The 72089-nt window shown below is 45.3% G+C and overlaps 2 protein-coding genes across 3 annotated transcripts in view; both read left to right on the forward strand.

Moving 5' to 3' along the window:
- Nucleotides 1-11779: 11779 nt before the first annotated feature.
- LOC144717985 (phosphatase and actin regulator 2-like) lies at nucleotides 11780-37865 on the forward strand. Its single transcript, XM_078593844.1, has 8 exons — nucleotides 11780-11990; nucleotides 13824-13977; nucleotides 20207-20262; nucleotides 25758-25822; nucleotides 28092-28232; nucleotides 32905-32981; nucleotides 35286-35310; nucleotides 37770-37865. The coding sequence occupies exons 1-8, from the start codon at nucleotides 11780-11782 to the stop codon at nucleotides 37863-37865; spliced, it is 825 nt and encodes a 274-aa protein (XP_078449970.1).
- A 16834-nt stretch (nucleotides 37866-54699) lies between these two features.
- GCLC (glutamate-cysteine ligase catalytic subunit) overlaps nucleotides 54700-72089 on the forward strand; it is a 23236-nt gene continuing 5846 nt past the window's right edge. The window contains exons 1-12 of one of the 2 annotated variants that reach the window (XM_078593734.1): nucleotides 55666-55737; nucleotides 58253-58352; nucleotides 59225-59337; nucleotides 60569-60751; nucleotides 63210-63323; nucleotides 64245-64303; nucleotides 65312-65448; nucleotides 65923-65997; nucleotides 67004-67120; nucleotides 68850-68988; nucleotides 70084-70196; nucleotides 71203-71295. In XM_078593734.1, the coding sequence (XP_078449860.1) occupies nucleotides 58296-58352; nucleotides 59225-59337; nucleotides 60569-60751; nucleotides 63210-63323; nucleotides 64245-64303; nucleotides 65312-65448; nucleotides 65923-65997; nucleotides 67004-67120; nucleotides 68850-68988; nucleotides 70084-70196; nucleotides 71203-71295 (1200 nt within the window). In that variant the 5' untranslated portion in view covers nucleotides 55666-55737; nucleotides 58253-58295. Of the gene's footprint in view, nucleotides 55738-58252; nucleotides 58353-59224; nucleotides 59338-60568; nucleotides 60752-63209; nucleotides 63324-64244; nucleotides 64304-65311; nucleotides 65449-65922; nucleotides 65998-67003; nucleotides 67121-68849; nucleotides 68989-70083; nucleotides 70197-71202; nucleotides 71296-72089 lie in introns of both variants that reach the window. The other variant, XM_078593733.1, reaches the window with a different exon arrangement.

A 72089-nucleotide genomic window follows, 5' to 3' on the forward strand; every position in this document is an offset into this window, starting at 1 on the left:
ATGCGGCCCGCCGAGGACATTTATCCGGCCCATGGTCACTAATTGGGCTGCGCTTGTGAGCACTAATTGGGCTGCGCTGGTGAGCACTAATTGGGCTGCGCTGGTGAGCACTCATTGGGCTGCGGTGGTGGGCACTGATTGGGCTGCGGTGGTGAGCACTCATTGGGCTGCGCTGGTGAGCACTCATTGGGCTGCGCTGGTGAGCACTGATTGGGCTGCGGCGGAGGGCACTCATTGTGCCCACCGCACTGCGATCTGTGAACAAAACTGCAGGTGTAATTAACTTTTTAATGGCACCCGCACCAGTGTAAGCCTGGGGTAAAAGCGGAGTTCCCCCAATCAGACTGCATTGATGGGCAGTGCAGTCTGTATGTCTCTGTGTGGGCAAAGTTATTGCTGGTATATTGTTTTTGTAGCGCTGTATATATATAGATATTTTACTAATAGCAATTTTGACTCCCTAGGAAACAATGATGTCAAGAAAGAGAAAAAATGACTCGGAGTGTAGGATATTCAAAGAACAGTGGACTTATGATTACTTTTTCATGCAATACAAGGAAAGAGCTGTGTGTCTGATATGCCAGAATATAGTGTCTGTGTTCAAAGAATACAATTTACGTCGACACTATGAAACTCAACATAAAGATAAATATGATTGTTTGGTCGGAGAAGTGAGAAAAGATAAAATATTAAAACTGAAAAATACATTAACAACTCGGCAAAATACTTTTGTGAAGCAGAAGCAGCTAAATATTTCATCACTGCGAGCAAGTTTTCAAGTTGCCAAGCTAATAGCGTGCACTGGCAGACCATTCGTGGAGGGAGAATTTGTTAAAGAATGCCTTCTTTCTGTTGCCAAAGAGATGTGTCCAGAGAAGGCCGATTTATTTAGTACAGTGAGTCTTTCAGGACCTACAATTACACGGAGGATTGAAGAAATGGGAGACAATTTCCATCAGCATTTGCAAAACTCCACAAAAAACTTTCCTATTTTTCCTTGGCACTCGACGAAAGCAATGATGTTCGTGATTCTGCACAACTTCTAATTTTTATTCGTGGGACGAATGACTATTTCGAAGTCACAGAAGAGCTTGCTGCACTGCAAAGCATCAAAGGAACAACTACAGGAGAGGATATCTATGCAAAGGTTTGCCAAACTGTGAATGGTTTGGAGCTGAACTGGGCTAAACTAGCCAGTGTGACAACTGATGGTGCTCCTAGCATGGTGGGGTCTAAGAAAGGAGTAATTGCTCGCATTAACCAAGAGATGGACAAACATAACCATTCTCATCCAATAGCCATACACTGCCTCATCCACCAACAAGCGCTGTGTAGTAAATCACTGAAGTGGGACTCTGTTAACTCATTAGAGCTCATGCACTAAACCACAGACAATTTCAGGAATTTCTGTCTGAGCTAAATGTTGACTATGAAGATGTTCTGTACCACACAGACGTCCGTTGGCTGAGTCGAGGGAGAGTTTTGAAACGTTTCTATGACTTACTTCCACAGATTACAGCTTTTCTGTTTTCAAAAAACAAAGAAGTACCAGAGCTCAATGATGCAGAATGGAAATGGCACCTTGCCTTTCTGACAAATGTAACAGAGCTACTCAACAGTTTCAATGTGCAACTTCAAGGAAAGGGGAAGCTCATCTGTGATATGCAATCACATGTCAAAGCATTTGAAGTAAAATTAGGCCTCCTCATCAAACAAGTGAAGGAGGAAAACTTCTGCCATCTCCCCACAACTCAAAATCTGTTAGCGGAAAAACCATTGGTTGCATTCCCAAACAAAACATGTGTGGATTCACTGGAAAAATTGCAAAAAGAGTTCCAATTTAGATTTAAAGAGCTTCATCTCCATGAACAGGACATACAGCTTTTCCGTAACCCATTTTCTATTGACATTGAAAATGTGGATACAATTTACCAAATAGAACTGGCTGAACTGCAGAATTGTGACTCTGAAAGACGCATTCAAGTCAAGCAGCCTTCATAATTTCTATGCATTTCTCCCCTCTGAGACATATCCTCATCTCAGGAACCATGCACTCAAAATGGCAACCATCTTTGGCAGCGCTTATGTCTGTGAACAAACTTTTTCCAGAATGAAACATTTGAAATCTCCAACCAGATCTAGACTAACGGATGCACACTTGCATCACTTGTTACGACTAGCAGTGACAATTATGGAACCGGACATTGACCATCTCATTAGCCAAAAGCAGGCCCATAGTTCCCATTGAAATACTGGCAAGTTTGTTGATTAAACTTTACTTGTTCTTCATTTTAAATATTGTATTTGTTCCCGTTTTGTTTCTTCACTTCAAAATAAGATATATGCAGTGTGCATAGGAATTTGTTCATAGTTTTTTTTAACTATAGTCCGGCCCTCCAACGGTCTGAGGGACAGTGAACTGGCCCCCTGTTTAAAAAGTTTGAGGACCCCTGGTCTAGGGCATCGCATTCTAGCGCGTGACATCATCGAGGCTCACATCTGCCATGAAAAGTCGTCACGTGGAGGGGAGAGTGGGGAGAGGTGGGGGCAAGGCCGTAATTATAATATAAATTTGGGGGAGAGGACGACACATTCCCCCCCTCCAATATTCAAATATGCTCAAAATATCCCCCCCCCCCAATATTTTGGTATAAAAAAATGTTTTGCTATGCTATGTAAATAAAAATAAGAATTGGCTAAACCTTGGCCACAATATCTGGACTTGTCTTCATATAAATCAATGCATAGATTTCTGTTTTTATGATTGTGGTCATGGTTGTACTTTATTAATCCCTAATCTCTGCCATTACATACAATGAAACAAGAAATGGTAAAAAAGTTAAAACAGAGCAATGTAATACAATACACTATTCGACATTATTGTAAATAAAAAGAAGTCCATCCCATGTGTTGGTGAATTTTTTTATATTTTGGGCAGGAAATTATTTTTCAAATTTAGATTTTTTTTTTTTCTGGGTTGGAACCCCCAGACACCTTGAAAGATTTGGTCCCCCCCCCCCCCCAATGTTGACTCCATGGCTACGGTCTTGGGTGGGGGCAAGGAGGAAGGAGGGGAGAGAGTGGGGTCACACCATGAGATGCTAGTTTGTATTCTCAGGTCCTTTGTGTTTTCTTACCGGAATGCATTGCGGCGCCCACCGCCCCACGGTAACCACTGGGTTACCTCTCTGCTCACCTCGGCCACATTCAAAGTCAAAACAAGTCAAGCGGGGTTAGGTTAGACACCCAGACGGAACAAGTTCTGGAGTCTAGCCATCGCGCATTTTTGCTCAATTGAAATTGCTTGCCGTGGCTGAATGACGTTGACATTTAAAGTCGTGCCAAACGTGCGATAGCTTGCCAAATTTTTTAAAATTTGCATAAGTCGAATACAGTACAGGGTGGTCCAGCTGTCTTGTGCCCTCCCCCCATCTCTCCATTTCATTTTCTACAACTTAATATATTTATTTTTATTTATTTTTATTTATGTAAAACAGAAATTAATGTGCAAAGTGGAAAAAAACATGTTAGGAGCCAATTAATTGGGGGGGGGGGGGGTCACATGACACCTGGATCACCCTGTGCACGAGACAGGGTGATCAGAGCCTTCTTCAGTCTCTACAACATCCCACAGTCGCTCCGAGTCTTAAATGCAGGAGGCCACGTGATGAGGTGGGAAGTGGCACGGGGAAGAGCTTGCAAACATCCCGTAAGTCCATCATATTCTTGGTTCTTTCGGTAAAGTCACGTAGATAGGAAATAAAAATAAAATACTATTTTAAAAAAATAAATTTAAATAAAAAATATGAGCAAAAAAAACACGACGTTTCGATCGCAACACAAGCGGTCTTCATCAGGCGGAGAGAAAAGAGGGGGCAAGCCTCCAAATGCAACTGCTTAAAGGGCTTTCAAAGTGAGCAAATCTGTACAGCGCCAACAGCATGGGCGGGGCAGCCCGCGCCAATGTCGGAGCAAATCACCAGAAGTGAAGCGAGTGCGTTAGACAATGGGGGGAGGAAGAGGGTTGAGATAGGGGGGTAGAGATGGGGGGGGGCATTGCACCTCGCTACACACATCCACACTGCTGACGGTGGAGGTTGACAAGAAAACACAAAACACGTCATGACCCAAAGTCGTTGATGACATCTTTCCAATGATTGCTGAGTTTAAAACCGTCGTCTCGGTTGAAAGTGTGTCTGTGTTTATATATATGGATGGCTTCGTGAACGAATATTTGTTGATTGCCAGTCGGCTTGCAAAGTACCATCGTCTTAGAGAAATCAATTTCACGTGAGCCAGCCGCATTCAAGTAATGATCAGCCACGGCAGAAATATTAGTCTTGCCGTGTTTCAGATCTGCCTTATATTCACGAACACGGTCCGAGACATGTCGCTTAGTTTCCCCAATGTAACTGCTGCCGCAGACACAGCGTAGTTTGTAGACGCCGGGGTATTGCATGTCAGGAATCTTGTCTTTCACAGATGGGATCAGATCACGAATTTTATGCACTGTGTTAAATCGGACCTGGATCTTGTGTTTGTTCAAGATTTTGGAAATCGTTTTGGTTATCCCCGCTTTGCGGATTGTGTAGTCTACTACACAATCCGCAAAGCCATCACCCCAACCGTGATGAAGGAGCCATCTGAAGATCCAATCAAAACCATCACCTTGCCTTACATATGAATTCCTGCAGTCACGAAAGTTTTAAGTCAAAAGTCCATTATGGAGGGTTTTTTGGGGGTTTAATAAAAAAATTACGCGATCTAACCCCCCAACAAAACCTCTATTATGGATGATATTGGTCGCGAATGTTTAAATATCCGATCACGGAACCTGCCGTGCAGACTTCCGCAGTGGTGCCGCGTAGCTCTGAGATGTTTTTTGGGTTTTTTTTGTGGGGGGGGGGGTTGCGCCGAGTGTTGTTCGGCCACCAATGTCCGACGTTCCGATCCAGGTTGTGGGAGGCTTTTTGGGAATCTGTTGCAGCAACGCACGCGGTAGGTCCGAGAGAAAAATAATGCATCATCGAGAGCAAAGTGTCTCCCACGTTCAAGTGGACACTAGGTGGCGCTTATCTCCATCAGCTGCTCTGAGCCAGTGGTGGATATTTATTTATTTAAAATGACTTAATACAAGTCTGTCAGCAGGTGGGTTAGTTGACTTCGCATCTCTTCAGCAGGGATGTGTGTATGCAGAAAAGGGGAATCGGTTCGCCACCTGTGTTGATTTCCCATGGATTGTCCTCTGTGTGAGGTCGCTGACCTGAGAACTATGCAAATCTTCCGGGGACATTACATTTTCTGTTTTTGTCAGAACAGGGTCCACGTGTGACTCAAAACAACGCATCGTAAACCTCTCTTGCTGTATTGTGAGATTTTATTATTCCCATGATGTTCTGGTTTTGTGTATGTCGGAGGTGGCAACTCTACTCCAGAGCCCGAATGGCGACTGCATATTGCCAAAGGTTGCACTGTAAATTCGGGGTGAAGCCAACAATGCCAGCGGAAGTCGCTCGACGATTTACTTTTTGCAATGTCGCGGCATCCTGACCCCCGCGTCCCTGCGTCGTTTCATTCGCCCGCTCCCCGACCAGCGGCTCGCACGGTAGGGAGCATGGCGGCAAGGAGGGCAGCGTGACCCCCACGCAGGCGGCCACCTCCCATCACCATTCGCTGAAGACGCCGGGCTACCTGTCGAACCCCGCCGGGCGTGAGGAGCTCAAGCGCGTGCTGGAGAAAGCGGCACAGAGGCTGGAGAGGTAGTGCACCTTGAGCCCAGCTAGTGGCAGCCAGTGTTCATTTCGCGTGTGTGTGTGTGTCCCCTCTCCCCATTAAACTTCTTTGGCACCGTACGTAGCAAACCGCGCTAATAGGAGGGGCGAGGAAAGAGCAACAACCTAAATGCAAAAAAGCTGTTGGAAAGAAATTCGTTTTCAATTTAAATTTAAAAGTGCACTGCTCCACTGGCTTCCTAATATCGGGAGGAAGAGCGTTCCAGACGGCCGTTAGAAACGGATCTGAAAGCGCGCGATGCGGTGACCGTTTTTGTTCGACCGCCAGCCAAAAGCCCGCTGCTGCGAGGATGACCGGAGTTCACGTCATGGTTCATGCGCCGAGAGGCCACAAATGTCTCTCCACATCTTCTTCTTCTTCTTGCACGCTTCTGTCCCACTCATGTGGGGTGTTCCGTTGTCCTTGCCAACCTTCCCCATGCTGCCCTGTACTGCGCCATCTCTCTTTCCGCTCCTCAGGCCACCATGTCCGACCGCACCACATCGCGCCACGTGGCCGTGAGCTAATTGTAGTCGATAATCACTGTCTCCCCAGAGAAAGCCATAATCTTGCTGCTGCTTGCCCACATGCTCTCGTGCCATTTAATTTGAGGCCTCTGCTAACATATAGATTCATTAGGTGTTTTTTGTCTTCTGTACCCCACAGAAAGACAATGCTGTCTGCATTTGGTGAAGTGTCATCAATGAAGTCAAACACTGGGTGTGTATTTAAATGAGAGTTGTCGTAATCCCTGTTGATCGTTCATCATATAAATAATGTTTATTCGGTACACTTCTTAAGGATCCCTCAATGTTATGAGTTTCTGGAAATTCTTATTTTTCTGTGCTTTGACCAAGTTCACCACAAAATACCGAAAGTCTAAATGCCACAATGCGTACTGAACGGTGGGAGGTGCCTATCTTACAAATGAGGCAGTAACATAATACGAATACAGGAATTTCACGTATTTACCCAGTAATGATGGCTTTTAATGTATTCTCAACAGAGTCCTGCATTGAGATATTTGGTCAATTTCACGTACCATCGTTTGAAACGTGGGAGAAAACCTTCGTACCCAGAGGAACCACGCCCGCATACGCAGGGATACGAATCGACACTCTTCACAAACAGATTTAACAATCCATCCCCGACTGCCATCACCCAGAGCTGATTCACAGCCCGAGCTGAAAACACCTCTCCGTTTTCTTCCACGGTTACATCTAAATGGTAACCAGGCTCAATCTCGCTTTTCCTTCCAAGGCGCAGGCAAGAATGATTTTGCCATCTAAGAGCAACGAACCCTTTGATGAAAAAGGATAAAATCCGAATCCATCACCCGGTAATTTGAGATGATCTGCGCTCCTTTGCCAAGTTTGGTTGATAAATGACTCTATTTGCAGTTTTGCACAATTAGGAAGTGAAGGCAGAGTTTTCAGGAATTTGGGCACGCGATGAACATTTCTATTGTAAACTCTTTCTATATTTTAATTATCTTGAAGTCTCTTCCAGTCAAGTCGAGTCCAACGGGATTGGGCAAAAAAACTACCTCGAAAAACTATCAGTTCGGTGGCGTTCTCGAGTGTTGGAGCGCCTCTGCGCTCTGCCGAGTAGCAGGGCCCTATGAGCCCCGGGTGCCGAGTACCGCGGGGACCCCCTCCCCCGCGTCCTTGAGAGAAGCGGCGCGTTGTTGGCGCTTAACCTCCCGTGTGGACTCTGCGCAGCGGGAAGTGGTTGGTGGGTGGGTGGTGGGCAGACGGCGCCGTCCGGCAAACGAGCGCGTGGACAGAACGGGAGGAGCTGGGGGGGGGGGTAGCGTGATGGAATTCTAGGGGGTCACTTTGAGTCCATTGGGTCGCATGTAGAACTGCCACCTCTTGAGGCACAGAAAGCTGGGACGTATCATAGGAAGAGGAATATCTTACTAAACTAAAATTAATAAAAGTAAAATAAAAAGAAAATAAAATTGTATTTTATTTTTATTTTACTTTTATTAATTTTAATTTTTTACCTACGTGACTTTACCGAAATAACCTAAGAATATGAATCCTTGCAGTCACGAAAGCTTCAAATTTAGAATCTTACTAAACTTTAAAAAAAGAGTTTTACCAGGTATGGCCCACTGAGCTATACAGATATTTTTTCAGGCACGAACCTGGCCACAAATGATCGCTCGACGAAGCGGCTTATCACGTGGAAATGTATTGCAGCCAAATACTCTAAACGCGTGTTTATAAATGTGGAGGGAAAAACCGAAGGGACCCGGAGAAAAATCCACACGACCACGGGGAAAGGGAAACATGCAGACTCCAAATATACAGGCGTCAGGGTCGGGATCGAACCCACGACCTCCTGCATACCAGGCCAAGTAGTTAACATCTCGCTACCGTGGCACCCTTTGCAATACAAGTTGAGGGGAGAACTACGCTTAAATTGAATTTTCTTGAGCGTGGTATTATTATTATTATAACATAACTTTTCATGTTCCCGGAAGACTTGCGACCGTCCTGGGAAAACCAGGACAGGTGGCAACCCGAGTCACATGACCCCTGTTGGGAGCTGGTGTCTGCAGGATGCCATTTGAAGTCATGGATGTACACGCAAGCGTGCTGCGTGTCTTATTTTCACAGGTGTTCACCCCGATCCTGCAATAGAGGGTTTCATACATTTTTTTTTTAAATCGCATACGATAGCCCACAAAAGCCGTCTGAGAATATGGAATTCGGATGTCTGCACTGCAGTGGGAGTCCTGTAAAACAGAGATAACCTACCGAGTACAGTGATAATGTCTTTTTTTAAATAGAACGTGGGGAGTAAGTTCCTGTCCCTGAGTGGCTGCCAATCGTCAGAGGCAAGTCACTTAAGCCCCACGGTGTTTACTCGTTGGTTAACGTTAGTAAAATGACATTGGTCGCGTTATGAATGTCATCAGAGGGCAGGGTTAGGCCAGCGGTGACGCTGAGCAAACTAAGCAATCGCTGAGGGCCCCAAGTAGCTCAAGTGGCATGGATTTATGGGGCTCAAATTAAATCCAAAATAAAGTTAAGAAGGCAAATTAGAATACATACCCTAAATAATCTCGTCCCGAGCTTGTCCGCATCTCTATTTTCTCATCTCACTAAAACTCTTAATTTATATCTAATTTCAATAATGTCACGACTATCTTCTTGGTTCTTTCAGTAAAGTCACGTAGAAGGGAAATAATGAAATAATGAAAATAAAACATCATAAAATAATTCTCACGACGTTTCGGCCACACGACGTTTCGGCCACAACGCAAGCAGCCGTCCTCAGGTGAAGGACGGCTGCTTGCGTTGTGGCATAAAAAATATCTAAAACAGGAAAATTATCCTCATAGTTGACTGCAAGGTTTCTAACCGATGTGTATATTGTGCCGTTGTTTTATTTTTTGCACGTGAAAATAAAAAAAAATCGATATGCGTTTTATAATTGAATTGTTTTAAACCACGTCACTTCTAATGACCCAGTATTTGGCTGCATGTCCCCTCCACTGGCGCGTGTGCGTTGCTGCAAGGCATATGATGATTCACCGTCTCATTTACATTCACTATTCTCCTTCATTTGCACTGCCCGTCTCGCATGCGATGTTCATCTCGGTGGCGTTGTCTCATTCGGCCTCATTTGCAATGTCTAATTTTAGGTAATTTGCATTGGCTTGTTTGTTCTGCCATCTATGTGCGTGTACGCATTGTCCAACATCTCATTTGCATAGTCTCTCTTGCATACTAATAGGGCGAGTGGCTCCACAGCATGGAGGCCGCTCTCCGATCTTACATTAACATACTAATTTTTACCCGGCAGCCCTTTAATTGGTGGAAACCCACCACCAGCGCCGTCGTTGACCATCACTTACATTAACATGAGCTGCCCCGCCCACCACTCACATTAACATCAGCTGCCCCGCCCACCACTCACATTAACATCAGCTGCCCCGCCCACCACTCACATTAACATCAGCTGCCCCACCCACCACTCACATTAACATCAGCTGCCCCGCCCACCACTTACATTAACATCAGCTGCCCCGCCCACCACTCACATTAACATCAGCTGCCCCGCCCACCACTCACATTAACATCAGCTGCCCCGCCCACCACTCACATTAACATCAGCTGCCCCGCCCACCACTCACATTAACATCAGCTGCCCCGCCCACCACTCACATTAACATCAGCTGCCCCGCCCACCACTCACATTAACATCAGCTGCCCCGCCCACCACTCACATTAACATCAGCTGCCCCGCCCACCACTCACATTAACATCAGCTGCCCCGCCCACCACTCACATTAACATCAGCTGCCCAGCCCACCACTCACATTAACATCAGCTGCCCCGCCCATGCTGATGACACTTGGGCTACGCCCATTTTAAACCTTTATAAACAGTTTGCCTTTAGAGGCTAACCCCCTTTTCCTGATGACGACCGCTTGTGTTGCGATCGAAAGTCGTAGTTTTTTGTCATTTACTTTGAACCTATCTACGTGACTTTACCGAAAGACCCAAAGAATAACTAATTCTATTATACTACATGTGATGCTATACTAGTGTACTAAATATTAATGAAACTATTTTATTAATGTAATATACATATGTTATGCTAAAATTATATTGCGAATATTCGGCTATATCAGTGCAGTATATTTGGACTAACCATGACACATGCGTTTTGGGCAAAACAATCTTTATTTTCATCTGACACAAACTCCCTATGCTCCCGTTATTGAGATGGATTGCTCTTGCCAATGACGTATCAATCCAACGGCATTTATTTAACGAGCCTGACTGCTGATGAGGTCCGGAATGTCGAAACTGGTGCAGGGTTTGATTGCTTAAACAAACGCTGCTGGATAACATTGGTCTGGAAAGCCAAAAAAGGTGTGATGGGGCGAACACACATTCATGCAGTTGTATAGTGGAGTTGCGACATTGAAATGCTGCTTCTATATTCGGGCTACACGACGTATTGATCTTTAAATTGCTTTTTTCTAAGTACTCTGAGGTCAAGGCTCGTGTCACTGCATGGGTGATCGGGTTTTTTTTTTGCCAGTGTAGCTCCCAGGCTTTGGAACAACACTTTGCCTTTGCTAATAAGACAGTCGGAGTCGTTCGATATATTTAAGTCCCGACTTGAAAACTCGCCTCTTTAAATTGGTCCTTCCCCCCCGCCCCGCCCCGCCCCCGCCTAGTTCTTGCCGTTTACCCTGCAGGTTCTGTTTATTTATTCCCTGCTTTGCACACGTGGCATGCGTTGGCACCGGCGGATGAAATGCCCATTACAAATGTAAAATTATGATTACGGTCTGTTTAACGCGTCGGAGGCTTTCACGATCAATATTATCCACAGTAGAGGGGTTTTATTTGGGTTGGATCGCGAAGGTATAAATGTGTCGTTTAACCCGCCGCTCTCCAACACACCGGTGTGCTGAACTAGCAACTAATTGGCATGTTTTGCTTACGTGACACACCGTACCAATTGGCTGTGTCGGGTGGTGGCGGGTTTAACAATACATGTATATCTATGCGATCTTCCCCAACAAAAACATATTAGGGATGATTACAGCCACTTCTCCTATAACGCTCCATGTTGTTTTCCTAACGTGAATTGGATAGAACGCGATTAATGTATTCGGGAACACATTTGTTTATATAACGTGGATGCGAATTGGATATAACACAATCGAGTGAATGGAACTACGTCGCGTGAGTAGGAATAAGCGGTCGTACGGTTGCCTTGGCGTATCATCGCACAAGGCGGGATACTGCTGGATCCTTCTAGATGCTACCCACGTGCCTCCTTCTAGATGCTACCCACGTGCCTCAGATGCGTACGCATCTCACGTGTTATCGCGGACTGCGCTTTACCCTATTTTATATCTTATTTATTATAACGAGATTTTTCCATAATGCGCTGTTCTTCAGGAAGGCAAACTACCGCGTGATAGGAGAGAACAGACTGCATAGTAATTATTGTCGTCGTCGTCGTCGTAATGATGAGCAGCCGTGTCGTGACGGGCCGAGGTGCCACTGTGTCCAGGCTGTCCTCAGGCACCAAGGAGGGTCTGGCGTCACACGCTCCGGAGAGGAAGGACGCAGACGCCGAGGACAAGGAGAACGTCGCCCTGGAGGCCGACACGGACACCAGCTCGGTGTTCGACGGTGAAACCGAGGAGGAGGAGGACGAGGACGAGGATGAGGAGGGTGAGTTCACTCCCAATCGCACGGCCTGCTATTCAGCCAAAGTGATTTCTTGGTGAAAGTATCACCGGCGGCCTACGCTCATCCTCCTTTTTCCAGAGCCGATATTGTAAACTCCACATTTGTCTAACGCGAAGGGGTCAGATCGTCCATAGGGTAACGACCGTTGATTTCCCCACAGAGGGATGACGGACTGAGTCATCCCCCAACTCGCAACCTTTCGATTGAGAGCCGCTTCACTCTGCTGCCAAGCAACCTGGTCGGTTTGCACGTACAGTACAGAACGTAACATATTGAGAGCTGCAGTGTATTCGGTGCCACCCTGTAATTGCTTGCTTTTTGTGTTTTATCTTCTTGGGTTTGTTCGGTAAAGTCACGTAGGTAAACAATTATAATTAAAATTAATCAACGTAAAATAAAAAGTTAATTAAATATTTATAAAAAAATTATTTTGTAATTATTATATTTTATTTTTATTTTACTTTTATTTTATAATTATTTTTATTTTACTTTTATTAATTTTAATTATTTTATTTTATTTTTGTTTTACTTTTATTTATTATAATTTTTTACCTACGTGACTTTACCGAAAAAACCCAAGAAGATGAATCATTGCAATCACGAAAGCTTCAAATCTAGAATTTTGTGTTTCAGTTTGTTATCCTTCCTCCCCGCACCTCCGATTAGCACAGTTGGCTACGTAGGGTGCGAAAGAAGTTCAACATACATACTATCCCACTCTTAGCCGCAGATTATGCGTTGCTGAGGTACTGGGTGGTTAAGAGGGCCAACGTACTTCTGACAACTGTAGCACAAAAATTCCATCTCGTGAAATTAGATATTTACAACATCTGGCATATTTCCAGCGCCAAGGTAACAAAAAAACCCACTTGAATGCCATGAGACAAACTCCTCTATCGTAGGGCATACACTAAAATGTATTGCCTAGTGTAGGTAAGATGTACGTGGAGTAATGTCAGTAGTAGTCTCGTGATATCACCTTCCAGAGGCACTTTTCTATTGAGAGGGTGTAAACGTTATTGCATTAGCTCTGTCCATCCCCCCCGTCATTATGATAAAACGTGGGCATAAAGTCGTGTTGCTTTCGTGGACTTATGCTATTTAAAACCTTGAAAATTAATCGAACGATTTTCCAAAAACTTGTAGACTAGAAACCATCGCAAAAAGGGCCTCAGCTCTTCCGACTGAGATGCACACTGCCCGGCAGAGTCGCCATCCCAACCCCACGGCCTCATCGCGCGTGAGCGCAACAGTTAAATACGAGCACAAACGGACGTTGAAATGCGTTTCACAATTCATGTGTGTCCCTGGTTTGTTTACTATTACGATATTTTTTTTATTTTACCAGGTAAGGCTTACTGAGCTGCATTGCTCCTTTTCAGAAGCGACCTGGTCACAAATGATTGCTCAGTGAAGTGGCTTATCGGGTGGAAATTTATTGCAGCCAAATACTGAAAACGTACGTTTCTAAATGCGGAGGGAAAAACTGGAGAAAAGTCCACGCCACCACAGGGAGAGACATGCAAACTCCAAATATACAGCAGGGGTCAGGGTCGGTATCAAACCCACGACCTCCTGCATACGAGGCGAGGTAGTTAACATCTCGCTACCACGGCGCCCAAACATTGTCAATTCGTGGCCTTGGGGCATTCGTGTTCTGTGCATAGAAGCCCTCTGGGCTTCTGTTTTTCACGTTTATCTTGTTTACAACAATGTCATGTGTGTGCGTGTGTGTTTGCTCAAATGTAACTCGGATATGACACTTGGTACTAAGCGAACGCTACCTTGTCGCTCGCCGCTCTTGGGCACCCGCAGGAACTTTGGCGAACACGGGGCGGCGCGACTCGCTGGCGCTCAAAATCCGCAACCGTCCATCGGCGCGCGAGCTGGAGGACAAGAACATCCTGCCGCGGCAGACGGAGCAGGAGCGCCAGGAAAAGAGGCGCAGCATTGGCCACAAGCTCGTCAGGTGTGTGCAGCGGCGTGGACAGTGGTGGCAAATCGGGGCGGTGGGGGGAAGGCAGAAATATCTTTTGGGCTCGCACGCAGCACCCCTTTCGATTCGTAAACTCGCGTGGAGATGGCAGAAGAGATATTGACAGCGGATAGGAATTGCAGTGGGATGAGAGAAAATGTGGACGAAAGATTGAGCCTTCGTGAGAGGAGAGGAGAAATACAGATGAGAATGAAACCGAATTGAAAGAGGCGTAGACACGCTACAAAGGTGGAAATAAATTGGAGATTTAAGGGCAAGATAGGCATGAGAGATTAAATTGCTTTTCAATGTTAATATCCATTTCAATATTTTATGATTGGTATTCAATTTGATATTCGTTTCACCACACGCAGTATTTTTCATCCAGGACTCATTTTAAGATGCTCCTGGGGCCCCAAACGTCTTCTTAGTTTTCTTACGACTGGCGCTGCCACGAGGCGTAGCTATCGAGCATGCAGGTGGCGCAAACTGTACCAGGACCCACAGGCTAAAGGAGCCCAGAGGCGAGGTGAACATGGGGGGAGGGGTCCCATTTAATTCATGGCATTGGGTGGGGCTTTGCCAACGTGCGGTGCCACTGAAGTGTGTGGCTCGGTTTTGCCTTAATATACCGCCTGCCATACCGTGACCCAAATCGATCGCTCATCAACATCCTGACCCGGGGTTGCATTCAGATTAATTTCATATGTATTGAACGGCGGTGGGAAATCGAAGATTACTACGAATATGACGCTTTACTGCAAGGACTCGTGTGTGTTCAAATCTGGCCACGGAGGTTGTCGGTTTACATGGCCGCCGGAATGTAAACTTGTATGGGCGGCGTGTGGTTGCAACGACCGCATCTGCCCGCCAAGATGTCACATCTCTCATTAGCTACCGTCGCCGTTGGTTTTTCCCACCACTGGATGAAGGCCTTCACATCGCCAGCTCTGTCTGCTGCGCCTGAACTGATCCCATCACTCCGCCTCTGCACTGGTCACTCTCTCGAGTGCATCCTATCCCCTGGCTGCCATTCACTCGCTCGTCAGATACATCGACCGTCGTCATTTCTCGTGATGAGATCTGTCCGATCTCACTTTTAGTTAATGTTTTACAGCAATAGGTGCAGAGAAGCAAGCAACCAGGGCACACAAATTACTGGACATGTGTGCAAAAAGAGCTTCATAGCTCATTGGATTTCTCCAGGATAATTAAAGATTATGATTCTGCAAACAAATATATCACCTAGGGAGCAAAATGATAGGGAGCGGAAGTGAAAAAAATATATATCACCAGATGAATCCCTTTATGATTATTAACAGTCAATGGTGTCTCTAAATTCGCCTTCGAGCCCCAATCCATCAACTCTCGTAAGGAGAGTAGAGTTCGTGCAGGGACACGGCCAGGATTGAGTGTGGGTGGGGTGGGTCACGCAAAGGTCAAGGGACCACGCCCAGAGAAATAGTTCGAGGAGGGCGTTGGCAAGGAAGGCGGAGGAAAAAGGGGATTGGGGGAAAACTCCAAAGAGATACAGATTATTGGGAAAGAGGAGAGGAGAGAGGGCGTATGAGGAGGTGTGAGACAATCCAAACATAACACAACATCTTCTTGGTTCTTTCGGTAAAGTCACGTAGAAGGGAAATAATAAAATATCCTCAGGACGGCTGCTTGCGTTGTGGCCGAAACGTCGTGATAATTATTTTGTAATGTTTTATTTTTATTATTTTATTATTTCCCTTCTACGTGACTTTACCGAAAGAACCAAGAAGATGAATCCCTGCAGTCACGAAAGCTTTAAATAGAAATATAACACAACATGATCAGTAACATTTTATATGAGCATGTTTCCTAGATCGTTTGAAATTATATTGTGTTGCGGTCATACGAGAAGAGGTTTGTTCTGGAATACGCGGTGTTTATGTTCGTAACATTTTAAATATGACCAGGGCAAGAACAACTTCCAGTTTCCACCACTTCATCGACCAAAAGCTGTACATCTCCTTAAGTTTTCCTCGCATCTATTATGCCAGGAACATGTGCATCATTACCATGCAAAGTAGCATGTCCATCATTGATGTAAAGTGTCCCTTCTCGTTTTACTGTGCAACCGGTTACGCACGTTCCACTCCAGGAACCACTCGAAGCTTCGGGTCAACCTTTGCTCTGTGGGAGGTCACTCCATCTCCTCTGCTGCCCCTGGGGTCTGGAACTCCTTCCAGCCGGCCATACGCGCGGTCAACAGCCTGCTTCCATTCAAGTCCCAGTTCCAGATCCTCCTCTCCTCCTCTGCCTATGGCTATCTCTTCTCTTTGAAAAGGAAAAATGTTTGCTTGATGAATTCTCATTTGCCCCACTTATACTGCTGGGTGGAAAGAGGCATGGGGCATTGAGGGAACTTGCACCGTTGTTTAAAAACGGACGCACGGAGGGTCAAACCAAGCAACGTCTGCATTTCAAGTCCATTGACACCCCAGCAGAAAACCTTAGAGGCCCTATAAATCCAAGTAGTTGTAGTATTGTATGCTATTTACGAACCTGACAGAGCAAAGAAAAGTATCATGAGTATCGGGACAATGCACAGTGCAATAACTCTTATCCCCTTGTTTGGCTTTAATGGTTCAGCACAAACACCACTGTGTCCAGTGGCGTGCACGCGAGATTTGCACTTTTAAGCCAAGCCACCACACTGGCGGCAATGCGATCAGGTGTCAAAACGCAACACGAAAAGCCCTAATTTATGCATCATCTTTGTACATTTCTGAAGGCTCAAAGGGCCGTGCTTAAATTTGTGATGAGGTTCGTTTTCAAAACAGAAGGTCAAACTTCGTAAGCGCAGAAACAAACATTTGAGGGTTTACCGGATTATTTCTTCGCGTGCTGAAAGACGACAAGCCAATAAAAAAATAGGAACAGTGCAACGTGTGTGTGTGTCTTTCAGCTGAGAATAGGATAACAAATAGCCAAAATCCAGAAACAATTTGTTTCCGACACAGTGGCTGGTTCTGCTAAAGCAACTCCCGCCACAAACTCCATCTGTCAGCATCCGTTCAGCATATACAGTTCAGATCTTCCGAGGCAAGGGAGGTCTGCCTTTTTCAAATCCTTTATATTAAGTTCACTTGCTTGCTTGCTTGCGCGCTTACGACCGTGCACATCTTTCGCTCGTTTTTTAACCCACTTCCCGTGATCCAATCGAGCTGACATTTTGCACACAGACTCGTTGTGCGTGACAATTTATTTTCGTGAAAATGTTTTTCCAAAATTTTACACTTTTTAGGAATTGTTTTTTTATATTTAACTACCAATTGCTGAATGGTGGCAGGCAATCATCTGACCCATAGGTGGCAGCCATCTCAAGCCAGAGGACGAGAGGACTCTAGCCGCCACGCATATAAAGGATTTATAGTGAAAAACTTAGTTTTTACGGGTTAACTTTTTTTCTTGCTGAATCATTTGACTCTTTTGGAATGATGCGTTTGCCACGCTAACGACAACGGCAGACTCCTTTCCACTGTTGACTTTTTAATTGTAATTCCTCGCTTGTTTGAACACTTACTTCTGTGTGTGTGTGACTGCGTATGTGTGCAGTGGAGATAAAGCAGAGGAGTTGTGTAGCGGTTAGCGCGTTACGCTTCGAACCTGGCGACCCGAGTTCTATTCACGGCCATAAAATCTGTGTAAGATTTTATGGAGGACCCGTGTATGTGAGTATGTCAGTCTTAAATGGGTACCTAGTAATGTGTGGAAACATCAACAATGGGGAGACAAAGGCTGCCAGGCAAAGCGTTGGCCACCCACCCCCTCGTGTGCTATACTGGCCTTCATAGGCGCTCACGAACAGCACTTGCCCCATTAGTCTATTAAAGGCTATACGGGGGTTCTTTGTCGTTGTATGCTTAGAACAATGGAATTTATGGTTAGTTTGTCCATTTGGAGGCTGTGGATTATCACACGCCTCAGCAGCTGCCCGAGTTTGAGAAGCTCTGCCCAACTGTTTAAATCGGCACCAAATTTCAATGACGCAAAGAGGGTCTTAAATTACCCCGCGCGCAAGGGAAGGATGACAAGTGACGGCATTGCAACGTAACCAGCACACACAGTGCCATACACAACTGCGGTCACGTATTTCCCATGTTGGGGAGCAGTGGCGCAGTGGTTGACGCACTGCACCGTGAACCCGGCGACCCATGCTCGACAACTGCCCATGCTAATATTCAGCATTGCCCTTCGCCACTGCTGGATGGATGCCTCGCCAAGCCGTGATCCCTACGATGTCATATCATCGTCATAATACCTGCACACCGAGCTGATTTCATTGCTCCATCTCCATCAGCGGACGTATCCCCCCCCCCCCCCCAATATCATTCCTTGGCTGTCAAGAGCAACGACACAGTGACAGCAAAGGCAAACATGAGTTGCGAATAATGTTCGAACCGGTCCTGGGTCACATTCTGAATCAAACTGCACTGCCCATCATTGAGAAGTACATCGCATACACGCCCATGGCTGACACGGCACACGGAAGCCTTCATCCAGCAGTGGCTTGACAAAAGGGCTGTCTGTACATTGTCATTCTGCGTGGTCGCTAGCGGTATAAATGTTTACGCGGGACCGTGTGGAAGCCCAGCAGCTGCGACTCGCGATGAGGAAAGGTGGAGAGGAGGCTGCTGCGGTTGCAATGAGGGTTGCCGCGATGTGCCAAAATTTAGAGGGCGCCGCAGTGGCTCGGAGATGTTAACTACCTCGCCTGGTATGCAGGAGGTCGTGGGTTCGATCCCGACCCTGACGATGCCTGCTGTACATTTTGAGCTTGTGTGTCTCTCTCTCATCATCATCATCATCACGGTGGCTAGGAGATGTTAACAACCTCACCTGGTATACAGGAGGTCGTGGGTTCGATCCCGACCCTGACGATGCCTGCTGTGAATTTTGAATTTGTCTCTCTCTCATCATCATCACGGTGGCTAGGAGATGTTAACAACCTGACCTGGTATACAGGAGGTCGTGGGTTCGATCCCGACCCTGACGATGCCTGCTGTGAATTTTGAATTTGTCTCTCTCTCATCACCATCACGGTGGCTAGGAGATGTTAATTACCTCGCCTGGTATACAGGAGGTCGTGGATTCTATCCTGACCCTGACGCCTGCTGCTGTATATTTAGAGTTTGCGTGTTCTCTCTCCCCGTGGTCGCGTGGATTTTTCTCCAGGTCCTCCGGTTTTTCCCTCCACATTTAGAATCAACAACACACGTTTTAGAGTATTTGGCTGCTATAAATTTCCACGTGCTGAGAAGCCACTTCCGTTGAGCTATCACATGTGGTGGCCAGGTCGCTTCTGAAAAGGAGCTACGTAGCTCAGTGGGCCTTACCTGGTAAGATGAAGAGCTTAGTTGGTAGATCCAAGACACGTCGTACAAAATGAGGTCCACGATAATCGTGTCGTCCGTTTAAAACATTATCGTCAGATCGTGATTGTTGTTACGGATGAAAACAACATTTTGGAGACGAATGTTTATAAATGACCAACGTGTCCATTACAATTATATATATTATTACCTATCGCCCGGGAGAAATGACAGTGGTTCTTTGCAAAACTTTTCCCCCAGAGCAATTGACAGTAAATGATGGGGCCGTTACATGACGTCATTATTTTCATAGATCAGTTCATTATTTCAGGATTTCTTGTGGTTGTGCATTTAAGAAATTGTAGATTGTAAAGTTGCAGGGATTAGAAGACTCTTTGCAGGGTTACGTTGCATGAACTACAGTTAAAGAACGTGCATCAATCTTTAGATGGAGTACTTGTGCCAATAACATCCGGTAGCCCTGGAGAAATTGTTAAACAAGCCTGACTGCTGGTGAGACCCAAACAGTCAAGAAAGGTCCTAAGTTTGCTGACTCAAATGCAGTTGAATAATTATATTGGTCTGGAAAGCCAAGAGACCCATGGATCAAAACGTGTTTTTATTAATATGTAGAGACATAGAATGGAGTTATGCTTATTCACGCTTTGAGTTTCACTGAATGTACAGCGTAGTACCAAAATAATACAATAAAAATTATAAACGCAATTTCAAAGTGACAGGAAACTGATGTTGTGATGATCGACGCTTCTTGAGAATGTGTATCATCTTGTAATTGTCAAAAATGATTTAGCCTCAGCCCGAGTTGTAAGGCGATGGCGTCTCTCTCACCGGACCATCGCGGTTGTCCTTGTGTGCAGGAGGCTGAGTCTGAGGCCCACAGCCGAGGAGCTGGAGCAGAGAAACATACTACGGCGTGAGTATCGACACGACAATGACTGTACCCTCTCCCTACCTCCCACCATGTGGGTTGTTCTGTCCGGCTCCTTGTTTCTGCGTTGTCACCGCTTGGCCCTTTGTACGTACTGGATGCTTCTTCAGCAACTAAAACTAAATCATGAAGCTAAACATTTTTTTTTTATTTCACCAGTTAAGGCCCACTGAATTAAATAGCCCTTTTTCAGAAGTGACCTGGCCACAAATGATACACGTGGGAAAAAACAGGAGTACCTGGAGAAAAGCCACGCATGCGAGGGGACAACGCTCGATTCCATGCAGATGGAGCATACGGACATTAGTCCACACTTAGCTCTGTACCGCCTTTTTCTGGAAAGCCTGTGGTAATGGATTTTCGTAACGTCCGCATGAGGCACAAACCCTCACCTGCACAGTGCTGGATTACAGGCATGCAACACCATCCCCTGAATACCAAAGAGCTCCCTGCCCTTTTACCGAGCAAGTCACAGGCTGACAACAACGACGTGCCATAGAGAGGTGCAGTTATTTAATTCTCGTAACCTTCCCTTTGGTGGGTTGGCGCTTGCAGTGCGTAGTGGTTTGGCAGGCTCCCACCATTGCAAGGGAGAGGAAAGGCAGGGACAACACAAATCTCCGCTTTAAACTGCTCTGTGCGGTCGGAAGCAAAGAATGCTAGGATACGTGTAAGCGCACATCGGGGTTGTAGCTCTGTGCAATAATTCAGCCGTACAATGGTTCAACAAGGCTGCACGTCTTTTTCACTGCAATAATGGCAGATTCTGGCGATTCCGTGCGAATAAACTCTTGAACATAAATAAATACCAGGATTTATGGGTGGGGTTTTTTTGCACGCAGAACGACCTCAACTCACGTTTAACATTTTACTCTGACTGCTCAAAGGAATTTTTGATTGTGGCCACACTGAAATCTGGAATGTGGCAATGCCAGAAAAATGTCACCCATCACGTATGCGTGCGGCTGCCACCATCTCAAAGCGCGGGCTGTGACACACAACCCAGTATTAGCGCTTTGTATGTACAGTATTATGTTGAGTTCTTTCACACCGTATGATGCCAACCGTGCCAAACAAGCTTTCGCCGCTTGTTGCAGAGATTGGCGGTTCGAATCCAGCGGCCGCCCTGATTAATACCACAATGGCCGTAGTAATACGCCACCGTCTGCTTCACAGCGGACGTTCAACATTCCCCTGGCGCCATCTGTGTGCCGGAATCGTGGTGCAAATTTTCCAAATTCGAAAAAAAATTCCCACACGTTACCCAATTGGGATTGCGCATAGCAATCATCGTCTCCCGACTGGCGGACGAATGCCCCAGATTGCTCCCGTGGCTTCTCACCGAGTTAAACGCGTTCCGGTGCTCGCCGCGTCGGAACACCTTGGCATCCCACGTTGCCTCACGCTCCGATGCCCTCTGCACGGCACACCCACTGGGCGGGCAGGCGGGTGGGCAGGTCACACAGCCCTGGAGCACCAACAGGGGGGACAGGGGGGGCAGGGAGCCTGAGCTACTCTGTTGAAGGGTCAGCCCCCCCCCCCCGCCTCTTTAATATTTTTATATAGGCACGTCCAAACAAGTGGCCACAGTGTTTAACACCTGTGTCGGTTGTGTGATGAGCTTCGCAGAATTTCCTCGCGCACGCAGGGGGGTGAGAGCCAGGGCAGAATGCGCCATCGACAAAAGCAGGTCACACCTGTCTGCCCTTACCCACCTCGTGCAATAAAATTGGTGCAACACAATTCATAGATCGGCAGGCCTGTTGGCCAGCACATCCGGAAGAGTAGGCTAACGAAAAAATTGTGCATCTCGGTGAGTTCATTCTCCCAGCAGTGGCGTGCGAGCAATGGATACCAGAGTTGCACCTTTCACTTAAAAACGACCAAAATTCCCAGCGCTCCTCCCCCGGCAGCTCTGCGATCTGGGCGGCCACTTATGGTCGCGCACTTAACAGAGAAAAATACTTGGGTTTTTTAAACTGAACCACAAATTGGAAGATGACTTAACATTCCACTGGAATAACGATTCTGACTGCTGTGTTTTTTTATGTTTTTTTTAAACTTCGCGCGAGTGGAATATTCCGAGTGTTGGGTGTTGTCGCTCATGTAATGAAGACTTCCTCCTTCCAATTGTCGTCCAAGAACCGCAGGTTTCTCCCTGGTTTGCTTTTTCCAAGAGCCGTTATTTTCAAGACAGGAACATGTGTTTTTTATTCAAACTCAAGGGGGGAAAAATGCACCGTGCACGTTTAATGCAAAGCTCTCCCCTCTGCTAGTGGCCAAAATAGACTTCCACCTCTACTTGAGCATTGCAATTTCCATTAATTGATTTAAGCGCACGTCACATTGCCCAAGAGCAATACCTGATTGCCTATTACTTACGTATCGATGCTCTCATTCTATAAGTCTAGTCAGCACTACAGTGCCAACGACCCAATGTTATTTCCCAAAAGAGAGATGACCAGCTGCACCTGTGAAGCCCGTACAATTGTTGGCACTGGATCGATAGCCATTCTATCACAAGGCCCTCCCACCGTCGTGTGCAATTCCCTATTCTCCGTAGTGCATATTTTTGGGGGGGTTTTTTCCTCTCCAAATTTCATTCTAATGTGAGATTAAGAATACAATCGGAAGTCTGGCGGACCAATTGCGCACACCCCGCGTGTTAGCAAACGTCCCACGGAACGAGGTTTTCATCGAAATAGTTTCCGATATCACTTCAAGGGACCATTTTTTATCCGCACACGATTGCGGAAACGTGCTCTTCGTATGATATTCAACTAAATGGTCGATAACAAAAAGAGACATTTTAAAAAAAGAATTCGAATTCATGCCGCAAACGCGCGTAAACACGAGACGGAGGTCATTAACAAGCAACGTCACTAAGCAGTCCTTGAAGAGCCGCGTGCGGCTCTGGACCCGCAGGTTGCTGACCTCTGGGCTATACAGTATTTACTACTATAATGAGCCAAGCATGTCTGTGTGTCCCGCGCGTGACGTCATTCCACGTCGGCCAGCCCCCCTCATTAATAATCATGAGCAGGTGACGTCCTCCACATGGACCCTCCCCTCATTAATAATCATGAGCAGGTGACGTCACTCCACATCGAACAGCCCCCCCACATTAATAGTCATGAAGAGGTGACGTCTTCCAAACGGACCCTCCCCCACTCCACATGGGGGGGGCGAGGCGCCTCCTCTCCCTTCCTCGGCGTCAACTTACAACCCTCACTACAAGGGCAGAACCCTCATGTCACGTGATCTCCGTAACGCTGTTGAGACATAGAAGTACAAAGGACGTCATGATGAACAAGGGATTATAACCTTTAAATGAAATAGGTCTGTGTCACCGCGGCATTACAAGTTGCACACGAATTGATGCAATGAATATATCACGTTGCGGATCTGCTTTTCGCTTGCAAGTTTCAGATTTACTGAAACGCACCCGTCCTTGGACGGGCAAAAGGCTAGTAGGGAATATTCGTCTTTGTTGGGCGCGTGTGCATGTGGTTGCGCGTTTTGTTGTACATGAGCGTGGGTGTGGAGGGCGGCTGGGCTGTGATGGGTGTGTGAATGTGTGTGTGCGTGCAAAGAAGGGGAAAGAGAGGGTGGTTGGCAGGTTGCCCGAGAGGGGATTGCTTACTCTGCTGCGATAAAACCTAGGCAAGGCTCCCGACACTTAAGTGCCTTCCAGTGCTCAGATCTGAGTGCCGTCTGACCTGAGTCGAGAGATGAAAAGAGATTTTAAAATAATTTAAACCTAAACTCCCTTAATAAGCATATATACATGCCTTCGAATATCATCAATTCCATTGTAAGTCGGATTTGTACGAGTTTTCTGCATCGATTCCCATGGGGTCAGATAAAGCTTCGGGTGGATATGGGTTGGTAACACCATACCAGCAATGCAGCCATAAATTGAGCCGCATTTGATAGCCAGCTTAGAAGAAAGGAACCGCAATGATAACGCTCAGGGCTTAATTTCTCAATTAATATTTTCCAAGTCTCCGGTATACCGGGGGGATGTGGCACGCGCATGACTAGTCGCCACAGCCATTGCGAGAAGTACATTAGATTTGCCACGTGCGGAAATATATCCCGACTCGCCGATCTAGAGAGACCTGGATATAATTAAGCCCTGATCACACTTTATATATCCGTCATTGAGAACAACTAATGTTTGCAACGAAGAATGGCATTGTGAATTGTGCACCTCAGGCTTTATTGAAATTTCACAACGCTGCTTCCGTTTGTGAAGAGCTGATTTGGTTCACTAAAAATACGAGCAAAATTTCAGGTTAAAATACGTTTCCAGATGTGTTTTCAGGTTGCACCACGTGTTTCCGTCCGGCATGATGTCCAACGTTTCGCTCAACATGCTCGGAACTTGCCAAAGAAGCTTCCTGCTGGAGCTGCAGAAACATTTACGTCTGATGGATGTAATTTACCTGCGAAACGTCGTACTACTCAAATTGTAAATGTTGTGGATTTACTCTCCAACACACACCGGTGGGCTGAAGTAGTAACTATTTGGCGCGTTTTGTTTACGTGACAAATCCCTTACTGATTGGCTGTGTCGGGCGGTGGAGGATTACGACACATTCATACTTACGCGATCTAACCCCCAAAAAAAAACTTTATTACGCATTCTATGTTCGACTTCACCAACGTGTTCTGACTTGCGTGGTGAAGTATGGTCAAATCACCCCCACGGAACACGTGGTGTGTGCAAGACCTCGTCTGACAGTGGGTTAACAAAGGGGCTGGCGTGTGGACATACACGAATTAAAATGTATTTTTTTTACGTAAACAAATATTTTTAAATCGCAAATAAAGTGTTTGTGAAGGATGTAATTTCTCCTTCCTCCAATAGTGTTTCACTGGAATGCCATGGGCTGTTATGTGTGTTTTTTTTGGGGTCTCAACCAAATAGCTCACATTTCAAACGTTATCTAATTTAACTCATAGCCACTAGACATTGTTATTGTTGGGTTTTGCGCGTGCGTGCGTGCGTGAGTCTAGTACATTTCTACATTAACCAAACATTTGACAGCAGGAACGTCCTTCAAAACAAAGATGCAAAACGACGTTATTTGGATCAGAGTCATGGTGATGACATTGTTTATTTAATTTTCGATTTAAAGCGTTCGTGACTGCAGGGATTCATCTTCTTGGTTCTTTCGGTAAAGTCACGTAGAAGGGAAGTAATACAATAATAAAACATAATAAAATAATTCTCTCGACGTTTCGGCCACAACGCAAGCAGCCGTCCTCAGGTGAAAAACCAGGTCTGTCGAGGCGACAGCGTCTGACAGACCTGGTTTTTCACCTGAGGACGGCTGCTTGCGTTGTGGCCGAAACGTCGTGAGAATAATTTTATTATGTTTTATTATTGTATTACTTCCCTTCTACGTGACTTTACCGAAAGAACCAAGAAGATTGTTTATTTATGCATTAATCCCCCCCCCCACCCTCCTCAGAGAAGAACGAAGCTGAGGAGCGAGAAGAGGAGAAGAAAGAAATCAAGCGCAGGCTCTCGAGGAAAGTAAGAGAGCGCTGCCCGTCGTTCCACCTGCCTGCCTGCCTCCACGTGTTCTGGTGCTCGCCACGCCGGAACACCTTGGCATCCCACGTTGCCTCACGCTCCGATGCCCTCTGCACGGCACACCCACTGGGCGGGCAGGCGGGCGGGGGCTGGGGGCAGGGAGCCTGAGCTCCCTCTGTTGAAGGGTCAGCCCCCCGCCTCTTTAATATTTTTTTTTATATAGGCACGTCCAAACAAGTGGCCACAGTGTTTAACACCTGTGTCGATTGTGCGATGAGCTTCGCAGCATTTACTCACGCACGCAGGGGGTGAGAGCCAGGGCAGACTGCACCGTAGACTAAAGCAGGTCACATCGTTACTCATTCTCACGAGCCTTTAACGTTTGTTTAAAGATCGTTTGACATTGGCTGTGTGGTGCTTACCTGAGATTTCTGTATGCCCCCCCCACCCTTCACGCAAGGTCTCGCAACAGGGCTGAGGCCACAATGATCTCCAGGCCACACCACCGCATAAGCCCCAGACCTGGAAATCTCCAGGATATGATATGCAAGAGATTGTTGGTTTTTTTGTGACGTTTTGGACCTATAAAAGTAGAAAATATTAACAGATTAATCTTAATCCAGGTGCGATCTTCCAGTTTAGGTGACACGGCCTCTCTCGGATAACCACACTTGGATTAAGACTGGTTGCGGTGTGCTAGATTTGTGTGATTGGGGAAATTTAATGCATTGGTTAGTGACTTGGATCTTAATAATCATCAGCCAAGGCACATGCGTTTCGAATTGCGGTTAAGGAAATCAGTCGAATAACTTGGCAGTGTGTGATATTATTTACGAATATTATCTCACTGTTGCATTAAACGCAATTGTGGCCCAAACATGTATTGTATTACAATTTGTATTGTGCAATCATTGGTGATGTGGACAAAGACCATCAACTTTACTACACTTGAGAACCAGGGGCGGTTTCTTCATTAGGGCGATTGGGCGACGCACCACCAATGTGTGAAAGGGACTTTTTCAATCACATTAACAATCTCATTCAACCACAGAGCTATGCTAGCCGTTACTGTGCCTCTGGATATAGTCCAATCAGTGTCATGTCACGTTCTGTGGAGTACCGCCTCTTTTTGGGCGATTTCACTCCGGCTGAGAATCGCCCAGAGTGGTCCCATAGACTTACATTCAAAGATGTTTTTTTTCGAAGGGCGGGCGCTGCAATGCATTCTCTATGGCTTCCGGGAGGGCTCGCACTAACGTGCTTACGTCATCATACGTAAGCACGTTTCAGTCAACAAAATAATTTGTCGCCACCTAGTGGAATCTTTAATAAAAGAAACTGAGTGGATTGTAATAATAGTGAGTATAGAAACAAACAAGATGTATTGTAAGAGTCACTTTATTTTTCATTAATATTAAAGAAGTGAAGTTGCCTTTACATGCTTAAGCTGTTAATTTATCCATTGCATGGGTGGACCTTATCCTTATCAATCATCCAGACATTTGCCCCCCCTGAGAGATTTTGCAGGAGCCGCCACTGTTGAGAACGCAGTTTAATCACAGGCAATCGCTCGGATTCAAACCCCCCAGGGCCTCCGACCTCTGAGCCACCTGGCTACCTTTGACTGAAAAATGATTTAGTTTTATGCAGAGATGCACAATTATATATAGGTAAGATGTTGGACTTCTTTCGCACCGTACGTAGCCAACCGTGCTAACCGGAGGTGCGAAACTGAGATTGCGTTGTACATGTTATTAATTTATGTCCCAGAATGCTTCACTCCAGTGCCATAATGAGTTTTCATGCACAAATGTTTTAGTTTGTACAGACAGGGCCCAGTTATTTCAGAGGAGGTGTTCTCATGAATGCCATCTAGTAATCCAGAAGTCATCTATTTAACAAGCCTGATTCTACCGATGAGACCCCGTAGGTATGCACCTGTAAGCAAATGCTGTTGTATTAGGTGAGTCTCGAAGGCCCAAAGGCCAATAGACAAGACGTAGAATATGCTTGCGTGTAGATACAGAAGGGAGGTTGATGTATTTGTTTCACGTCCTTTATAGATTGTCCCCGTTTACATTTTAGTTTATGTGCAGCAGCAGCAGGTACGTATGTACGTTGAACTTCTTTTGCGCCGTACGTAACCAACCGTGCTAATCGGAGGTGCGGGGGGGGGTACAACAAACACTAAACGCAAAAATCAATTCTAAGGAGTTGAGTTTTCAATCTGGATGATGTCAAAGGTGATGCTCCAATCTCCCCCCTGCAGCTCAGCGAGAGACCCACGGTGGAGGAGCTGCGCGAGAAGAGGATCCTCATCCGATTCAACGACTACGTGGAGGTGGCCGCAGCTCAGGACTACGACCGGAGGGCGGACAAGCCGTGGACTCGACTCTCTTCTGCTGACAAGGCAAGCACCCCCCCCACCCACGCACACACCCCCCCCACCCACGCACACCCCCCACCCACCCACGCACACCGCCCACCCACCCACTCACACCCCCACCCACCCACGCACACCGCCCACCCACCCACGCACACCCCCACCCACCCACGCACACACCCACCCCCACCCGCGCACACCGCCCACCCACGCACACCCCCACCCACGCACACCCCCCCCCCCCACCCACTCACACTCCCACCCACCCACGCACACTGCCCACCCACGCATACCCCCACCCACCCACGCACACACCCCCTCCACCCACACCGCCCACCCACGCACACCCCCACCCACCCACGCACACCCCCCCCAACCACGCACACCCCCCCAACCCAAGCACACCCCCACCCACGCACACCCCCCCCCCCACCCACTCACACTCCCACCCACCCACGCACACTGCCCACCCACGCATACCCCCACCCACCCACGCACACACCCCCTCCACCCACACCCCCCACCCACGCACACCCCCCCCCACCCACGCACACCCCCTCCCACCCACGCACACCCCCCCCCACCCAAGCACACCCCCCAGACATCTGCAACGAGGTGAAGAGCTGTCGAGATGTGAACTACCTCGCCTGGTATGCAGGAGGTCGTGGGTTCGATTCCAACCCTGACGCCTCCTGTACATTTGGGGTTTGCATATCTCTTTCCCCATGGTCGCACGCATTTTTCTCCGGGTCCTCCGGTTTTTCCCTCCACATTTCGAAACATCCATTGAGAGTATTTGGGCTGCAAAAAATGTCCACGTGATAAGCCACTTCATTGACTTCATCATTTGTGGCCAGGTCGCTTCTGAACCAGAGCTATATATCTCAGTGGGCCTTGCCGAGTAAAATACAAATAGTTTAGTTTTAGTTGAGAGTGTAACCCAGGAGTTGTGACGAGGATCTCTGGAGCCCTCTCTGTGTCAGTGGCACCAGTGGTGGTGCTCTTCACAAGCAAACCAAGCAACATAATCGGGGACCCAAATAGCTCAAGGGGGTCCCGTTTTTATGAAAAACTAGAGCTCCATCGAATAGAGGCTATAATTAGAACAATATGAAAATAAAATGTATCTCATCCGTATGTTGTCTGTACATCTCCCCTCCCAACTAACTTCATAATTGTCTCTTGTCTGCATCGCTATCACTTCACTTCATTTATGTCTCACCTGGAGTTCTCTTCTTTCATCTCAATACACCTTTAGATGTTCACATACCTGACCCTATCACATATCCGCCTATGCCTCAGTCTCCAGCGAACCGCATGAGAGCAGATGGAGCAGGGGAACAAAGACGAATTAGAGACATCGCACTGACTGTTGGGAATTGTAAGTGGACTTGGGCAAATTTCGTCGCTGATGGCCGAAGGCCGAAACAATATTGGTCGACGGATAGGACGAGTGAGTGAATAGCAGCCAAAGGGTGGCACGCACTCGAGAGGGCCATGAGATCGGCCCATAGCCAGGAGACAAACGGATTGTAGCTATTGCAGAATTGTAAGGGCCGGGGATGAAATATCTTCATCAAGCAGCGGATGAACCTTGGCTAAAGGTGACGACTCGTGAGAGATGTGGCATCTAGCCGCGGGAGCTGCGGTCGTTGCCACTACACGCCTTTACACGTTTTACATTCCAGCGGTCGTGTAATCGACAACCTCCATGGCCACATTTGAACGACGCACACGGGTCCTTGCAGTGTGTACGTACGTCCGTTGAACTTCTTTCACGCCGTACGTAGCCCACCGTTGCTAATCGGTGGTGCTATTTCACCGTAATCTGGGATTATCCACGCAGTGCAATGCATGAGGCCGCCACAAATTTTAGGTGAACCTGAATAAAACCCCGGGTCGGGATGGTGACGAGCGATCGAGTTGTGTGGTGCGATGCGAAGGAGTTAAAGAGGACGCATCCTCCTCGTACCCCGGTGCCTGGGCCTCTCTGACCCACGCGCCTCGGTGCAATCGCACTGCCTGTGCACTCGATAGCTACACCCGGAGGTGGTGCTGCTGTTGTTGCTGCTGCTAGACATAAGCAAACGATTAGAGCCCTAAGCAGCTCATTATAATAGAAGGGGTGAACCAAATATCAGCTTCAATCCATATCGTATACAGTAAATGTAACGGAAAGATGTACATAAAACACCAATTTATCTCTCACTGCCATCTTTTCTGCATCTACCTGCCTCCCATCTCACCACGTCTCTATCACGTGTCTATATCTCTTGTTGTCACCTTTACTGTGATTTCATGAATTGAAAGTGGGGGACCCCAAAATTGATTTCCGCTTAGGGCCCCCCAAAATTGTGGCCAGCACTACCACCACCATCACGGCACAGACGAACTAACGCGTACGTGTTTCTCTGCACTTGTGACTTCAATGGGATATCCCTGCTTAATAATGTATGCATGCATGCATGCACGCATAAATCCGCAACTCAATCTCCATAGTGCATCGTATCACTCATATATATATAAAACACATTGCTATATACTCATGCCCTTATTTAGTTGCATTTATACAAAAATTGGGCGGTGAGGGGGGGGAAATGAGCAAGCAGACAGATGGAAGGAAAGAGTGTCATTCCGGCAATTCCTTAAAGCACAGGAAATCCTTTTGTAATGCAATCATATGGCAACAGAGGAATTGTGTTACAAAAGGCAGCTGTAACACGTCTCCTCGTTGAAGCTCGCACCGGGCGCCGTACACGCGTGTCCAGGAACATCTGCGCGGGAGTCTTCCTCCCTAGGCGTTGTCAGTGGTGCAGACAGGTCACGGACAGGTACAGGTGCAGCCCCGCAATTGCTTTGCTCACGCCACTGTTGGCAGAGAAAGGGCTCCACAAGACAGAGCTCCTGTAGAAGAGAGAGATAATTGTTTGTCTACCCTTCCACGCTGGCCAGATGCCTTGGAAGAGTTGGGAAAACCCACAATTGACCCCACCACAAGCAACCTGCCCGTCGAACAACCGGTGCACACGTTTCTACTGCTGGGCGGTCAGAGTCGGTGGTGGCGGTGCGGGGGGGGTAAGAGGTTTGCCCCATTTCTTCAACTCCCGTTCTGGGAGATTAAACTGGTAACCTCACGAGGTTTCATTTATTTCAGTTTCATTTATTTGGTATAGCCCTGTGAGCCATTCGGTTCTTGTGTTCTCATGAATTCCATCTAGTAATCCAGAAGTAATCTATACTCTTAGGTTTTTTCGGTAAAGTCACGTACGTAAAAAATAAAATAAAAAATTACTAAAAGATTTATTATTTTATTTTATTTCTATTATTACTTTTAGTAATTTTTTATTTTATTTTTTACCTACGTGACTTTACCGAAACAACCTAAGAGTATGAATCCTTGCAGTCACGAAAGCTTCAAATCTAGAATCAGAAGTCATCTATTTAACAAGCCTGACTCAACCGATGAGACCCCGTAGGTAGGCACCTGTTGTATTAGGTGAGTCTCCAAGGCCCAACGGCCAATAGACAAGATATAGAATATGCTTACGTGTAGATACAGAAGGGAGGTTGATGTATTTCTTTCACATCCGTTATAGATTGTCCCCGTTTACATTTTAGTTTATGGGCAGCAGCAGCAGATACGTATGTACGTTGAACTTCTTTCGCACCGTACGTAACCAACCGTGCTAATCGGAGGTGCGAATCGTCACACCACGGTCTAACCCTGCAAGGGTGGCGTGAGGAATTTTTTTTCCGACCGCAAGTTTGGGAAAGCGCTTCGGAGGAAACCCCGGCGCAGAACCACCCGCACTAACACCCCCGCGGTGCCCATCCATCCCTGCCGCCTCTCAAAACCCACTTTGATGTGCCGCGCGGACCTCCCAGCAACTTTCCCAAACGAGCAGCCAAATTTGAGAGATTAGCCAGAGTTTTTCCATGAGCATAAAACACAATTTTACATACCTTGGGCACAAAAGAGTGAATTACAGTGGGAATAATGCGCTAAGTGCCCTCGACAACAAGAACAACAACAGCAGATGAAACAATGAGAGTCAAGTGGAACTGGCAATTACAGCGAGCCCGGCTTCATGTGTGGGCCTCTGTACTTGAACCGCCGTGTCACAAAGTAGACGGAGTGCCGCAAATTATTTGTGACCACAGTGTCAGTCCATTGAAAGTGCTTGTCCTTCCGTCGGCGAGCTCGAATGCTCGTGCCGTGACCAGCGCTGGATTAACGCAGGGGGCGCTTTCGTGCCTGCAGCCCCGGTGGTGCCTTGGATTTTGGCGAAGCCTAGAAGGAAAGTAATCTGGACGAACTGCTTCATAACCTTTGAAACCCAATAGAGTAGGCACTACTCATTTAGTAGTTGGTGCCAAAGCCTCACTATGCGTACTTCCGACCGGTTGTGTTCCAAAATTCAAGGTTTTGTCCGTTTTAACTGTGACCTTGGCTTTGAACGTTTCGTATATCTCATTTAAAAACTGGAACTGAAGTAACCATGGTGAAAAATAACAACGGAGTGTTTGGTGTTTAGTGTGGGTAGAGGGGGGGGGTTAAGACAGTCAAGGGGATGGAATTTAACAAAGAGCCCCCCCACAAAAAATAAAATATCTCAGCCCCAAGCCCCCCCCCCCCCACCCCCACCATGAACCTAATTTGTCTCTGCTGACTGAACGGCTGCGTGTGCCGCGTGTCCAGGCTGCCATCCGGCGAGAACTCAATGAGTTCAAGAGCTCGGAGATGGAGGTGCATGAGTCAAGCAAGCAGTTTACAAGGTAATGCCACCCTGCATCTCTTCCTTTGGCCACTGTCGTCTGCCATGGATGATTACTGCCTTCAAAAATGCATTACGTGACACACATGCAGGTGTACATTGACATATATATACAAGAGAGAGACGCGCGCAGCCACGTGGCAGCCTGGACCCCCGCTCTCGCGTGGCCTCTCCCCTTCGTTCGTTCCAGTTCTGACCACGTGTTGTTCGTCTCCACCCCTATTTAATACCCGGGTCACGTGGCACATTTCCACCAATCCTGTTTAGCCTCCATGGAATATTCCAGACTCCACCGTAGGCTCCCGGGACCACGCCCCTGACTCGTCTCCCCATTGGCTGTGACTAAAGCCAGCAGAACCAATCCTCTACCTACAGCTGTCACCTTTCCATTACGTCAGGGCCACGCCCCTAGGCTTCCCCCCATTGGCTGTGGACCAGGACCGGCAGAGCCAATCATCGTGACGAGTTGTAATCCGTTAACGACCCGGATATATCCTCATATTACACGTGTTGTGTGGTGAAGAACGACGCGAAGGCAAGTTGTATAGGGGCTAACGCCAAACTGTTTAATTTCGGGCTTACGCCTAACTTGGGGGGAAGGGTTAACACAACTATGGGCTAAGCTAATCTCCCCAGGGGAAGGGTACTGGGAATTCCCTACGCCCTACCAGGCTATCGGGCTCTTCCCTCAGCACTGGCCGGGGGTTCAGCCATCTCGGCCAGCTGGGTAAAGTAGCCCTCTAGCCTGGCGCAAATTCCCCTTTTACCCGGGGTCCCTAATCCCCTACCACTCGCTCCCCTGGCTCCCGGCAAAGAGCCCCTCTACGTCACCGGTCCCCCCTCAAATACCCCGAGGGGACATGACGTCACTCCTCCCGAGGCGAGTGTGACATCCCGTCATCACTCTACTCCTCAACACATGCATACATAAATACAGACAAACATACACAAGTGTTATTTAAAATTAGGTGTGAGCTTGTTGAGACGAAAGTTGATATTTCAGTGGATAACTAGGATGCAACAAAAACAACTAAGCCGCAGTAAAATACATAGTTCCGTGCAGGAAACAATTACAAATGTAAACAAAAAGAATAATTCATCCAAATGCATACATGTAGATATAATGCAAGACATTAATAGTAAACACAACATTACTTGAAAAAAAATGTTGGGTGTGTGGGGTGCGGTGTAAAGCGGTACGAACCCTGCAACCCGCTCACGGCCAACACCAGTGACGATTATCTGAACCGGTCCTGGGCCCCCCCTAGGTTGACTCGGCCTCAAATGAGTACCTGGTGCGGTGTGTAGTAAACAGCGCCACTGGGGAGACAAAGGCGGTCGGGCGTGGTGCTGGCCACCCACCCCATCGTGTGCGTGTGCCGGCCTTCATAGGTGCTGCTCGCTAACAGCACTTGCCCAACATTCTTTTAAGGCTATACGGGGGATCTTTGTCTTTTTATATATTTTTCAATATTTTCTGGCAATTTTACTTAAAATGTATCATTGCAGAAAACACATTGCATTCCTTTGCCAATCTACTGCTGGATGAAGGCCTCCCCACAGAAGGTGTACAACGGGATGGTGTAAATTGTAAAACAAGCAGGCTGCCAGAGAAGGGGGGAAGTGGGGGGGGGGCACTCGACCAACGAGGCCAAAAGCTGTCCCATGTGCCAGGGTGGAGCCAAAGCAAAGTAGAAGAGCACAACTTTTTGAAAGGTTGCTCTTCTAAATTACATTTCACAGCAGCTTTTTGTTTTATGTTAAACTCAATTGTAACCAAATCGCCCAGCCTAGAAAGCCTGCGAACAATAGATTCAAATAGCATATGTCATTACCACGTGGCTCTCGACACAATTGTACGGAAAGAAATAGCGAGGAGTGCCAAAACGCATCATCAACGCGCACATGGAAGTTTGTCGGACTAACGTGCATTAGAATCAGGTCGGATGGCGAAAACCCAAAACGCAGGATATCTTGTTAACTCCAGCAGGATAAGATGTCGAAACGTCGCAACAAGTCACGCGGTGACTGAGGAGCATGTCAAGTGACTGAGGAGTGTGTAAATGTGTGGCTTTCAGCAGGGTTGGCTCACTCGGCAGCCCCATCCCCCGACCCCATCGCTCCGTCGCTCTGCCTTCAGCCAACGTTTGTTTCGCTGCAGCCGTTTCGTCCCCGTTTTTAATCGGCGAAAGGCCCCCCAGATGAGAGCGTGTGGCAGATAGTGCTCTCGGAAAGACCGCCGATCTGCACGCGAGAGGATGTTATTATAAAGAGTTCCGGCCCGCACTTCCCCCACTGTTGGCAGGGCCCTAGACAAGGTGGATGTCTTGGTGGGTGTCTTCCCGCCCCGACATGCAACCCTGGCAGATGCAGCGGCCAAAATAAAATTCTGCTTACGAAAGAAAACAAGTTGTGAATTCAAAAATGGATAGGCTTAGTCTTGGGAGGGGTTGAAAAGGGCACTTGGAAAGGGGTTCAATGAAAAGTGAGAGTGTGAGGTCTACGGATGATTTATAGAGGTCGACAAAAAGCCCTGGAGGTGAGGAAGCTTGCAGAGACGCGACGTCGTTGAGCCTTGAACCGTACCCTCGCTGTTTCTGTGCTGCACGGCACAGAAACAGCGACACAGCCTGACCACGACGTGCGGTCTTCAGCCAGATTAGCTGTGTTGTCCCAGCTAATTGCAATGATCTTTAAATTATTGTTGGTATTGTCTCTCCAACAGAACCTATGGAAGTAATGACAAAATCACTTTCGATTTAATTTTTTCAATTGTACGGCAATATATTTCACGCCAATAAATTCCAGTTACTTTTTACAATTTCAATGCGTCAGCCATGAAGGCTTCCCTGAGCTGCGCCGTCTCTCACGCTTCTGCATTGGAACAATCCATCGAGCGGCTGCACACGAGCCGGTTTAATCGTTCCATCTTCAAGGAAGAATGTCCTTGTGGGTGCATTTCCCTCCTGTTTGATTGGTCGTGATGTAAGAGCTTCCAATTGTGCAAAGTTGGAGTGGCTCGTTATACAAAGTTGGTTCTGGGTCTCTCTGACCCCACGGTTCCATTTCCCCGCATTGGGTGAACTCAGATCCAGGTTTCACTCGGAATGTCAAGTTTCTTTCACCAGGTGATAACTCAAGAAACCAGGATAGGAGTCTCATTTATAAGAGTGACCAGGGTCACTAAAATGGCAAAAGAAAAACCAAGTACAGAAATGCAGCAAATATAGATCAGAGCAAAAAAAACGTACTTTATTACATGATAACTTTTAAATATAGTATAATTGTGGACTATTATCCTATCATCTCAGAGTCCCTGTCACATAATAATATGCTACACAGTGGCAGTGGGGGTCGCAAAATGCCGATTTATCACTAATAAACCCCAATGATCCGATCGAAATTAGGAATTTCTATCGGATCATTGGGGGGGCACGTGCCCCCCCCCCCCCCCACTGGCTCCACCAGTGAGTACATTCTGCTACTCGACTGACGTACGCTGGGACTTAGAATATCCTGGAAGACTTACACATTCCCCAAGATGGTAAATATCCTGAGAAAACCAGGGCAGGTGGCAACCCAACTTCCCACCAAATGTTACACTGCACATGTCTTGAAGCTAGAGGCACTGTGGAGGCTATGGGACCAAGGCCTTATCTCGAACTTGTGCACATCGCGGGACAATTTTTGTCACGTGAGATATACTTACGTTTTCAAACGATGTCATCACACACCACCGATGTACACACGTCGTTCAGTCATTTATCAACATCGTCATTGTTATTGAATCCAGGTGAGCTAAAACTGACTAACAGAGCATTAAGGTGCACGTGTAATCTAAAGTAAGAGGCAACACACCGGCGAAATTTAATGACGAAATGAAACATCCAACAGTGAATGATAAAGTGTGCACAATGACAACATACAGGGTGCTTCAAAAAAATATTAAAACTTATACGGGACTATCGTTTTTAATGGAAAAAGAACGGATAATAAACTGTAACATGTTAACACATGTATGTTAATAGCTTCAAAAAGTCAAAGAGTCTCCACTTGTTCGCCATCATTGTCAACACATTGCCTGGAATCTTCTCCAGGTGATCTCCAAAGCCCGGAGGCACATTTCTTGTGGTGTTGTTAATCATTTTTTGAAGCACTTTGTTTCATACAAATTCCAATATGTATTATATGCGGTGTGTTAAGGTGCGGTGGCGCAGTGATTAGTGCATTACGCTAGAAACCCATTTGACCTGAGGTTAATTCCTGACGAGTGATAACTGAACCAGCCTGGGCCCCCACCTTCACCAGCCCGCACTGACCAGCATGGTGAAGTATGGTCAAACAACCCCCACAACCAACACGGTGTGGGCAGGACTTCACCAACCAGTGGATTGATAAAGGCCTCCAATTTGCTATTGCAATGTTTATATTTTTATGTTATTAATGCAGTTGTAGAACTTATTTGGCAACAAAAAAAGGTTGCAGAGGACGTATGTGTGCGGGATGGAGAAAGGCCAGTTTTTGCGGGAGAGGCATTGGAGTGGTCTCCACGAGTCCGGCGACCGGGGGCCGAGGGCCTAAGACCTGATGGTGAGAGACCGTCAGGCCAGATCTTGGAGTCCACTGCGTGTCTCTACTGTGCAGCAGCTGCGGGACCCGCCAGAGAGCAGAAAGCATTCGCGAAAAGTGTGATGGCATCGATGGCTTTGACCACGACGACACGCCCGACCTCTTGATCTTGACGCAATGCCGAGTGCGGATTACGTCGCTTTACTTTGCCTCTTTGCAGATTTCACAAGCATTGAGTTTCGCTCCGGCGGCCAAGTGCTTCATCACGCGTCCTTTGGTGAAGCGCACGGCTCGTTCTGCAGTGCAGAAGAGCTGAGGGACAAAGTGCCGGCGTGATCCCTACCACTGCAGGGACACGGCAAAGCACAACTCCCCTTGTCGCCATCATTCAGGGATCATGCCTGCCCTGTGCAGCTACCACTGTGAGCGTGGCAAACGGGTCATTGGTTTACTACTACTACTACGTAGGTTTTTCGCGGTTGTGCAAGTGTTGCCTTCCGAAGTGCTTTCGGGTTGTACCACGTGTTTTGTTCGGCACGTTGTTCTCCGTTTCGCTCCGCGTGCTCCTGCAGAAGCTTCCAGCACACGGAGAGAAACGTCGGACATCAGGCCGAACAACACGCGGCAAAATCCAAAAACACATGGGAGAGGTGATTGGTTTGACGCTACTTAAATGTGAATTCGGTACAGTAGGGTACTTTGAACGTTGGTATATTTTATATGCAGCTTTCTGTGTACGATGTGTATATTGATTAATGTATACAGTACATAAATTATTAATTCCTGTAATTAAATAAGTGACTGCGCTAAATATTGAAAAAAATGCGATTAAACGGCTAGCCCAATGATAAGTGTAAAATAATGTATGAAAAAAAAATGTTAACCAGCTTGTGTTGCTGCTTCAGCAGATACAGGTCATGAAGTATAATCCACAAGTGCAAATGTATCTCAAGATAGCATTGTGATTGGACCTATCGCTGCCTGTCCGGTAATTAATCACCACAGGGCTGAATCAAAGCCTCAAAAGGAAGCAAGTGTCATTGAACGCAGGCTACAAAGTGCTCGGCCAGCATATTGCAACAGATGTTCAACTGAAATTGGGATAAAAAATAATAATGCCATGAAATTAATCCACTCTCTGCTATTATTTTATGTATATAGATCGGCATGCACCTCTTTTGGAGGATGTTGCCTCAAGAGGAAGTCTTTTTGCTCCGAGCCAGCTGCTAATGGTAGTGGGGATGCATGGCAGCCTCTGCTGGATTCAGCACATTTCGAATGGGTCCTCCAGGTCTGAATGCAGATGGAAAACGGCAATACGAGGAGACACGTGCAGTAAGCACTGGGAAACAATGATATATCGTAAGTGACATTTTTGTGGATATTGGCTCCGCCAAAATAACTTTTCAAAAATGAGCCCGCTCCAATTTTGTTCAAGTGTTCATGCCGTTCTGTTCCTCTATGCAAAACGAAATTTCAAATGAACGTAACCTCGTGCAATTTTTGTATTCATTTCGGGAAAAAGCCGTTTTTGTTGTACGCACCGTAATGCTGTCCCAAAGAGATTACGATCATTAAGGCAACATTGTATTGTACAGGATGATACAAATTATATGAATTCTAACTTATAGCATTGCGTTATCGGCAGTTGAAGAAGGGACTGATTATTTTTGTTATTAAAGTTACGTTACCATGGTTATAAAAAAAACTTCTGTAGTTATTTGTTACGCTTCCAGTAAGCACGGTTGGCAACGTACGGTGTGGAAGAAGTTCAACATAAATACATTACAATAACATCTGGTGTATGCATCTTGTGTGTGCTTGCATATATAGGAGCAGCCTGCAGTGCCATATTCTTTACATTCTTTACAACAAAATCCACATTGCTCTTGCAAAGGAGATCCAGATTTCCTATTATAACCTATAACCATTTAAATTATTTATTATGTAATGTATAAATGCACATATCTGAGTCGTGACATTTATTTACCATTGATTCTTGAAAGAATTCCAACATATAAGGGGTGCAATAATCATGTATCGCTTTCTTCATTCTGATGGCTTACTAAAAAAGTATTTGGTATTTGTTTCGTTAATTTATCTTTTTTTTAATGAAAAGTACCACTGCCTAGGTTGTCGTGGCTGTGTTGTGTCGCTTCACCGATGCTTTTCAGAGTCGAACCGCGTGTTGTTCCGTGCATTGTCCGACGTTTCGCTCCACGTGCTGAGAACTGAATAAACTCAGTTCCTCAAGCTGAAGAAGCACCCAGCGCGTGGTGTGAAACGTCGGACGTCATGGCGAACAATACTGAACGTGGCACAACCTGAAAACTCATCGGAGGGGGGCTATCAATGCTGCAGTAACTTGCAACTTACTTCAAAGTCATGGGGAATGTGAAAAAATATAAATGCTATCGTCTAATTAGTTCCTTGAAAGTTTGCAACTGAGGCACTCTAAGTTCAACTCACGCACCTGGCGTCGCTTCTAATACATTCTCACCCAGGTGTCTTCATTTGAAGTACCGTTCAGTATACAGCGTGGACTTTATATACCGGGCAAATGCCGTGGTGGGATTCCCTGCGAAAAGCGTCTTCAAAATCCAAACACCGTTATTTTAATGAAAAAAAATATTCAGCCCCTTCACAACCTTGTAATGCACTGGTTCTAACGTTTAAACGTTACTATCCGTCAAATGAGAAACGTGTAAAAAAAACGAAACTACTGGAACCACGTAAAAATACAAGCCAATGCAGTAACGTACAATTCATCGCTACAGTGGTTGAGTACAATAGAGCTCTAACCTTGGACTATCTGGCGCGTTATGTTCCCGACACAGCTTGGAGATGCAGCTAACGTCAGCTTTGCTTTTTTGGAGCTGATAATTTTTTTTGAGGCACAGTGTGAGGGCCGTTACATCGCGTTGTGACGCACACACACACACACACCGTCTACATAAACTAAACCGGTTATGAAAAGCAGGAGATACAAAGATGGGGGAACAGACTCGCTGTCCCAAACCAGATGAGGTTCTCACCAAAAGGGGAAAGGGTCGTTAATTTTGAGCTGTTTAAAAAATATATATTCTGGAAGTATATTTGTACATAATAAACGTTTTTGGGTAGTTTCTCCTCCCCCCCACCCCTTTAAAAAAATTTTATGAGTTCTCTCCAAAAAGAACAACATTAAATGCGGGACACGGTATATCCGCTCTTATTTATTTCGGGGACAAACCCGTGGGGGTTATAGACGCGAATCACTGAAGCCATAATACTGCAGAGACACCCCAGACTCATCACACACAAGCGGAAACTCAACGTCCGGGGTTCTGGGAGGTGGGTGGCCCTGCTCGTTTGACACCTGGCACGGCCTGCTACACCTCCCACTCAGTTCGTCGCAGAGTGCGTACAAAGTCTCGTTCCTGTTGCGTGAAAACGGTCAAAACAAGACAATGGATTTCTTAACTTTCGATTTAAAGATTTCGTAACTGCAGGGATTCATATTCTTGGTTCTTTCGGTAAAGTCACGTAGAAGGGAAATAATAAAATAATAAAAATAAAACCAAATAAATGTTGGTATTATTTTGTTAAAAATAAAACAAAACAAAATGTGTATTATTTTATTATTTCCCTTCTACGTGACTTTACTGAAAGAACCAAGAATACGAATCCCTGCAGTCACGAAAACTTTAAATCGAAAGTTAAGTAATCCATTGTAGGATTTCTTAACTGTTCCATTCCAGCATTGTAATTTAAATTGCGTGTATTTTTTTAATTTATTTTATTAATGAAGCATGTACAAATGCAAGTTTTCGTTGCATGACATACAGTGTTATGCAATGAACATTTAATTGGTCCCTCTGGAAACTCTTCTTTGCCTTTTCCACTGTGAATTGGATTTCTCTTTGGAGTTTGGTTTTTTACAATTGTGCCCACGTGTGTGATTTTTCACAGCACTTCTGAAAAATCCTTCAAGTGGCCTTTTCAACCTTTAAACGACAGGGGGCACATATTCCACACACTTTGCTGAGATTGTCACGTGAGTGTTAAGCTGCTATTTATTTTAATTCTCAGCGCTGAAATGTTAGCCAAATCAGCTGAAATACCAAAATTTATTGCCGTGGATTTTTTTTGTGTGCAATCATTATTGACCAGGTGGAGAATATCACCTTGCTACACTTGAGAACCGAGTTAAATCGCAGGCAACTACCTAGGATCTCTGTTCTGCCAGTTCAGCGTTCTTGCGTCTGTTCTTTTACGATTACACAATTGGAATTCGATGTATGGCTCAGTATATATGTACACTGGGCGGAGTAATGGCACAGTGATTATCGCCACAATTTACCACAATGCTCTGAACTATTTGGTGTTTTCTGTGGCCAGGAATCAAAGTCAGTCCACCGTTTGCGTATAGCAAAGTGTATCGAACACTGTGCCACCACTCCATTCATTTATCATCACGTGACACCCCTATTACATATGTAGTACCGTCGAATACTGGTCGACACCCGGGGTTGAGGCACACTGAGTTTTATTACAACAACCGTCGTGACATACACACTTGAGGGGGTATCGGCCCCCTCACCCGTCTTTCTGGGGACACCTCTCGCAGCTAACCCTAGCCTGCCTCAGAGTCCTCCTCTCGTGGACTAGGGGAGGCTATCTTGGCCCGACACTGGTCAGTCGGGCCCGGTACTCAGAGTCCAGACCAACCCTGGCTCTGGCTCTGGCACCACGCCACTGGCTCGAGCCTGCGCGGTCCTGACAAGGACGGCGTAGCAGGGGGAGACCAGGGCTCTATCTGGGACGTCTTCCGTCTTCTCTTCTTAGCTAACCCAACTCTCCCTAGCCCCCCGATACATTCCCCTTTTATACATCCCCCTCCCTGAGGGGTGGGGCCCCGGGGGATCGTAACGTCCGAAGCGCGGACGTCGTAGAGGGCACCTGCCCGTGCACTGACGTAGCCCCGCCCACTGTGCTAGTTTCCCGTTGGATCCCATACATATCAGCTCGACACATATTCCCTCCGTAAGACCCCTACACATAAATCTGATCATTTAACATTTCCAAAACGTTTGATGCAATGCGGCTCCATCGTGATGGGGTGGTTTTGTTATGAGATCTATAAGCAATATTTTTAATCAATTTGTGCAGTGAGCTTTTCTTCAAATTGTGTGGATCCTGAGCAAAATGCAAGGGGCTTTGCATGTTAGGTAAAGTGAGCCCAGTTATGACAAACTTTGGATGGGAGATATACCATTAAAAGCCAGCGTAAAGGTTGATGGGAAATTCCAATGCTGCAAACTTCAGTCAGGATGAATGGCAGGATGAATGAAAGAGTTGTGATCATACAAATATATGTTAAAGTGTGTCCCGATAATACGAATATTGGAACATTCAGGGTGTCCGAATTTACAAATATCCATATCCAAAATGTATTACATAAGGGCACGTTCAAGTGTGATAATGGGGGCTGCATAGCAGTCTTGACTCTTATATTAACAGTGCCTCTTTCACATGATGGGGTGAAATGTCATCTTGGGTGTCAACATGCTTTAGTTATGACTATATTTCAATAAATGTGTCCAGTCACGGTGTCTGTACATTTATTGCATGCTGTGCATATAATAACGAAAGTATTTTGAAAAATTAAAAAAGGAACTCCATTGATATACGTGCTTGGTCTAATACAATAAGCAACAGTAATGTACAGTCATTTGTAAATCCACTGCCGGAAGAAGGCATGACGATGCCGTGTAGGCCATATTGGGGTTGCTTGACCATACTTCACCATGTTGGCCAGTTCATTGTTATCTGAACCCTAGAGCGGTTGAGATATCACTCACCACTGATGTTAGCCCTGGCTGAGACTGAACTCGGGTCACAGTGGACTAACCACGTTGCCACCACTCCACCCCCGGTTTGTTGTACCAAGCAAAGTGAAGCCATTTTTTTACATGTAAATCATAATGGTTATTATTTGATTTCGATTTAAAGATTTCGTGACTGCAGGGATTAATATTCTTGGTTCTTTCGGTAAAGTCACGTAGAAGGGAAATAATAAAATAATACAACATAACAGAATAGTGTTCATTCAGACAGCCCTGTTCTTCACCTGAGGACGGCTGCTTGCGTTGTGGCCGAAACGTCGTGAGAATTTTATTATTTTACTATTTCCCTTCCACGTGACTTTACCGAAAGAACCAAGAATATGTTATTATTTGTTTATGAAATGCGTTTGTTTTTAGGTGTTTTACTTTGAACTGTAGAGCAAAGTTCTCACACCAAACAGATTCATTGACTTTTTTGTCAATAGCTTTTAAATATGATTTCTTGCAGGTGAATGTTATAATGTGTAAAAATAATTGTGACAATTACGTGTTAAACTAATTGTGACAAAATTAATTTAAATTTTGTTCATTACTGTTGATCAAAGATCACTTCGTCGTTGTTGTTTTTTTCCTTCAAGCCCTTTACAGATTAACCAACGTATTGGTGGTGATGCTACTGCATTGGCAAAAGTGCATGAGCACAAATAACAAAAAATATCAACACATTCATCAATAACACAGGCTTTATAAGTGAAAATATATGATAGGCAACGTTTCAGGCAATGGCCATTCTTCATAGCACCGATGTATTATCTTGTTAATGCAAGACAAAACTACATGAACAGCAATGCCCATGAAATGTGTTTTCGCTTTTTTTAGAAGCAAGCCAATGACAGAGCTCACCCCGTGTTAAAAAACTAAATACTGACTAACCATAGTTACGCATCGGACATTTGAACACGGGTTGTGTACAGATGAAGGAGTGGCTTAAACAAAGTGTGGCTCTTGTGTTGCAATAGTACAGTCAGCACACAAACAAACCGATGTGTGTGGTCTTTATCGTTTCCATTGAATGGACACCTTGCTGCTGGACGTCCGTTGGAGAGAAATTGTTGGTAAAGCACTTTCTTACACTAAAACATTTACGCCCCATACCCCTTGTACTGCAATGCACAGTGTTAATGTTCACGTGAGGCAGGCTGTTATATAAATGCGGTCACTAGAGGAAGGAATTACTCTGTGCAAGAACGTGACAAAATGTCAAACGTTTCGCATATAGACTGAGCCATTTTGTTGAAGGCAAAATGGTAACGTGGATACTATTCCATGGGTTTGAAGGAATTCACCGTCTCAGAATAACTTTTTTTCCTTTCGTCAATATTCCAAGGTCAGTGAATTATCAGCGGGTTCCAGATTTCAAGGGTGATAAAGTAACATTGCCTGTCTGCAAGCATTGCAAACGCATTCCCAAAAATGTAATGCATCTGTTGATATGTTAAGGCTTATAATTGTTGTTTGTACACTTGGACATTTAACACTCTGGCCATAGTTACCTCACTAATTACTTTTATACGTTCTTGTCCATATAAATTGCACTGTAACAACCCAACTGCAACATATCTTGATATAATAACATAAAAAAGACTGTGTCACTTTCAATTAAAATATATTATTTTTTTCACGGTTGTATCATCTTAGTTCCCAGCTGTCAAAAATGGCTAAAATTACATAATTTTAAACGGTATTGCAGACGTATCTGTACGCAACTATTGCCATAGAACAAAAAAAAAGATATTTGGCAAAAAAAACTTCCTGTCCATTGATGTTCGTTCTTCCCATTGTCAGCAAGTTTAAGGCTTCATTAAATTTTGGCTGTAGTGGTTACAGCATAATTAAGCATTTTCATGATATTGAGTCACTGAACCGCACTGGAATTACACCAACCATAACAGCTCTTTTTCATCGCATTGTGCTTGTTCCCGGAGTCTTTAATCTGTGCGCCCATGTAGGTCAAATAAAGATTATCTGCTGAGCAGGCATTGAGCTCCGCTCATCAGTTACAAACTTGTGCATTTTCTCGCCGTTTCTCTAAACGATTTCGTTCAGGGTAACTCAAGCAGGCTCTAAAGTCGAGAACGCTACAGCGCTCCGACTCACCATTAACACGACCGGTTTGCTTAAACTGAAAGCCAATGAAATAACCTTGGAGAGCTTTTAACAAGTCACGGCAACAAACATGTACGCTCACTCCCAAACACTCTTACCAAATATTATGCAACGCACACATACAGTACACACGAGGCCTTTTCTCTTTTTTCCAAAGCTGTCAATTCTGTTTGCTGCCATAAATAATGATTGCCTTACAACATTGCAGCAATGCATTGATATGACCCTTGCACTGCAAGGCCACTTGAAAGCTTTTTTGATATTGCAAAGTGCTACATTATATTTTCAATTATCTGCGATGCCGTGGTGACAAGGAATTCACGCAGCCACAGATTTGAAAAACACATTCAGCAAGGTGTATGCTTTCTACTCTTTGGTTTTTTTTCCGGTAAAGTCACGAAGGTGAAAACTGCAGTCACACCTGATGACGGATGCTTGTGTTGCTTCCGAAACGTCGTGATTTAATTTAGTTGTTTTATTTTATGTTTTCACCTACGTGACTTTACCGAAAAAAAAACAAAGAGCATGTGGATACTTGCAGTCACGAAAACTTCAAATCTGTATGCTTTCTCCTCTCTGTTGAGTGTCAGTTGTGAACCATGCAACTTTTCTCAGACAAGAGCAGGGTTAGTGCAGCCCACGGGTGGATGTGGTTGGCAGGTTGGTCAAAGTGGTTGGTGAAAGTGGTTGGTGGGGTGGTCAGGGCACCAGAACCGATGTAGATATTACTCGCCACTGATGTTCGCCATTGGCTGCGTATGGAACTCGGGTCACAATTCACTAACCACTTAGCCACCATACTCACCCCCCTACACCCCTCCCACAATGTTCCTCTGAAACATAAAATCAATAAACGTACATTTGTTTATGGTTTGTCTTTAAATACCGTATTCTCCAAATATTAAGGTGCTCCGGACAGTTAGAGTTACCCAAAACGTATGCCCGGTGTCTGTAAAGCGTCAAATGTGGCCACACAAGCACATACACACCACAGCTACCGGGTTGTGTGACGCTACCCTCAACTTTTGCTTTAAAACACCAGGCAGTGGGGGTAAGGGTGTCTTGTAGTCTGGAAAACACGGCTATCCTTGCACATGAGTGTGTTAATAAGGAGAATTACACTAGTGGCTAGCTCGTGATGAACAATAATGTGGCCAAAAGCGTCGCTTGCATCGTCGTGGATTGTGTAGCTACGATTAAGCAAAGCTCCATCTGATGTGCGTGCTCATCCAGTGATCGTGAAATGTGGCAGCGACTGAGGATCGCACCAACACGATTGTCCACCGGAGTTAGCTCATGAATAACCCCATCTGCAAACCCCGCCCCTCCCCCCACCTCGGGGAGGATTTGAAAGAAAGAGTGGAAATTCCCCAATGCGTGAAATTATATTTCTTGTTAATTTAGGACGCAGAAAGGCAGCAGGGCAATTTCAAGAGCTGACAGCGCCACGCTCAACCGACTTTCTTCAGGCCACATGTGCTGCCCCTTGCCTCGTTATAGTATTACGCTGACATAAACCAAACCCAGGCGGATGACGGTGCTGCCAAGTCTGAGGATGGCCCCTGTGTTTAGGTGATTAACTCGGCTGGCTACTTATGGTTTGTGGAATTGTACATGACAATTGGAGAGCATTTGTTTTTCGTTACGTCGCTACTCCCAAGGTTTCCAGAAGTGCCTCTGCTGATTCGCTTGGTTTGCAGCGTAAAATAATTGCACGCCCGTGCCGATATGCACGGCGAAGAAGAAGAATAGTAATTTAACGACATTTATGACCAATGAAACAGAACATACACCGTTTGGACACTTTATTGCGGAACCTTTTGTGGGCCTCTTTATTGACATACTTGCCAATTTAGGCCACATATAACGCCTAAGTAGTGTTAGGACTCGAAGCAATTACCAACGGGATGCCATTGCCCTCACTGTTCAGTGTCAAAACTAAGTCGCACAGTTGAGGTCACGTGAATTGAGTGAATGCAATGACATTTTTTTTTTAATTTAATTCGGAGGCTACTTTGTAAAAGTCGGACGCTTGTCGCGACCACCGTTTAAGGTAAAGGTTCAGTCCTGCAATGCCCTGCTCACGTTACTGCTGATGGAAAGGCCTCCACTTAGAGGGGGATCTAGAGAGTCTCTTATGAGCCCCCTCTAGTGGGCATTTGGCTTAACATTCCACACACTCAGGCCAGAGTGCCCACACTTTACCCCACCACACGCGAATTGCCCATCTAATCTGAATGACCCATCTCCACTATTGGGTAGACAGAGGTGGGGACGGGGATAGAGTATAATAAACATTAACACATTCCTGCGGCGGGAGCTGGTAGGAACGTTGGGTTGCTCGGTCAATGGCCAGGGTCAACGGCGGCGTGGTGTATTCCACAAATATGGCCGACTGTGAGGGCGGGCACAAGCCGGCGTGAGTAGGTTAAACGTTGAGTTTTATAAGGGCACCACGGGGTGACTAACCCCTCCCCACCCAGCCCCACCCCTCCCATCCCCCACCCAGCCCCACCCTCCCCACCCAGCCCAGCCTCACCCTCTCCACCCAGCCCCTCCCCACCCAGTCCCTCCCCACCCTCCCCACCCAGCCCAGCCCCATACTCCCCACCCAGCCCCTCCCCACCCTCCCCACCCAGCCCCTCCCCACCCTCCCCTCCCCACCCAGCCCCTCCCCACCCAGCCCATCCCTGCACGACGGATGGACGGACACAATAATCCCCTGTGGGCTGGTGTAACCAGGAGGTTCCTACCAGTATAACACTGTACATTAAATAGAATCGTCAACCTCTGGAATTGCAAGTACAGTGTACTAAGCATTTACACGTCGGCATAAGCCTTTAAATGTATGTCATAACAACGTTGCATGCAACCTTCGGGTGGAAGTTTTAAACATTCCTTGCCCTCAGGGTGCCCTTATTTATAGCCCATTAATCACCGCTGTTGCAAGCTGCCACTCGTTGAGACCGACGTAGTTCAGGTTGCCTGAAAGGAATGCTTTGTCATGTATCCTGTAGGCGGGGCACACGAGGTGCCATATATAACAGCGCCGTGATTTGGAAAGAACAATATATTTTTTTGCAAAGTCATGGTCATGTGACGTCTGTCAATGGTAACGGCAACATGAACAGACCAGCAGCTGTCGCCACCTAAACACGTCTTTCAATCGGTGTTAAATTAGTCAGCATTTTTTTTATCCGACTAAAAACACGTGGAAGTTGAGTGAAGCTTGGTCTGTGGTTTATGTTCATCCACCAACAATAAACATTTATCCATAATAGAGGTTTTTTGGTTAACGTCGCGTAAACCTCTGTTCTGGATATTGGTCGCGAAAGCCTGCGTGTTCAACTAGCAAACACAAATAGCTACAAATAGGTAAATATTCATTTCAATTTAAAAAAATGATTATGAGACATTTTTAATGGAATTTTATGAGGCGCCATTGTTGGTGAACATTATCGTTAATGATTTGGTTTAAAAAAATGCACACTGGTTTGAACAAGTGGTGTAAAACTCAGAGTTTAAGACCATATTTTCTCGTCTTCTCCGATTAATCATCAGTTATGGGTAATGATGCTATCTTGCATCAATCATCCTATTGCAGAAGGAAATTACTGCAAAGTGTTGCATGAGGTTACAGCGTGGTAACAGTCCTGGCAGCAGGGTTTGCAGCTTGCAATGTCGACCAACTTGTAAACATTTTCTTCTTTCTTCGTCTGGAAAAAATAAGGGTCTGTATTTTACACAAAGAGTTACAAATAGGTAAATATTCATATCAATAAAAAAAATTGATTAGGAGACATTTTTTACGTAATTTTATGAGGCCCCATTATTTTAAGTGCAGTCTCCAACACTTATGCACTGTATCCCTCTGCCGTCTCTATTCAAGTGCTATGAAGGGCCATTGCCCAAAACGTCGCCTGGTAAAGCAGCGTTATTGGACGAATGTGTAAACAGGGTACGTCAAAGGAATGCTCAGTCACTCGTGGCATTGTGTACAACCGGCGAATGTTGATGTCGCAATTGAGCGAAAGCAAGGCCGTAACTATAATATATATATTGGGGGGGGACACACCCCCCCCCAATATGCTCAATAAAATATATTTCTGTTTATATTATTGTGGTTATGATTGTACTTTATTGATCCCTAATATCTGATATTACATAAAATGAAACAATAAAAGGTAAAAAAGAAAAAAAACAGCAGCGTAATACAATACACTATTAGACATTATTGTAAAAAATAAATAAAAAGTCCATCCTGTGTGTTAGTGAACTTTTGATATTTTAGGCAAATTTAGATTTTTTTTTTTTCTGGGGGGGGGGGCCCAGACCCCCTGGAAGATTTGGTCCCCCCAATGTTGATTCCATGGCTACGGCTTTGAGTGAAAGGCTCCGAAGCAGGCAAATGAGATGAAGCAGGTTGTGGGGGGCCTGTGATGCCATCGCTGTGCATGACGTCACTGCCACAAACAGCCGAGTCATGCCGCGGCGGAAAGACCACGTGACGCATGCGTCAGTGACGTCAGCGAACAGGGCGAGTCGTCTCCTCGTGGATATTCACGAAGCAATCCGCAGAAATCGGTTCCCTTTTCAACAAAGATTGTAGTTTTATATGACCTCGACGTCAAGCACATTTTTGTTGTTTTCTTTAATAGAGGCTATTACTTGGCTTGTTAATGCGTGGTCATTTAGCTGTTTGTTTTCAAGTTGCGTGCCTCCAATTGGTATACATTGGGAAGTTATTGAAGGCTGACCAGGATCAAAATTATGAAATAAAGAGGTGAACGAAACCAGATTGGAATGCTTTTGTGGAAACTGATGTAAGAGCAAAAATCAACATCCTGTGCGAAGTTTATACCTGCTACGACATATAGGTCAGAAATGTATCGAAAGCTGACTAGGCTGCAATGAATCGTGGGGAGGTGCACACTTGAAATGACACCAAGGGGAAGAGTAATCGAGTTATTGTGTGTGTTAGAAAAGACCAGGGCCGGCCCGAGGCATAAGCGAACTAAGCGGCTGCTTGGGGCCCCCTGGCCACCAGGGGGCCCCCGAATCGTTTTTTTTTTACAATTAAATAACTTAAACAAGTGATATAAATGAATTAATGAATGAATGAATAAATGATTCAAGACAAGAAAATTCTGTCGACAAGCTAGGAAGGAACGATTTTGAGGTCATTGTTGTACAGTTGACATTGTTGAACCCTTGCTGTTCTTATGTTTGCTTTCATTATTTAAGTATCTTTTTTTTTGTAACATTCTATTTTTGATTAGATTAATGTTTGTCTATTTTGGTTTTATTTAAAAGATTGCACATTTAATGCACATTTGCAAATAATTTATTTAATATGTTTTTTGTGACCGTTTGTATTCAGAAGTTTTAATAAAAGAGTGAAGTATTTTAAGTGTTGTTTTTATTTTTTATTAATACATAACCTCACTGTATTCGTTTATAATATTCGCTATAACATTATAGTGTGACATTTGTGTCAATAATCTTCTAGCACAGATGAGTCTGCGTGGTGGGAGGGGGGCCCCCAAATCAAATTCTGCTTAGGGCCCCCAAGAGGCTCGGGCCGGCACTGGAAAAGACGCAAGCTGGAGAGACGTTATATTGGCCGTGAAGGAAAATAAGTGGGTTCGTGCAGGAAACATCGCGATTGAGAGAGTTACAAAGACGTCGCCTTGTGCAGACGCAGCAATAAAGTCACCACGTGTACGGGAGCTCGATCAATTGTAGCATCACCAGACCGATAGAGACGGTAACAGCTTGGGAAGACCTTCGATCATGCCCGATGATGATCTGTGTTTAGATACTGTATGTTGCTTAATTGTATGCATACCTGTCAATCCGTCATAAGTGCCCTACATTATTACAGACCAATTCAGACCTTATTGGTCACCCCGTGTCCTTATAAATCTCAACGTTCATCCTACAAAGTCCCATCACAAGGGAGAAACACAAACAAATCGACAGCAGTCTTTCTGCCCGTATTGAAAAGGCTGTACGCCGTATGGACCTGAAAACTCAAGTTCCCTGTACAAGAATACGGGGTAAACCGTATGGGTTCACAGCTATGTGTATGCTATATACAGTACGTTGTATATTTGACTCCACTGGAGATTAAGGTGTAGGTGGAAATGTGAAAAGGTCGGATACGTGCACGTCTGTAGAAAATAACAATTCGTGCCGTGCACAAATACTCACTGGGTGTGGACGGTTAATTGGTCAGTGGTTATGTTCAAGTTCATTTATTAGGTATAGCCCTGTGAGCCATTTGGCTCTTGAATCGGGTGCAACCGCAACAAACAAAAAACAAAAACATGAACAAGAAAACATCTTAAAGTGACTATGTGCAAACAGAAAATCCAAGAAAAGAGCAAAATATTGCAGAAAAAGCACCGCACACCAACACTGTGATGGTCGGGATATGCAACGTACTATATTGGTTGTATTTTACATCTGCCAAATATGTTTTTTTGTGAATTGGGTTACTGACGCTTTTGGTTTCTTATTTACGGTCATGTTTTTTTTTCTGAATGGTCAAGGCAATCATTCCACTTTTAGGCCTTTGGTATTATGGGCTTGCCCTCAAAATCATAATACTCTATCCTTCAATAAGATTTGAGTACATGTAGGTCACATGTGGGAGTAATGAGATCGTCACGGGTAAAAGCGAGAGTCACATGAACCCGCTATTTCCCCCTCCTCAAACCCACACATCATTCCGAAGGAAATGAGACTAACATTGTCTTTCATTGGAGTGTTACAGTGTGTTTCGTGGTTTGTTATCTTATAACAAATATTAGTGTCTTTCCTTTTTTTCGGTACATCAATAGTTTTTCATCAGTGGATATTACCTGCTGTGACAAATGGATCAGAAACATATATAAAAAAAAAAGTGGGCAGGACACATTGATTGAAGGGATGACGACCATCGGTGATTGAGACAAATAAAGGAGTGGTAGCCCAAGGAGGGAACAGACTCGAGAGAAAGTTCACCACGGAGTAATGAAATTATCACGTGGACAGGAGCTACATTGTAGCATCATTAGACCCTGGAGAGATGGTGATGGTTTGTGGGCGCAGTGTATAGATTCAGGCCAATTATGATGGTGATGAGGGAAGCTATCTCTTAATTTTCGGTACACGTACATTCATGACGATTTGAGACAAATCAGCCTTTAAGTGAGACATTTTGACGATAACTAGTCGATCATAGTCGTCATAAATCTTAAATTCAGACTACGGTAAACATTCTCATTTCCTACGCATGGGATTAGGTTTTAGCTCATGTTGGATCAGCAGTAGAACTTAAAACATTTACCCCTCGGCGATTCAACTCCAGAATCCATCGTTTTTTGTCTCGTTTTTACAGTTTCATTTGTACTGATTAAAATGTTTTCTATCCTACTTTTACAGCACTGTCTCGTTTCATTTTTTTCTCCCCTCCCCCTAGAATGTGCGGTGAGATTTCTCAACGCACTCCGGTTACCTCCCGCATGCAAAATATTCGAAAAATATTGGCCAAATATTTTTATGTGGACCCCCTCTTGAGAAAGTCTGGATACTCACTGAGGCTTTCCTGGATAATTAATCAATATTAGCCATTGCCAATCCACTGCGGGATGGATGGAGGTCTCTCTAAGTCGCCACCATCCAATGTTCCGCCTAAACGGCCAATTTCACAACTCCATCTCTCTTTAGTGGACATTCTCTCAGGCGCGTTTGCTCCCTTGGCTGCCACTGCGGTATTATTCCTGACCATCAGCCATCATCCATTCTAACGATATTACCTGCCCAAGCCACATACTTTTCTTAATAGAATTATGATGATGTCATTACTCTGCGTGTGTTATGGAATGCGTGAAGTTCCTTTTTCGGTTTCGGTGAAATTCCATACCTGTGTCTGCCCATGGTTCTTTGCACAGGACAGTGCTTGTGCCTTTATCTTTTAATGGCCATGTTTCTGAACCATAAAGTCATATATTTGAAAAGCATTATGAGATAATGTCCTGGATAAAAGAACCATAATGTCATATATTTCAAAAGCATTGAGATACTCTCCTGGATAAATTAACCATAATGTCATGTATTTGAAAAGCATTGAGATACTGTCCTGGTTAAATAAATGGCACAAAACGGTAGGACTTTCTTGGATAAATAATATAATTATTTGGTTCTACGTATTAATAAAAACTCTCTAAAAGATTGCCCGAAAATTGGCACTTAATTCATGTATTGTAGCAAGCACATCCTTGAAATGCCTTCTGAGCCACGACAACAGTGGTAAATAAGCGATGGAGAAACATCGAGAGCGAAACTCAGTGAAACTTCTGGTGGCTATAACCCTCTACTCTGGCATCACCAAAACGCACACTGCTTATCCCACGTGGCCGAGACTAAAGTTCGTAAGCCAGGGTCGTAAAACTACAACCGATAACCGTTTGCAGATTCCATTATTATTGGTAACCGGTAACCATTTCCGGTGGAACTTTAGGAGTGAATGCACTGATTGGGCTCCAAGATCAAAGGTGCAGCCTTGCAGTTTCTGTCGGAAGAGGTCTCCAAGAGAGGGAGCTCTAGAGGGTACTGTATTTCGTCTACTCTTCCACGTGGATAAAGGCAGCGCCTTGACATTTAAACGACTGGATAGATGGAATCGAAACGGAAATTCCCGAAACCAATTGTTGAAATCCAATGTTGCTCAACATTAAACACCACGGAAGCTGCCGTTCGTTTGTAAGTTTTTTTTTTTTAAACACAGTTTTTAATGCTAGAAATGTATACACAGAGTACGGGGGAAAATCGTTAACCGTTTTTTTTTGTCAATGGGAATGAGAAAAAAAGATTTTAACAACCACAGTCGTAACTTGTCTAGCGATGTGTGCAGGGAAGGTGAAGGGTGGGGGGGAAACCCTCTAATCTGACATGAGTGTCCGGAATGGGTTACATATCCGATCTCGCGCATGCGCGTACGACTCGCCTGATTGGAGAGGGGGGGGGTAGGAAGGGAGAGATTAGGGAGAGGGTGGGGAGAGCGACAGGGTGAAGAGAGGGGCAGCGTGAGGAGAGGGTGGGGGGGGAGAGGGGGGAGAGGGAGGGGTGAAGTGGGCGTGGCCTCAGACTATAAAAGCGCGGTGCCTTCGGTTCCGGGACCACACTGAGCACGCGCATTGCACGTGCTGTGCGCAGTAGCTTTGACTCACGGTCGCTGTGTGTGTGTGTAATACGCAAGCACGTAGGATATATATTTTTGTTTAAATAATATACACATGAAGCTAGACAGACATGTACGCATAGACACGCTCATAATTTAGATAAAAACATACATTAAAACATTACATGCGTTGATATATTGAGACGAATCAGATTAGACTGCTTTTAATACCTTGTAGAGTACATTTACATTGCATCAACACATGTAGACCAGGCGTTTATGCAATACTTTGTGGATGTGTAAAACTGTACACTGTTAATTGGTATATCCATACACATTGGTAATAATAAGAGGTGCATTAAAACATCGATTAAATAATTTAAGTGAACGTATAGGGGGGATTTGTTAGCTGATTAAAACAACCACACAGTTATACACATTTGAGCTGATTCTATTAGATCCGTGTTTCAGCATACAGGACATTGGAAGACTGCTTGCTGAAACTAAAGTAGATAAGTGCTGGAAACGGTGATCTTGCTGTTTATAAACTAATGTTGGCCGCTGGGATATCGGAATACTCTACTCACCACTGATACTAAAAGGGGCAGTGTTAGACCGTCTAATAGTCTAACACCGCTGGTAATGAGATAAACTGTACACCTCATACACCAATTGACCGTAGGTTGTAGCTGCGCAATCGAACCACTGCTGCCGATCGGAGTAAGCTGGCTAGCATCGCATCTATCCCTGCTGGCGGTGGGGTGTAGTGCAGTGTATTCCCAAAGACGAGCAGTACAGCAGCAGATAGAGCCCTGCCCAGGGGCTAGGTAGTTGGGTGCAGGCGATACCTTCGTGAGCGCTTGTGCCCTGGGCTAGCAATGGGGCTGTTGTCCCAGGGCTCCCCGCTCAGCTGGGCCGACACCAAGAAGCATGCGGACCACGTGCGGGAACACGGAGTGCGACAATTCATCAACATCTACAACCGGCTCAAGGAGCGTCAGGGAGACGTGCTCAAGTGGGGTGACGAGGTGGGTCCCGTGTGTTGTCATCGGCAGCGGCAATCGTCGGTGGTAGTCGTAGTGTCGATATCACCCCCGGGTGACCTCCCCGGCGCGCTAGCCGGGTGGAAGGTGACCCGGCGCGGCAGGCCGGTCAGGCAAGGGAGGGATGTGCGGGTTTGTGTATAGGCCGCGGGCGCCTCGTTTGGATGGAGATGAATGGAGCCGGGGGGAGGAAGGGCATTGGGGGGTGGGAGAGTTTGAGACGTCAACGACGACGACGTTGTACGTGGAGAAGTGAGAGCGAGGCGGTGGGGGAGAGACTCTGAGCGAGAGAGAGTGACTGAGAGAATGTGACGGAGATGGACAGATAGCGTGAGACGAACGTGGGTGGCGGGCGAGGAGGATGTTGAGACTGGCTGGAGAGACGAGGGGGACGGACGGGGAGAGATTGAAGTGAGACGAACAGCGATATTACAGGGAGCGGCAGAGATGCGGTAACAGACGAAGCAGGTGTGCTCGTACCCGCAGACAGTGACGGGAAGACGGGTGCGAGACACGGAAAAGATGGGTTAGATATGCCGAGTGAGAGACCGATCGATATAGGTTCGTACAGAGACGAAAGCAGACAAAAAGATGGGCAAATATTTAGTTGGGGGGGTGGTGGTGGTGTTGTACTCTAAAGAAGTGGTGATGCTGTCACGTTACTCACGTTGCACGTGTGAAACTGAGGCCAGCCACGTGCCAAGCGAATGAAGTTTCAGTACCGTGGATGTTGTTGGGGCTGTCAATGAGTCGTGGGTAGGCGGCGATTAAGTTGCGTCTGCGTGTGCCCACAACGTCCTTTGAACGTGACCTGACCGTCCGCAGTCTCTTGTAGCCAGCCAGCAAAACGTGTGTTTGAATGCGCTCACCGTACCGCGTGGGGCGATATGAATGGTTCCTGTAGGTTAAACAACTCTCCTCTCCCCACCCACAATGTCGCCCCTGGGTGGCCTGGGTGGCCCCCACCCCTGGGTGGCCCCCCATTCACCCCCCACCCACGTAACCCCCCATTCACCCCCCACCCACGTAACCCCCCATTCACCCCCACCCACGTAACCCCCCATTCACCCCCCACCCACGTAACCCCCCAGTCACCCCCCACCCACGTAACCCCCCCACCCACGTAACCCCCCATTCACCCCCACCCACGTAACCCCCCATTCACCCCCCACCCACGTCACCCCCCCAGTCACCCCCCACCCACGTAACCCCCCACCCACGTAACCCCCCATTCACCCCCACCCACGTAACCCCCCATTCACCCCCCACCCACGTCACCCCCCAGTCACCCCCCACCCACGTAACCCCCCACCCACGTAACCCCCCATTCACCCCCACCCACGTAACCCCCCATTCACCCCCCACCCACGTCACCCCCCAGTCACCCCCCACCCACGTAACCCCCCACCCACGTAACCCCCCATTCACCCCCACCCACGTAACCCCCCATTCACCCCCCACCCACGTAACCCCCCATTCACCCCCCACCCACGTAACCCCCCACCCACGTAACCCCCCATTCACCCCCACCCACGTAACCCCCCATTCACCCCCCACCCACGTAACCCCCCAGTCACCCCCCACCCACGTAACCCCCCAGTCACCCCCCACCCACGTAACCCCCCACCCACGTAACCCCCCATTCACCCCCCACCCACGTCACCCCCCAGTCACCCCCCACCCACGTCACCCCCCAGTCACCCCCACCCACGTAACCCCCCACCCACGTAACCCCCCAGTCACCCCCCACCCACGTAACCCCCCAGTCACCCCCCACCCACGTAACCCCCCAATCACCCCCCCACCCACGTTTGTGGTTAATTGCTCTCAATCGCGACGACTGGCTTAGTTGTAAACCTCACGGCATGTGCACATTACTGTCAACGCAGTCCTTGAACACGTGCTGCAATTGTTGGGATTTACCTGCTAGAATAAAATAGTTTAGATTTGCGTGTGTTTATATATTTTTAAAGTGATTTGTTTACCTTTTATATACTTTGATATTAATTAGTAATTGGCACCTTTGTCAGTGACGCACCAAACCACCCATTAATTTAGAAACGCACAGCGTTAAACGTGTGGTTGAAGGTCATCACCTGTTGACAGGTTGGTCACAGTTAAGCTTAAATCGTGTTCAGTTGAAACATTATCTTATACCTACGTGACTTTACCGAAAGAACCAAGAAGTATGGATTCCTGCAGTCACGAAAGCTTCAAATCAAGATTGAAACAAATAGCCGTATAATAAGCCACCGACAATATCTGGCTACTTATTTGCAAAGTGCTTCTGCGGCCAAAAGCAGGTGTAAGAAAATTACGTTTTGTTTAAAATGCATTACGCAATCAGAATTACGTGTACTAGTCCATATCACGTTTGCATAACTTGACAGGTTTTCTGAGTGATGTACAGCTTCTCAATGACTTAACCACCACCACCTTATCGTGTTTATGAATTTTGAGTGTTTTCATTTCTGCTTTCATACAATCCTACACTGACAAGCCTGGTGAAGTATGTGGTCAAACAACCCGGTCAATGACGCGGCATGGGGAAGCCTTCATCCAGTAATGTACCGTCATGTTTACATTGCTGTTTTAATCACGTAGGTTGACTGGAAATTGCCTTTTTACATTTCTTTATTACGGTAATCAATCGGTGCTTACATTTGCCATGCTTGTTTTAGTTTGCTAGCTGGCTTTCCATATCCTGGTCGTTTCTAACTATGCAATAATGTACATCAATGTATGGTATGCAGTTACTTTATTGCCAGTGTACTATAGGGCACGTAGAAATTCAGTTTTTATTACCCAATATAATTTGCGGGTTACTAGAGATGAAAAAAAAGTTGTAATCCACAGGACAGTATTAGCAAATACTGCATGCTACAGTCGAATAGTGTAGACCTCGACATTGGCGTTGCTTGGCACAATTGTAACACAATACATTTTTGTTTTACAGCGATGACAATGTGGCCTTCGTGTCCGTAGCATTCTGAATATTGGATCTGAGTAAGCGGAGGAAAATAAATCAACATTGTTTCACTTGATTCCTGAAAATACCATAAATATTAATGCCCTTGCCTTGGCATGTTTTCATTAATATTTAATTGGCATTGTCAGAAAAAAGTACTGTATACGTACAAATGCGTATCATACGGATGGAATGCTTATGAGAGAAAACAAAAATAAAGGTATTCAATTACTGGGCATAATGGTAATGCAAGGTGCTAAATATCTATAGAAAATGATCAATTTGGTTCTCTCAAAATCCCCAACAGATGGAAAGTGCCCTTCATACATTCTGTATGTTGCAGGCTATATCTAAAGTGTGTTTGCACGTATTCATTGAAAGAACACTTACCTTGCTGTTCACCATCGTTTTGAGATCCCGTTAATTCTCACACCTTTAATGCGAATGCGCTAATTGTCTTTTTCCCCTCTTCACCGCCGTCCCCCTTGCGTGTGTACGTTTCAGGTGGAGTACATTCTCGTGGCGTTTGACCACAGTGCTCAGAGGGCACGCGTTTTGCTAAAAGGGGAAGACGTAGTGGAAACTCTGCAAGCCCTTGGCGAGAATGTTAATCCGAAGTGAGTTTCTTACCCTTTGCTATGTGAAAGGGTGATTTCGTCAGTGATTGTTTTTACGCAATTAACGTGTTAAAACATGCAAGGTGGCCAGCTTTTAAGTCGAATTTCGAAACCGCTGACCCTTCTTTCAACCTTTTTTTCACACTGTGTGTATTCGAAATCGAAGTCTAATTCTGACTCCAATGCGCAGCATGCCAAGTACATTCTATGGGTCTTTCGGTAAAGCCACGTAGATAAAAAAATAATTTTAAAAAATCACGACGTTTCCATAGCAACACACGCAATCGTCTTCACCTGAAGACGATTGCTTGTGTTGCTTTACCGAAAGACCCATAGAATATGTATTCCTGCAGTCACGAAAGCTTTAAGTCAAGATTCATACCAAGTACATTACACTGTTCAATACGCGGTAATAAAAGCGTATAAGTAGTTATGTTGCTAATGAACAATTAAGTTGTAGTACTTTAATTTATACACATTTTTCATTGAAACGTGCATTCTGAACATGTGTTGCTTTAAATATTTAAAACATTTGGAGTGTACATAATAGCATTGGCTAATGATTATTAACATGTCTATATTTAGATAAGAAATACTGTGAATGCAAGTGTATTATAAACTGTAAGAAGATACACTATCTGTTTTATTCAATGTTGATAGCTGTTTTTCTGCATTTCCAACTTCATTTGGATCAAGCGTGTGATGATTGCATCGGTTCGGGTGCTCCGATTGTCTGCATGTGCTTCCATTCTGTGCCTCTTCTGTAGTCGCATCCAATGCCCTCCTATCTCATTCCACCGCATCCTTCCATCCTCACCGCGCAGTGTCCTGCTCCCTTCTGCGCCGGCATCTCTGCGAATCCAACCGCTGCCATTGTGGAAGTGAACTGATGTGTAAATACTCTTAGTTCTTTCGGTAAAGTCACGTAGGTCAAAAATTTAATTAAAATTAATAAAAATAAAACAATAAAAATCACGACGTTTCGGAGGCAACACAAGTCTCCGTCATCAGGTGGGACCGTCACAGCCAGATTTCCTGCATCTGTGACGGTCCCACCTGATGACGGAGATTTGTGTTGCCTCCGAAACGTCGTGATTTTTATTGTTTTATTTTTATAAATTTTAATTTCATTTTTTACCTACGTGACTTTACCGAAAGAACTAAGAGTATGAATCCTTGCAGTCACGAAAGCTTCAAATCTAGAACTGATGTGTAAATGTTCCCGCGTTAGCCACCCGTCGCTGTGGCGGCCCGAGTACGGCAGCTACATGGTGGAAGGCACCCCGGGGCAGCCGTACGGATGCACCATGGCCGACTTCAACACCGTCGAATCGAACATGAGGCTACGCCGCAAGGAGGTGCTCGCACAGCTGCGGGGCAATGAGACCATCTTCTCCATCACCACCTTCCCCAGGTTAGCGTCGGTGTCATCCGAGTGGCAGTGCTGAGACGAGGGACAGTAATAAATTATGTATGTTATTTGGTGATGCTGCTGCGTTTTGGCAGGGGTGTACAAGCACAACGTGAACACATTTGTCAATCTTTACTTGAAGCTTTCGTGACTGCAGCAATTACTCTTTGGTTCTTTCGGTAAAGTCGCGTAGAAAGAAAAGAAAATAAATACGACGTTTCGATTGCAACACAAGCAGCCGTCATCAGGTATGAATGAATGCAAGCTCTCCGTGACTTTGCAATCGAAACGTCGTATTCTATTATTTCTTTTCTTTTCTTTCTACGTGACTTTACCGAAAGAACCAAAGAGTACATTTGTCAATAGCACTGCCTTCAAAGGAACAGTTTATGCAGCAATACCTCGATATACGAAGTAGATGCGTTCCTCGCGCTTCGTTCGTACATTGAAACTTCGTGAATAAATATTGAAATGCATGTAAAATTGGTACTACGAGAATGCATTCCCAGCCTTCGTAACTTACTATTTCATACTATAAACACGTAACTTATCATTCGTTTTGTAAATGAAAGACAATTTATATTTAACAAAATATATTTAATATTGTACGGTACTAAAAATAAATAAACTTACATAAATGCAGTGAAGAAACATGATTTTCTTATTATTTATATAGTACTGGAGATCGATTTATTAATTTCAGTGTCTTTATTGTTTTACTAAATTTTTTTTGCTTTCTGTGTAAAACTATAAATAATCAAACGTTTGTTCTAACGAAACGTTGTTTTTTGAATGTATGTACATCGATGTATTACTGTAATAAGAAGAGCCATTGCCTGACACATTGCCAATCATCCATAACGTAGGTTTTTTGGGTTATATTGCGTAAATATAGATGTGTCGTTAAACCCACAACAAACCCGACACAGCCAATTGGTAAGGTTCGTCACGTAAACAGAACGAGCCAATTCGTCACTAGTACACAAGCACACCGGTGTGTTGGAGCGTAAACCCACAATATCTACAATTCGTGTACGACGTTTCGACAGTAATTGCAACTGGCATCCTCAGGCGACAGCCAGATTTGTGGAGAAATGCTCCTGTTTCGTTCTTAAATTGAGGGATAAATGTGATGTCACTTGAGCCAATCGGGTGTGAAGGCCAGAGGGGGTGGGGGGGGGGTTAACGAGTGCATAAATTACAATGGGTATCCATTACCGGTTGGGTTATTCGTCGGGTAATGAGCGTACATTATGCATGCACGTTATGCAAGCACATTGTGACTGTACAGCCTGATGTTTTTTACATGTTGTCTGCTCACAGTTAATCACCATCGACATAGGCATGCAGTTAAACAATGTTACCTGATGATTCGCTTCCAAACAGCACTAAGCCTGTAATTATCCGAACGGTTACAATTATTTTTATTTCTCTAAATTTCTATATATTCTCTAGTCTTGACCAGTAGTAACCAGTTTGCACAGAACTTCAACATCAAAATTAATGGAGAGTCCTTGTTGGCACGCGTTGTTCTGCCTCTGTCGACAGCTTTATTTGGGATTGTTTAATATTCCTTTGGTGTTCTTTTATTCTCATGCTGATCATTCGTCCTGTCTGACCAACATAGCATTTGTAGCAAGTGCAATTCATCTGGTACACACCTTATCTTGATAGCTTCGGTAATACATCTTTAGTACCCGATATTAGTGTCTGTGTTTTATGTCCCATGCCAAATCCGACTCAGATATTTTGTTTTTCTAAAAATCTGGATCGTTCATCAGTTGCTCCCACAATGTACGGCATTTGAATAGTTTTAATTGATTGGTCAACTACAACATGGGACATATATGGCAATAAAACAGGTGTTAAGACGTTAAAACACCAAACGAAAACCTTTTGCAAGGAATCATGTCTGCATTAACCACACGCACTTTTGGTGAACATGCAAACAAAAGCATGCTCTGATAATATATGCATTGTTTTTTAAGCGTATTGATCTACACCAGAGACGGCCTTCTTTAGGGCCTAGTCTCACCAGTAATCAGACCAGAGAACGCCAAAAGGCTAGGCCCTAAAGAAGACTATCTGGTGTAGGCCAAAAAGGATAAAATCTGTTCTTCTATTATGCTTGGTCAGTTTCAACGCTTGCTCTGTTTGATTTGGTTTTGGCATTCAATGCCCTGTTAATTTGTGCATCATTGTAACCGTCCAATCGCCATCTGACACTTTCTTAGCCAAATTGACTTGTATACCTTTTATGGTTTTTAAAGGTATATAGTAGGCAATGTGGCCCTTCTTCCACAGTGAGTCTAAGGCCTTAAAAGGTATATACTTTTTTACTGCCCTGTTAGTGTCTGTCTTGGTCACACAACGCATATAAAAACGAACCTTTGAGCCAACCCTATGCGCCAAAAATGTGTGTTTTCAAGTTCAGATTGCAGTGTATTTTGTGTCGGTGCAGACTTGGCTGTCCTGGATTCACGGTGCCCGAGTTTGAGCCCAAGCAAGATGAAGCGGGGGCTTCCAAGTCCCTCTTTTTCCCTGACCAAGCCATCAACAAGCATCCCAGGTTTAGGTAAGGATTGTGACCGATTTCCCGGGTGATGAGTCAGTCTTCCAACATTTAAATAATTTAGACGCATAAATTTCGATTTAAAGCTTTCGTGACTGCAGGGATTCATCTTCTTGGTTCTTTCGGGAAAGTCACGTAGAAGGGAAATAATAAAATAATAAAAATTCAACATAATAAAATACAATTCTCACGACGTTTCGGCCACAACGCAAGCAGCCGTCCTCAGGTGAAGACCAGGTCTGTCGGAAAGACAGCGTCTGAATGATTCTGAATGATTCAGACGCTGTCTTTCCGACAGACCTGTTATTCAACTGAGGATTGGCTGCTTGCGTTGTGGCCGAAACGTCGTGAGAATTGTATTATATTATGTTTTATTTTTATTATTTCTCTTCTACGTGACTTTACCGAAAGAACCAAGAAAATTTCGATGCACTTAATTTGCATGTTTATACGTTTTTATTGGGATGCTGAGGTGGTGTAATGGTCGGCACACTGGACTTGCAAACCAGGGGTCACTGGTTGATCCTCCTCGCGCTGCCGTTGAAACAATCAGCTGGTTTATCAAATTCCCTCCCCCACCAATGTTCATCCAGCAGTATAAAAGGTTACACCATAGTCAGTTGATCAGCATGTGGTTGGCCAAGTATGAATACTGCCACCTCTTTCAAGACGTCCATCCAGCATGGACGAGTATTCTAGTCACCCTTACTCTAAGGGCTCTCCCTCTAGTGCAGGCCTGTCTGCATGCAGTGGCATGAGGAGGGTGTTGCAGGGCTGCACCTTTATCCTTTTTTTGACATTTTACGTAACATTTAATCCTTCCAAGAATGTGCCTCCTGTGAATAATTTAGCCTTATTTTAATCGCTTGCAGTGCTATTTATGGTAATAAGACTTTGTCCTTTTCTAAATTCTGTGCTCAACAGTACGCTGACAAGAAACATTCGACACAGACGTGGAGAAAAAGTTGTGATAAATGTCCCAAGTAGGTATTTAAGGTATTTTATTCTCCAACAGACTGAAAATTATTGAAGTAACCTTTAATGTCAAAAAGTGATTTCACGATTGAATAATGTGGCCGTTCGAATTCTAAATATAGGAATGAATCCATAACGTTAAAATGCTAAATGTGTCAAGTACATGATTTTTTGGAACCGTGGTGAATGGCCTGTATGGCAAAGTGGTCTGAAACTTTTCCTTGTAACTCTTGGCTGAAAGTGTTCTGCGAGTCTGGCAGCTAAGTGTTATGGGTTATTTTAGTATACAAAGCATTAGTTTGTTTTTATCCCAAGTGGAATGGAGTGAGGAAAACGCAAACCTCAGAAAGCTGAACAGTAATAATTAATTATCCAATAGCACACGTACAGATCTTTACATAAAGCGCCACTATAAAGTACTGAAAATGTAAGTTAAAATATCTATCACCCTTTTTCTCCATGTATTAAAGGTGTTATTGATTTGTGTAAAAAAAAAATTCAAGCGAAGCCAGCCCAACCTCTCTCGTGAATGTAACAATGAAACTCGAAAGAGAAAAACAATCTGCATGGGTTGCGCTTGTGAATAGTTGTGAATGGGCCAACATATCTCTCATTGCAATCTAATGGAAAAAATGTCAGCATCTTGCACGACATTTTTTTCCCGTGAACTTCACTCATTGATTCTTCCACCGTTGTTAAGGACTTTCTTTCATCTCAACCATACTGTCTTCAACCACCACACTGCAGGTCGCAACACATCTTTCTGCCTCATCCCTCCCGTCATCTTTATCGCAAAGTTCTTTTCACCTTGTTCAATTCAAGAAATATTAATTATCTCTTACACCTTCTTAATAGTGCTGTTGTTGGCCGCTTGGCATGTTGCTCCTTTTTGGGCTGTGTTGAGCAACTGATATTAAAAATTGTCATAATGATATGAGCGTAATTCACTGTTTCAGGTGCGCAGTTCGTGCCGAGGGATCTTCCTAATCGGTCTTTGTTCGGTCTTTTAATGGCAGTTTTCAAGGACAAAAAGACTCCATCGCCGTTTGTTGACCACTTCCCAAACGATGATGGCGAAGCGGCGCGTGCGGCCAAACCTAACCACATCTACATGGACGCGATGGGCTTCGGCATGGGCAACTGTTGTCTGCAGGTACCACTGTCTCGTCCACCTGTGGTTGAAACTAACTCCTGGCAGATGCACCATTTAAATCTTGGGTTAGATCTGATCTGTTTGGCATTCCACGGCTATCACGACGGCGTTTATAACATGTTGCGCAACACTAAATATTTTCCGACGGAGACGCGTGCCTATTGCTGACGTTACTTTACGGGCAACTGCAAATGCACCTTGGCGGAGTAGTTCAAGTCACTTTTACTGTCAAATGGCACCTTTTTAGAGGTCCGTCACCGTTAACAGTCTTGAGAGCGCGTGTGTATGCATTTTCCTTGGAATGAGGTCAGGGTTTGTCTATTCGGCCTATCTCTCATTGCCCAAAACTGTACGGTTTGGAATTGCTGAATTCATACACGTGTCGTCGTTGTTGAATTAATGTTTTGTTTTAGATTTTGAAGTAGCAGCAAAGTAGGCTTAAACCGTACTCATGTTTTACTTTAATCTTCCCAGGTAACATTCCAGGCATGCAGCATAGCAGAAGCGAGGTATTTGTATGATCAGCTGGCACCTCTCTGCCCCATCATGGTGAGTGATGTATAATATTATGTAACCGTTCATATACCTACAGCTATCAATTATTCAATGAAGTCACCTAGAGACAATTACTGTTTCCATTACAAAGCACGTACAGCCCTATTGTTAATCCACTGCTAGATAAGGGTCTTCAAGTCAATGTGGATTATTGAAGGCGGGAGCATAGACATTTGCGCATAGTACAGTACAATGATGGATTTTGTTGCACTATCCTCTTATGGCAATATCGGCAGCCTACGACACCTGTTATATGCATACTGGTCACCCATCTAAAGCACTATTCCAGACTCTAACCTGCTTTTATGAAGAGCTCTTGAGATGGGACGTATTACGGGTGATTTCATCAGACAACAAGTGTGAGACCTCATTTATTTTAACCGACATTTTCGAAACTCTACACTTTTCCAAAATCATTGTTTATTTTTAGCAGCCGCTTCCGTTATCCTACCGATCCATTCTCTGTACAGTAGCTTTCCAATGATGATGATGTATAAATGGATAAAATCTATCGCATGTAGCATATGTTGACTGAAAACATGTTTGCAGTTGGGATGGCATTTAGTTGGCAATATATGTAACTTATACGTTTTTTATTTTGTTTGTGAGGAGTATAGATTTTATCAGAAGGACATGAAAATAAATATATATTGGAATCTGTAAACCACACTTGTTTGAATCGAAGAGATTTAGTAGTATACTATTTAAACCCATCTTGTTCACATTCAGATACATCTAGAACGAAAGACATGATGTGTGGCAGAAAATAATACGTTTCTCGTGGTTAGACTCTGAGATTATCTATGGCTCTGTGAGATGTCCTATGGCTCTGTGAGATGATCTCCTCCTCTGTGAGATGATCTCCTCCTCTGTGAGATGATCTCCTCCTCTGTGAGATGATCTCCTCCTCTGTGAGATGATATATGGCTCGTGGGAGTGTCTGCCGTGCCGCCTCTGCTCCCTGTGTTTGTTTAGCAATTCTCACCCCAATCCCACACAGATGGCTCTCAGCGCTGCTGCCCCGTTCTATCGGGGCTATGTGTCGGACGTCGACTGCCGGTGGGGCGTCATCTCGGCCTCGGTTGATGACCGCACGCGAGAGGAGAGAGGCCTGGAGGTGTGACGCAATGCGCCATCTTAATTTCATTGATAATTAAAGTGGCGTTCATTTTGTTTCTCCAGGAGGCCCTCATAGGCTTTCAAAACTATTATCGAGGGTCTGGAAAATATGTTTTTATGCTCCATGTTTCCCCATTCTTACAATAATCTTGCTGTTGGCATCACGAGGCGAAGAATCAATTTAGAACTCTCACATAGCAGTGCATTGCTCCATGTGTTGTTGGCCCACTGAAGGAGATAAATGGAGCTGCTTAGATCTCTTTAGTGACCTTTGTCCACGCACAAGGTGGTGCAGCCCTGCGACATGAAAATGTTCTGGGTGTGGCAGTCGAACAGACTGTTTAAAACAGTCGGCGCTAGAATTTTACGAAACGTAGTACAAACCGAAATTTTATGAAATGTTTTTTTTTTACCACAGTCACTGGTAACCAGGCTGAGGTCAGTAGCTCGCTACACATTAAGAATCTTGTTTAATCATGGGCGGTGGCTCTATGAACACGGGATGCTCGGCAGCGAGAGCTCAGTAATGTGACCCCTTCACCAACGCAGTGCCCTCCTTAAAAATTATCATAGTTTTACATTTTGCAGAAATTGGATGTGAAAAAAAATCCCCAGCTAGAGATCACACTCAAAAAATAAGTATGTTAACATCATAAATGATTTGTCTAGAAAGCACCAAATAGCGTGCGATCTATTTTCTCTAGTTTAAGGTAATTTTTCCGTTGAATTATTCTGCACAGTTCCTGGTAATGGATGCTAAGGCCTTGCAAAATGTGGTTGTGGTTCCATTGCGTTTTTAAGACGTGTCTGACCAGTGTGAAAGAGCCTAAGATACCCGAAACAAGGGGCTCTATAGGGCAGTCTCGATTGGAGGTCCCTCTGCTAGCAGTGACGTGAGCAAGTCCTTGCAGTCTGCCCCATTGACTTCTTTTTACCTTTAGGACGTTGTATAAAAAGTGATTTATGGCCAGTAACATACAATGGCGTTATCTTGGGATACGGTGGGGGGGGGGGGGGAACGATCTTTTTTTAAGTAAACTAGGGTTCACCTAAGGTGGTTTATGCATCTCAACCCTTGGTATTTTATTAGGAACCTTTTAAGATGAAGGCTCCATATCGTTAACTGTAACGAAAATGATACAGTGCTGTCTACCCTGATGTTAAATGCCACAGATTTGTAATTGTTGCAGTTGACTCGCATTGTTGTTGAAGCTTCTTTGGCAGCGCTTGTGTTTCATTAACAATTTTATGAACCCTCGTATCTTATTGATACGGAACTCCCTACCCCAATATGAGCCTCTCGAATGTATGTGGTGAGACGCCTTGTATCAATGCGCAGTCTTCAATCAAACTTTACTGATATCGCACAGTCTTTACCTTGGGAATGTCACCACTGGCAAATAACTCAAACCGTTGAAACGTTTTAAAGCCGAACGCATTTGGACCATTTATTTGTGGAAACAAGGCTTTTAACGACCTTTAAAATGTGTATTCAGGAAGTATATGTCACTCGTTGCAGTCGGTTTTAAAAGCTTTATGGGGAATTCCTTCCCATTGTCGAAAGCTTTTTAAACGTTTGAAAGTTGTTACGGGCATTATTACTTTTGAAAGTGCAGCATTGTCAAACGCTTTAATGGTACAAAAATGGCAGCGTACGTGCACCATCAAAGTCGGTGGGGACAGTTCGACGATCGCGCTCGCCTTGTTGATTTGTTATTGTTTTCCAGCCCCTAAATACGTGCAAGTTCCGCATCAGCAAATCGCGTTACGACTCCATCGACAGCTACCTCTCCCAGTGCGGCGCGAAGTACAACGACATCGAGCTGACCAAGGATGAGGCTGTTTACCAGCAGCTGCTGGATGCTGGTAAGACTTGGCAAAGCAATAGTGGAGCTGCACCAGGACCATAACTTAAACACTGATTGCCTTTTGCAATCGGATTGTGCTGCGATTCAACAGCAGCAGGTGAAGCATGTTGCTGGTTTTGCAGTGAGGTACAGTGGTTTAATGTTTGTTTTTTTCCCCTGAAATTCGAATGCAATCGCTTGAGACGCACCTGAGATTTACAATGCAGCAGAAGCTAAGGAGATTTGCTTCGCGAATATAAGGGCTGTTACATTTAACTTCTTTTTTACACCATGAATCTTTGTTGCGTAAAATAGTCTTAAGTAATACATCATTCCGCTTACAGGTTGTGAAAATGTCCAAGAAGTTTGTTTTAACTGCCCATTCTCTGCAGTGAGTTTCCATTTGTTAACATTGCATTTCAAACGATTAAAAGTCTCCAACTTGTACAATATCAACATGAAGATTCCAAAGTAAGCACTTCGCACAAGCGTTTGGAGCAGTATTCTGCCACATTACCTACATTATATATACAACTACCACCAAAAGTTACGCATAGATTCCTTAAGGCTTTACAATACTCCTTTGTCCGAGGAAGCATTTAATTTGTCACGAAAAAATGGACATTCCGTGTCATAAACCAGACTGTCACGCGGCGCATGACACCAAGAGATGACTCGACATATAATGACGTCATCGGGATGGGAGGCCTGTGCACATGGCATTTCGGTGGTGGGATGTTAACTACCTCACCTGGTATGCAGGAGGTCGTGGGTTCGATCCCAACCCTTGACACCTGCTGTATATTTGGGAGTTTGCTTGTTCTCCCTGTGGTCGCGTGAATTTCTGTCCGGGTCCTTCGTGAGGAGGAATCGAACTCGGGTCGCCGGGTGCGTAGCGCAGCGCGCTAACCGCTACGCTACCGCTCCCCACTTACATACACAGACTGACAGCTAATGCATGAACGCTTTGCAACCTTAGTCGAAACGCATTCAAATGGATGCTTGTATCATCGCTGTGACTTGCTGCAAGGAAAATAAAGTAAAGGTGAAGCATTGTGTGTGTGTGTGTTGTGGACTCACTCCTTCATTAATTCTCTCTCTGTGTTGCCGACAGGCATCGACCACCTGCTCGCTCAGCACATTGCCCACCTGTTCATCCGGGATCCCCTCACCCTGTTTGAGGAGAAGATTTACCTCGATGATGAGCACGAGTCTGACCACTTTGAGGTACCGCTGCCCTGACCAGCTCATTGTAACTACTTATATACTGCTTAAAGTCGGATGCTGAGTTATCGCATTAAGTTATCCTCCTACGATAAAAAGTAATCTCTACATCGAGTTTCCTGGCTGGCTGCTGGCTGGGTTCCTCTCCACCCCAAACAGTAACTCGGTTGTTGTTCGTGGCTGCTTGCCGTTTCTACCTAAACTAGCTGGGTAACTGGCTAAATGGGATTGTACGTTGAGCCAACATTGAGTTGAATTTAAACGGCGGAAGAAGTTCAGAAGACGTTTAATAAATAACAGATTGCGATACCGAAGAGGTAGTGAGTAACGAATACAAAAGCTTGACACGATTTCTTTAAAATTTCTCAACTTAAATTTTTTTGCTCTTATTAATGTCATTCTTTCTTTCGCCAGAATATTCTTTAAGTCCTAGAGAATAGATATTTTTTAACCTCGATACATCTTACCTTACCATTTTACTACGTAAAACAGCGGAAGAGCGTGAACGTGACGGCTCTCATTTTTCCGTTGCAGATCAACTTATTCTCTCCTAGCGATAATAATAATATGCTCCTGCTAAGTCCATTGGCGGGTGAAAGCCTCACAATGCCATGTTGGTTGGGAGGGGTTCTTTGACCAGTGTGTGGGTCGGTTAAGGGAGTGGTGAGAGGGGGGGGGGGCACCTAACACCAGTTCGGATATCATCCACCGCTGGTGTTATCGGCTTTGTGGTGCAGTGCATTAATCATTATACCACCACTCTAGCCCATCGCAATAAATGACCGAGTTTACGTAATCCACCTGGCTTTCAGTTGTTGGTGGCGAATGATTGCAAAGTCTACACGTTAACGGGGACCGAGTACTTGTGGAAAACACTGAACTTAACCTGCCGTGGGATAATGATGGGGATAATTTTTTTACGTATAGGAATGTCATAAAGAATTGCACATTAAACACGCTGACGGATTTTGGTTTGTGATCTAAGCCAATTTCATCGTATGTGTTGCAGAACATTCAGTCGACAAACTGGCAGACCATGCGATTCAAGCCACCGCCACCAAACTCTACAATTGGGTGGCGTGTGGAGTTCCGACCATCGGAGGTAAATTACTCTCACTCGAGTACCTTCTCATTTCGTGTATGCGGAGCGGCAGTGCAGCGGTCGGCACGCTGCGCTACGAACCCGCCGACCCGAGTTCGATTCCCGCTCACGGCCAACTTTGGTGACAATTATCTGAAGCGGCCCTGGGCGGTTCCCCCTTGGTTGACTCGGCCTCAATTGTGTACCTCGTGCGGTGCGGTGTGTAAACATCGCCACTGGGGGAACGAAGGCGGTCGAACGTGGTGCTGGCCACCCACCCCTTCGTTTGTCGTCTTGGCCTTCATTGGTGCTCTCGATCAGCACTTTCCCCAAAAGTATGTCGAGGCTAAAAGAGGGATCTTTGTCCTTTATAACCAGGGCAATCTTGGATTAATCGCAATTCTTTTGATGCTTTGTAATTGCAGTCGTGCTTATGTGAGTAACGTATATCCGATAACAACATTTGTGCAGCATTTAAATCATCGTAAGATTAAGTTTACTTATTATTTGAATTTTTTTTTACGCATTCATTCTAAGCTTGAAAGCGTTTATGCATTAGATATGTCCATCTCTATCATAACAATGGCAAAGGTGATCCCAAATGAGAAAATCTGTTGTAAAATGTTTTCTTGTTCTTGAAAACGCACCAGTTTCATCAGAATTCCCCAAAAGTTGAAAATTCTTTGCAAATACACAAATTAATGTTGCCCTGTCAGCTTCCTTACCGCTGATTAAATACGCCGGAAGACAAAACTCTTGTTGGAAAGCGTTCTATAATCCACGCGTGTGCAATTCGTACACACGCGATTTTTCCC

Source organism: Lampetra planeri, chromosome 4 (genome assembly GCF_965212315.1).
Source record: "Lampetra planeri chromosome 4, kcLamPlan1.2.h2, whole genome shotgun sequence".
In the NCBI taxonomy this organism is placed as follows: Eukaryota; Metazoa; Chordata; class Hyperoartia; order Petromyzontiformes; family Petromyzontidae; genus Lampetra; species Lampetra planeri.

Excerpts from the sequence above, each read along its gene's own strand:
- LOC144717985 (XM_078593844.1), top strand. The coding sequence starts at position 11,780 with ATGATGAGCAGCCGTGTCGTGACGGGCCGAGGTGCCACTGTGTCCAGG. Across the intron at positions 11,991-13,823 it reads CGAGGACGAGGATGAGGAGG|GAACTTTGGCGAACACGGGG; the intron begins GTGAGTTCACTC and ends GGGCACCCGCAG. Across the intron at positions 20,263-25,757 it reads GCAGAGAAACATACTACGGC|AGAAGAACGAAGCTGAGGAG; the intron begins GTGAGTATCGAC and ends CACCCTCCTCAG.